Source organism: Bubalus bubalis, chromosome 21 (genome assembly GCF_019923935.1).
Source record: "Bubalus bubalis isolate 160015118507 breed Murrah chromosome 21, NDDB_SH_1, whole genome shotgun sequence".
NCBI classification, from domain to species: Eukaryota; Metazoa; Chordata; class Mammalia; order Artiodactyla; family Bovidae; genus Bubalus; species Bubalus bubalis.
This window is the reverse complement of record NC_059177.1, coordinates 51,417,583-51,486,500: the sequence shown is the minus strand read 5'-3', so window position 1 is coordinate 51,486,500 and position 68,918 is coordinate 51,417,583. Positions and strand designations below refer to the sequence as shown.

General features: G+C 44.7%; 5 protein-coding genes across 8 annotated transcripts; 3 read left to right on the top strand and 2 right to left on the bottom strand.

Annotated features, from left to right (window-relative positions):
- The first annotated feature begins 4,076 nt into the window (after positions 1-4,076).
- LOC102413293 (cathelicidin-1) lies at positions 4,077-5,516 on the top strand. Its single transcript, XM_044933617.2, is given in 4 exon segments — positions 4,077-4,274; positions 4,388-4,495; positions 4,645-4,716; positions 5,301-5,516. Coding segments are annotated over 4 exon segments (468 nt in total). The 3' UTR covers positions 5,391-5,516.
- Positions 5,517-8,338: 2,822 nt separating this feature from the next.
- On the top strand, positions 8,339-10,277 carry LOC123465246 (cathelicidin-1-like). The gene is made up of 4 exons (XM_045163861.1): positions 8,339-8,564; positions 9,184-9,291; positions 9,441-9,512; positions 10,097-10,277. Exons 1-4 carry the CDS (start codon positions 8,367-8,369, stop codon positions 10,184-10,186), a joined length of 468 nt encoding a protein of 155 aa, XP_045019796.1. The 5' UTR covers positions 8,339-8,366; the 3' UTR covers positions 10,187-10,277.
- A 2,781-nt stretch (positions 10,278-13,058) lies between these two features.
- On the top strand, positions 13,059-15,100 carry LOC102413623 (cathelicidin-7-like). The gene is made up of 4 exons (XM_045163860.1): positions 13,059-13,363; positions 13,983-14,090; positions 14,243-14,314; positions 14,916-15,100. The coding sequence occupies exons 1-4, from the start codon at positions 13,166-13,168 to the stop codon at positions 15,030-15,032; spliced, it is 495 nt and encodes a 164-aa protein (XP_045019795.1). The 5' UTR covers positions 13,059-13,165; the 3' UTR covers positions 15,033-15,100.
- A 9,895-nt stretch (positions 15,101-24,995) lies between these two features.
- NME6 (NME/NM23 nucleoside diphosphate kinase 6) lies at positions 24,996-31,765 on the bottom strand. Of its 4 annotated transcripts, none has more exons than XM_006065179.4 (6): positions 31,630-31,765; positions 29,042-29,138; positions 27,579-27,681; positions 26,369-26,408; positions 25,804-25,964; positions 24,996-25,541 (listed from the first exon to the last, which is right to left on the bottom strand). In XM_006065179.4, exons 2-6 carry the CDS (start codon positions 29,129-29,131, stop codon positions 25,375-25,377), a joined length of 561 nt encoding a protein of 186 aa, XP_006065241.1. In that variant the 5' UTR covers positions 29,132-29,138; positions 31,630-31,765; the 3' UTR covers positions 24,996-25,374. The 4 variants fall into 4 exon arrangements, with proteins under 4 accessions (XP_006065241.1, XP_006065242.1, XP_025127978.1 ...); XM_006065180.4 differs by having other exon boundaries at positions 29,042-29,135; positions 31,630-31,692; XM_025272193.3 differs by lacking the exon at positions 31,630-31,765 and adding an exon at positions 31,310-31,563.
- A 3,837-nt stretch (positions 31,766-35,602) lies between these two features.
- On the bottom strand, positions 35,603-52,269 carry SPINK8 (serine peptidase inhibitor Kazal type 8 (putative)). Its single transcript, XM_006065178.4, has 6 exons — positions 52,159-52,269; positions 50,128-50,207; positions 47,403-47,449; positions 46,528-46,649; positions 41,448-41,490; positions 35,603-35,843 (listed from the first exon to the last, which is right to left on the bottom strand). Exons 2-6 carry the CDS (start codon positions 50,192-50,194, stop codon positions 35,832-35,834), a joined length of 291 nt encoding a protein of 96 aa, XP_006065240.4. The 5' UTR covers positions 50,195-50,207; positions 52,159-52,269; the 3' UTR covers positions 35,603-35,831.
- Positions 52,270-68,918: the final 16,649 nt, after the last annotated feature.

The window sequence follows — 68,918 nt, the reverse complement described above, 5'->3', positions numbered from 1 at the left end:
GCATCTTCTTGGGAGAAGGCAATGGCACCCCATTCAAGTATTTTTGCCTGGAAAATCCCATGGACGGAGGAGCCTGGTGGGCTGCAGTCCATGGGTTGCGAAGAGTCGGACATGACTGAGCGACTTCACTTTCACTTTTCACTTTCATGCATTGGAGAAGGAAATGGCAACCCACTCCAGTGCTCTTACCTGGGGAATCGCAGGGACGGCGGGGCTTGGTGGGCTGCCATCTATGGGGTCCCACAGAGTCCGACACGACTGAAGTGACTTAGCAGCAGCAGCAGCAGCAGCAGTGCGTCTTCTCTACATCGTCATACGCTGTGGCGGCAAGCCCTACAAACTCAGAGCTGTATTGTGTCTGTGCCCGAGGATCCGGGCTTGGTAGAGCCAAGTGTGAAATGGTCAGTTTTGTTTTGTTTTTTGAGCTGGCTGTTACATTCTTGGTAGCTTGAAATCAGCCACGGTGGAAATATTTACACCATGGAAACTGGCAGATGCTCCACATTAGGCCCGTCACCGCTGGCACATCCCACCCCACCGGAGAGAGGGACCACTCGTCAGGATGACATGACATCTGTGCAGGTCACCTCTGTTTTCAGTCGTTCCCCATGATTGCCCCTCTTGCTCCCAGGCCTCCCACCTGTAGCCTCGGGCCAGTCTCGTCCTTTCATATTCTACATTGGCGTTGACCTGACATTCCTTGCTGCGGAGGAGGCTCTCAGCATGAGCAGGTAACCACTGATAGCAGAAAGGTGGATGCTTACATTGGTTCCATCTGAATCCTAGAGCAGGGAGCTGAAGTGGTCCCTGGCAGGGAGGTCTGCAGGCCTACTCAGCGCCTTCTAAGGGGATTGGCTTCTGAGTGTCTGCTCTTCAATCCCTGGACCTCTTTCTCCCCAAGAGAACAACTATCAGGTCCTTCCATTAATGGCTTTGAGCATCAGGCCAGGGCAGTGGCCCCGAGAGGAGGGAGGAGCCTCTCTAGAGGCTGAGAGAGGGTGGGGCTGCCTGGGATGAGGTACTGAAGACAAAATAAGGCAGGTTGGTGCCCTGACAGGCTGGACCATGCATGCGTGGGTTGTGAGAGCACGGTCCTAGGCTGCTCGGTGCCTCGGGGTAGGTACGAGATGTGTGTGTGGGGAGATGACAGTTCAGTATTGACCCCTTTGGTTGGGGTGGGCCCGAGGGATGCTGGTCTCTGGGTGGGGCGCTGGGCAGTAGGCATTGTTAGTGTCCTGCTCAGATCCTGTCACTGGGCGGCTGCCCTGAGGACCCTCAGCTGTTGCGACTGTGGGAGGTAGATGGTAATGGCTCTCAGGTCCCTTCAGAGCTGCCTTCACAGCTTCCCCCTCCCCAGGAGACGGCTGGGATACTCTGTCTCCTCTGCGCTTGGCCTGTGTAAGTGACTGCCTGTGAAGGGACATGAGAGCCCAGCTCCCTCCTCAGTGAGTCCTAAAGCAGGGGTGCAACACCAGTTCCAGGGCTTTTGGGTGTGGTTTAAGCTCGTCCCAGGGTAGAGCGCCTCCCTGAGGGAGGGTTTGGGTCACCCTGCTGAGTCTGCCATTTCCTAGTGAGGGGGATCCTTGATTGAATGGTTTACCTGTGGGTCTCATTTTCCTCATCAACTGACCTACACAGAGAGCTGGGGGGTGTTCCCAGAGGTCTGGGGGCACAGTTTGGGACTGGATTCTGGTTCTCCTTGCCCCAGAGTCTCATGGACAGGAAGGATGGCTGGGAGGAGCAAAGGAGGGGGCAATGCAGGATCAGAGCTCCTACTAGAGTTTGTTGGGGCAAAGGTGCATGCGGGTGTCTCAAGGATCAGATGCGGAGTCGGGGACATGCTGGCTGGGGTCAAGGGCTGTGCTGTCTTTCCTGAGAAGACCTCAGCCCTAACAGGCTGTGAGGACTAAGCCAGAAAAGCTGGTTGCTCAGGGCATGGAAGACATGCTCCTCACCATGGGAGGTGCCATCAAGGACCACATGAGGACCCTACACAGAATTAGGGAGGATGAGGGAGGGGACTTCAGTCTGAAGTGTGAGCCAATGCAAAGGCCCAGAGGCAAGAAAGCACAGGGAGGGTTTCACGCTTACTTAATAGCCAGTAACCATGTGTATTGCTAGTAATTTTTATTGTAATCACCTCCCTTTCCTTCTTTGACTTGGGAAAAGGATGCAGCTTGACCAAGAGGCCACTGGGGCAAGACCTGGGCTGTGTAACCAGGGTGCACCGAGGCCCACCTCTCCTTCTCTCTCCAAGGCTGATGTGTAACCAACACCATCCATCCAGCTGCCACTCTCCGAGGGGCACCAGCCAACTGCCCAGAGTCCCACAGGTCAACACATGCCAAGAGCTACCCCTGGCCTCCAGTCACATGGCTATCCCAAGGCAAGCCTTATTAGAATTAGCTTCATGGTCTCTGAGCCCCTCTAACACTGTGGCTACTTATAGCTCCCATCTGTGCTCTCTCTACCACCCAGCACCAGCCCTCAAGCCTGGTGTCTCACCCACACGACTGGACATGGAGTCAAATGAGAAGAAACTTTCTCAGGGCTGTGAGAGCCAAGAGGAAGAGATTCTGAGTGTTCTTAGAGATCAGGGATGCCTTTCCAAGGAGGAAGGCCAGGGCAAGCAGAGGGACCAGAGGCACAGTTGGGAGATGAGCTGGAGGCTCCGACGGGCCCGAGTGATCGGGGTGGCCTGGGACCCGATACTTGAGGCCTGTAGGGTGGGGAGTGAGGACAATAAAGAGACCCAACCATCCAGACACTAATGCCTCTGGCTCAATGAGGTGGGTGAAATGCCCAAATCAGTGATTTGCAGAAGCCCCCTAGACTATGGTATGAACAGCGGACAGTGGTCAGGGAAGAGCCAGGAACACAGAGGAGGACTTTGGGCATTCTGGCTCCCCGGTGGAGGAGAGAAGATGGGGTAGGACCAGGGAAGGAGTGGTACGAGGTCTAGGAGTGTCCTCAGGAAGAAGGCGCAGGTAAGGCTCCCAGGCTTCCAGCTCAGGGCTCCTGCGGCAGCACCCAGCCAACAGCCCAGTGCGGACAACTAGGGTGTTCATGGGAGTCTTGAACCCAGAGCCATGTGTGCATGAGAACTTGTGTCTTGAAAAGGGAAGGGATAGCCCCTGGAACATGTGAGAACTGAGAGAAGAAGCAGCCCGGATGCACCCGAGCCAACCCTGCCTCCTAAGAGGAGACTCCCTGGAGAAGACTCAGCAGGAGAACCCACAGAGGAGGAGGGGACCCAGGAGAGAAGCAACAGGGGAGAATCAGTGTTTGGAGGACAGATGGACTCTGCAGCCTGTGAAGAAAAAGATAAGGCTTTAGTGTGGCCCCTGTACTTAGGGTGGGCTGTCCAGCTTGCGATGGCCTGAGGGTGAAACAGAGCAAAGAAGCGTGCAGATGACTGTTTCTCAGGCCAGATGAGAGGCAGCCAAAGCAATAGGCCAGGTTTGGTAGGTTCTGGGGCCAGGACATGTTTAGACTGAGAAGAGCAATGCAGAGGAATCCAGGAGAGGAGACAAATGGAGCTCACTGTCTGAGGGCTGGACACAGAGACGATGGTGTGGCCCTGTGTCTACCTAGGGACTGGCTGGTGTGTACATCTTGAGATGTAGTACTGTCATCCACTCACCAAATGTCAAGTGACTCTCTACTGGGTTCCAGGCAGTGCCAAGAGGTGGAGGCTGACTGCTGAATACACTCCTTTACCCCGGATCCTCAGGAGCCCATGGTGTGGACTCAGAGGGGATGTAGACAGTGCCTGGTCCCTCCCTCTCCTCAAGGACTCAACCCCTTTGAGCAACCCTGCCTGTGACACTTCCCATGGACCCCAGGAGAGGCCAAGATATTGTCTGGGAGATGGAGAAACCCTTTCATCACCTTGCACAGGGGCCTCCCTGCCCACTGCCCAGAAATCCAATGAAGCAACAGCAAAGCCTGAGTCAAGTCCACCTCGCACCTGGGAGGAGGCCAGGGATGGGGCGGGTCAGGTTGAGTCTTTGCATCAGACCTAGGCTGAGCATAAAAGGAGGGTCCCTCAGGTGGGAGGAGGCAGACTGGGCACCATGGAGACCCAGAGGACCAGCCTCTCCCTGGGACAGTGGTCACTGTAGCTGCTGCTGTTGGGACTAGTGCTCCCCTCGGCCAGCACCCAGGCCCTCAGGTACAGGGAGGCCGTGCTTCGTGCTGTGGATCAGCTCAATGAGCAATCCTCAGAACCTAACATTTACCGTCTTCTCGAGCTGGAACAGCCTCCTCAGGATATAAGTCAGGGAGGGGGATGGGGAAGGGACCCTCTGGGTGGGGGAACAGGGACACAAAGCAGAGAAGGAAGCCTGAGCCCAAGCCCAGTCTCCCCACTCTGATCCTCGAGCAGGATGAAGACCCGGACAGCCCGAAGCGGGTGAGCTTCAGGGTGAAGAAGACCGAGTGCTCCAGGAACACCCAGCAGCCCCCGGAGCAGTGTGACTTCAAGGAGAATGGGGTGAGCCTGGGGGCTGGGGGCACAGGAGGCTGCTTCCCAGATTGCTGAACAGGGGGCTTCGAGCAAGGTTCCCAGCCCCTGGTGTAAGGCTGGGAGCTTATGGCCTGGGGGTGGGTGGTTCCACTTTGACCTTGAGCCTCCCCTTCCAGCTGCTGAAACGCTGTGAGGGGACAGTCACCCTGGACCAGGTCAGGGGTAACTTCGACATCACCTGTAATAATGTAAGTGGCCCCTTCTGTACTGTGGGAACTGCTGTGGGGGTGGGTTGTGGAACTTCCTTTGGACCAATGACCCACTGCCCCACCCAGGGCAGAGAAAGACCCTCCTATCCTGCCCCCTCCCTCCCCAAGCCCCAGATCTCCCTTCCTGGCTATGTGTCCCTTAGAGCAGTGGTTCTCTCCTGGGGTCCCCACCCAGAGAACTTGTCAGAAAGGCAGATTCTCAGCCCCAGTCAGACCACCTGAGTTGGACTCTGGGGTGGGATCTGACCATTTGTCTTTTCCCAGGACTTCCAGGGATTCTGACTGTGCTAAAGTTTTGAGAGTCACGAGCCCTCAACCTCTGCTCTCTTCCAGCTTTGCTGGGATGGGCTTGTGACTCTGGGAAGCCCTTGTCTTCCTTTAGTCTCTTCATCTATTTGTGAGTGTGGGGATTCCACCTCATGCTCCAAATATCACAGCCAGAGGTGAACTTGTGCCTGAGGATCCTGGTGTGACCCTGAAACAGGAAAGGCCAGGTGGGGAGGGATCTTGGGTTGATGGTGATGCAGTACCAACAAGCAGCCTGTGTTTTTCTTGTTTCACAGCACCAGAGCATCAGGATTACAAAGCAGCCATGGGCACCACCACAGGCAGCCCGATTATGTCGATATATAGTGATAAGGGTTTGCAGATAATCAGCTCTTGTAGATTTCTGTCATAAGCCAGCAAAGAGTCCTAAGGGTTTTCTTACTCTGCCTCAAATAATACTGGATCTGAAAAATAAATTCTTGTGACATGATATCCTCAAGGTCTCAATTTCACTGTCTCCTCTCCTCACAGTTATCCAGAAAGAATCTTGAACTATTCCATGTCTTGTGTGTGTGTACCCGTGTGTGTGTGTGCCTATGTGTCTGTGTGTGTGTCCATGAGTGTATGTGTGTGTGAGATTACTCCTGTGAACACAGAGAAGGGTGAGGGCCCTGTTCCTTCCACGCGGGAGGCAGTAGCCTCGGGAGCTCCAGGACAGCGTCTCCATTCTTGGGCGCCTCCCGAACACTTCACCCGCCCCACTCTGCCCTCCTCCTCCAACACCCAGTAGGACCTAAGGAGACCTGCTGTGTGTGCAGTGCTGGTGGGAATGCTGCTCCTGCTCGCATGGAGCTGACAGTCCACAAGGGGCCATGCTTCTCACCTTGTGAAGCACTCAGAGAGACGCAGTTGAGTCTCAGGGCTCAGCCTGCAGGTGCAATGCCCATGAGTCTCATGGACATGACGCTGGCTGGGAGGAGCAGAGGAGGGGGCGATGCAGGATCAGGGCTCATACCTGAGTTTGCTGGGGAAAAGGTGCATGCAGATTTCTGAAAGACCAGGTGTGGAGGCGGGGGCAACCACTCTAAGATGAGGACTGTGATGTCTTTTCTGAGCAGACCTCAGTTCCGACAGGCAGTGAGGACTAAACCAGGAAAGCCGGAAGCTTTCACCTTTCACATCACAGGAAGTGCATCCTGAGGACCCGGAAGTGGACCCTCCTAAGGATCCGGGAAGGACGGGGGAAGAGGGCTTCAGTCTGAAGTGTCTAAGAGTGAAAGGCCCAGAGGCAGGAAAGCAAAGAGAGGATTTCAGGGTTACCAGAACCTGTCACTACGTGTATTGCTGATTATGCTCTATTGTAATCAAGTCGCTTTCAGCCTTTGATTTGGGAAAGGATACAACTTGACCACAGTGCAGGGTCAAACCTGGACAAGGAAACCAGGGTGCCCAGAAGCCCACCTCTCGTTCCTCTCCAAGGCTGAGTGTGTAACCACCACCATCCATCCAAGCTGCCATCTTCCGTGGTGTCCAAGACAATTGTCCCGAGTCCCAGAGGCCCACAGAGGCCATGAGCTACCCCTGGACGGCAGTCACGTGGCCATCCCAAGGGAAACTGGATTAGAATTTGCTTCACGGCCTCTGGGCCCCTTTAATATTTTGGCTTATTATCTTTCCCAGTTGCACTCCCTCCACACCCCAGCGCTGGCCACTCTGCTTGGTGACTTGTCCAGATGACTGGACATGGATTCACTTGGGGGTCAAATTAGAAGGGATGTCCAGAAGATTGATGTCCTATGTCAGAAAAGAGGAGGAGGTGCCTTCTGTGCCTGCAGATCCCTGCAGGCTTCCCAAGGAGGTAAAGCAGGGCAAGCAGAGAGATATCAGGGGCAGAGATGTGGGGAGAAGCAGGAGGCTCTGAGTGGCCTGAGGGATTTGGGTGATGGGACAGCCTGACACCCGAGGCCCGCAAGTCTGGGGTGAGAAAAACTATGAATAGCAACCGTCTAGGCCCTGATGCCAGGGTGGGGGGTTGTAGGCTGGGGAGGCAGGGGGTGAAATGGTCAAACGGGCAGTGTGTTGGAGCCTTAGAAAATAGCATGGAGGGTGGACAGTGGTCAGGGAGAAGCTGGTATTCGAGGAAGGTGGTGTCTGGAGGTTGTGGCTTCACTGAGAGGAGAGAAGACAGGGTAGGCCCAGGGCAGGTGTGCTGGGAGGTCAGGGGAGTGTCCTCAGGAGGAAGAAGGAGCAGGTGGGGCTCCCATGCTTCCAGCTCAGGGCTTCTGTGGCAGTACCCAGCCAACAGCCCAGTGCGGACAACCAGGCTCTTTATGGGAGTCTTGAAACCAGAGGCAAAGACCGTATGTGTGTGATGGGCACTGGTGTCTTGAGAAGGGCTGTCCCCAGGAATGTGTGAGGAGTGGGAGGAGAAGCAGCCCGGATGATCCTCAGCCAGTCCTGCCTCCCAAGAGGGGAGTCCTTGGAGAAGAGTCAGCAGAAGCCCCCAGGGAGGAGGGGACCCAGGAGGGCACAGCAAGGGAGAATTGGTCAGGGGCAAGTTCAGGAAGACAGGGGGTCCCCAGAACCTGTGGAGATAAGACAAGGCTTGAGTGTGGCCTCTGGATCTAGGGAGGGCTGCTCAGCCTAATGTAAGCCAGCAAAGAATTGTTGGAGGTGGTGTAGGTAACACCTCCTCAGGCTCTGTTGGGGAGGGGCCAGGACAACACACCATGTTTTGTGGGGTCTGAGGGCAAGACGTTATTAAACTGAGAGAATGAATGAAGAGGAATCCAGGAGACGGGAGAAATGGGACTCACTCTCTGAAGCCTGGGCACAGAGTAATAGATAGTGTGGGCTTTGTGTCTGCCTAGGGACTAGCTGTGTGTGTAAGTCTTAAGTTGTGAGTAGTACCGTCAAGCATCATTAAATGACTGCCTATTGGGTTCTAGGCAGTACTGAGAGCTGAAGGTTGAGTGCACAATGCACTTCTTTATCCTGAATCCTGAGAGACCATAGAGGGGAAGCCGAGGAGATGTAGACAGTGCCTGGCCCTTCCGTCTCCTGGAGTACTCAATCCTCTTGGGCAAGCCTGCCTGTGACACTTCCCATGGACCACAGCAGAGCCCAAGACATTGTCAGGGAGATGGAGAAACCATTTCTTCACCTTGCACAGGGGCCTCCCTGCCTACTACCCAGCAATCCCATGAAGCAACAGCAGGGGCTGAGGCAAGTCCACTTCACACCCTGGGAGGAAGGCAGGGATGGAGAGGGTCAGGAAGAGTCCTGGTTGAGCCTTTGCATCAGGGCCCAGGCTGAGCATAAAAGGAGGGCCCCTCAGGCTGGGAGGAGGCAGTTTAGGGACCATGGAGACCCAGAGGGCCAGCCTCTCCCTGGGACGGTGGTCACTGTGGCTACTGCTGCTGGGACTAGTGCTGCCCTCGGCCAGTGCCCAGGACCTCAGCTACAGGGAGGCCGTGCTTCGTGCTGTGGATCAGTTCAATGAGAAGTCCTCAGAAGCTAATATCTTCCGCCTCCTGGAGCTAGACCTGCCTCCCAAGGATGTGAGTTGGGGAGGGGGCTGGGAAGGGGATCTGTCTCCTGACATCCTCGGCACTGTCGCCCTCTTCACTAAGGCTGGTTCTCTTGTCAGGAAGTCACTTTTCCCACTACATGGGTTCCCACCTCTTCTAGGACACCTTCCCAGACCTGGGTCATCTCCCAGCACCAGGCTTCCTGTCTTAGCATCTCTGCTGTGGGAACAGGCACCCTGCACACCTGGCTCAGGCTCCCTGGACTTCTGGGAGCTCCAGGGATGGAGGGGGTCACTGAGGTGACTTCTCTGCTAAAGTCCCCCTGAACCTCGGTGTCTCTCTGCCAGGGGGAGCTCCGTCAGCCTGGAGGCTCCAGTGACAAGGGCTCTCCCTGCAGGCGGCCCTGACCTCCCTCAGCCCCTCTGAGGGGAGGCGCTGCCATCAGCGCTGCTGTGAGGGCCGCTCCTGCTCTCTGTGTGCCCATGAGGCCAGGCACGGGCTCTGTCCCCTTCCCCTGTGCTCCTGGCACCAAGCCCAGGGCCGGACACATAGGGGGTTGGAGAGGCTGTCGTCGGGTGGGGGACAGGGAGACAGATCAGAGAAGGAAACATGAGCCGAGCCCAGTCCCCCGACTTTGATCCTTGACCAGGTGGAGGACCCGGGAGCTCGAAAGCCTGTGAGCTTCATATTGAAGGAGACCGTGTGCCCCAGGACGACCCAGCAGCCCCCAGAGCAGTGTGACTTCAAGGAGAATGGGGTGAGCCTGGAGGCTGGGGGCACAGGAGGCTGCTTCCCAGATTGCTGAACAGGGGGCTTCGAGCAAGGTTCCCAGCCCCTGGTGTAAGGCTGGGAGCTTATGGCCTGGGGGTGGGTGGTTCCACTTTGACCTTGAGCCTCCCCTTCCAGCTGCTGAAACGCTGTGAGGGGACAGTCACCCTGGACCAGGTCAGGGGTAACTTCGACATCACCTGTAATAATGTAAGTGGCCCCTTCTGTACTGTGGGAACTGCTGTGGGGGTGGGTTGTGGAACTTCCTTTGGACCAATGACCCACTGCCCCACCCAGGGCAGAGAAAGACCCTCCTATCCTGCCCCCTCCCTCCCCAAGCCCCAGATCTCCCTTCCTGGCTATGTGTCCCTTAGAGCAGTGGTTCTCTCCTGGGGTCCCCACCCAGAGAACTTGTCAGAAAGGCAGATTCTCAGCCCCAGTCAGACCACCTGAGTTGGACTCTGGGGTGGGATCTGACCATTTGTCTTTTCCCAGGACTTCCAGGGATTCTGACTGTGCTAAAGTTTTGAGAGTCACGAGCCCTCAACCTCTGCTCTCTTCCAGCTTTGCTGGGATGGGCTTGTGACTCTGGGAAGCCCTTGTCTTCCTTTAGTCTCTTCATCTATTTGTGAGTGTGGGGATTCCACCTCATGCTCCAAATATCACAGCCAGAGGTGAACTTGTGCCTGAGGATCCTGGTGTGACCCTGAAACAGGAAAGGCCAGATGGGGAGGGATCTTGGGTTGATGGTGATGCAGTACCAACAAGCAGCCTGTGTTTTTCTTGTTTCACAGCACCAGAGCATCAGGATTACAAAGCAGCCATGGGCACCACCACAGGCAGCCCGATTATGTCGATATATAGTGATAAGGGTTTGCAGATAATCAGCTCTTGTAGATTTCTGTCATAAGCCAGCAAAGAGTCCTAAGGGTTTTCTTACTCTGCCTCAAATAATACTGGATCTGAAAAATAAATTCTTGTGACATGATATCCTCAAGGTCTCAATTTCACTGTCTCCTCTCCTCACAGTTATCCAGAAAGAATCTTGAACTATTCCATGTCTTGTGTGTGTGTACCCGTGTGTGTGTGTGTGCCTATGTGTCTGTGTGTGTGTCCATGAGTGTATGTGTGTGTGAGATCACTCCTGTGAACACAGAGAAGGGTGAGGGCCCTGTTCCTTCCACGCGGGAGGCAGTAGCCTCGGGAGCTCCAGGACAGCGTCTCCATTCTTGGGCGCCTCCCGAACACTTCACCCGCCCCACTCTGCCCTCCTCCTCCAACACCCAGTAGGACCTAAGGAGACCTGCTGTGTGTGCAGTGCTGGTGGGAATGCTGCTCCTGCTCGCATGGAGCTGACAGTCCACAAGGGGCCATGCTTCTCACCTTGTGAAGCACTCAGAGAGACGCAGTTGAGTCTCAGGGCTCAGCCTGCAGGTGCAATGCCCATGAGTCTCATGGACATGACGCTGGCTGGGAGGAGCAGAGGAGGGGGCGATGCAGGATCAGGGCTCATACCTGAGTTTGCTGGGGAAAAGGTGCATGCAGATTTCTGAAAGACCAGGTGTGGAGGCGGGGGCAACCACTCTAAGATGAGGACTGTGATGTCTTTTCTGAGCAGACCTCAGTTCCGACAGGCAGTGAGGACTAAACCAGGAAAGCCGGAAGCTTTCACCTTTCACATCACAGGAAGTGCATCCTGAGGACCCGGAAGTGGACCCTCCTAAGGATCCGGGAAGGACGGGGGAAGAGGGCTTCAGTCTGAAGTGTCTAAGAGTGAAAGGCCCAGAGGCAGGAAAGCAAAGAGAGGATTTCAGGGTTACCAGAACCTGTCACTACGTGTATTGCTGATTATGCTCTATTGTAATCAAGTCGCTTTCAGCCTTTGATTTGGGAAAAGGATACAACTTGACCACAGTGCAGGGTCAAACCTGGACAAGGAAACCAGGGTGCCCAGAAGCCCACCTCTCGTTCCTCTCCAAGGCTGAGTGTGTAACCACCACCATCCATCCAAGCTGCCATCTTCCGTGGTGTCCAAGACAATTGTCCCGAGTCCCAGAGGCCCACAGAGGCCATGAGCTACCCCTGGACGGCAGTCACGTGGCCATCCCAAGGGAAACTGGATTAGAATTTGCTTCACGGCCTCTGGGCCCCTTTAATATTTTGGCTTATTATCTTTCCCAGTTGCACTCCCTCCACACCCCAGCGCTGGCCACTCTGCTTGGTGACTTGTCCAGATGACTGGACATGGATTCACTTGGGGGTCAAATTAGAAGGGATGTCCAGAAGATTGATGTCCTATGTCAGAAAAGAGGAGGAGGTGCCTTCTGTGCCTGCAGATCCCTGCAGGCTTCCCAAGGAGGTAAAGCAGGGCAAGCAGAGAGATATCAGGGGCAGAGATGTGGGGAGAAGCAGGAGGCTCTGAGTGGCCTGAGGGATTTGGGTGATGGGACAGCCTGACACCCGAGGCCCGCAAGTCTGGGGTGAGAAAAACTATGAATAGCAACCGTCTAGGCCCTGATGCCAGGGTGGGGGGTTGTAGGCTGGGGAGGCAGGGGGTGAAATGGTCAAACGGGCAGTGTGTTGGAGCCTTAGAAAATAGCATGGAGGGTGGACAGTGGTCAGGGAGAAGCTGGTATTCGAGGAAGGTGGTGTCTGGAGGTTGTGGCTTCACTGAGAGGAGAGAAGACAGGGTAGGCCCAGGGCAGGTGTGCTGGGAGGTCAGGGGAGTGTCCTCAGGAGGAAGAAGGAGCAGGTGGGGCTCCCATGCTTCCAGCTCAGGGCTTCTGTGGCAGTACCCAGCCAACAGCCCAGTGCGGACAACCAGGCTCTTTATGGGAGTCTTGAAACCAGAGGCAAAGACCGTATGTGTGTGATGGGCACTGGTGTCTTGAGAAGGGCTGTCCCCAGGAATGTGTGAGGAGTGGGAGGAGAAGCAGCCCGGATGATCCTCAGCCAGTCCTGCCTCCCAAGAGGGGAGTCCTTGGAGAAGAGTCAGCAGAAGCCCCCAGGGAGGAGGGGACCCAGGAGGGCACAGCAAGGGAGAATTGGTCAGGGGCAAGTTCAGGAAGACAGGGGGTCCCCAGAACCTGTGGAGATAAGACAAGGCTTGAGTGTGGCCTCTGGATCTAGGGAGGGCTGCTCAGCCTAATGTAAGCCAGCAAAGAATTGTTGGAGGTGGTGTAGGTAACACCTCCTCAGGCTCTGTTGGGGAGGGGCCAGGACAACACACCATGTTTTGTGGGGTCTGAGGACAAGACGTTATTAAACTGAGAGAATGAATGAAGAGGAATCCAGGAGACGGGAGAAATGGGACTCACTCTCTGAGGCCTGGGCACAGAGTAATAGATAGTGTGGGCTTTGTGTCTGCCTAGGGACTAGCTGTGTGTGTAAGTCTTAAGTTGTGAGTAGTACCGTCAAGCATCATTAAATGACTGCCTATTGGGTTCTAGGCAGTACTGAGAGCTGAAGGTTGAGTGCACAATGCACTTCTTTATCCTGAATCCTGAGAGACCATAGAGGGGAAGCCGAGGAGATGTAGACAGTGCCTGGCCCTTCCGTCTCCTGGAGTACTCAATCCTCTTGGGCAAGCCTGCCTGTGACACTTCCCATGGACCACAGCAGAGCCCAAGACATTGTCAGGGAGATGGAGAAACCATTTCTTCACCTTGCACAGGGGCCTCCCTGCCTACTACCCAGCAATCCCATGAAGCAACAGCAGGGGCTGAGGCAAGTCCACTTCACACCCTGGGAGGAAGGCAGGGATGGGGAGGGTCAGGAAGAGTCCTGGTTGAGCCTTTGCATCAGGGCCCAGGCTGAGCATAAAAGGAGGGCCCCTCAGGCTGGGAGGAGGCAGTTTAGGGACCATGGAGACCCAGAGGGCCAGCCTCTCCCTGGGACGGTGGTCACTGTGGCTACTGCTGCTGGGACTAGTGCTGCCCTCGGCCAGTGCCCAGGACTTCAGCTACAGGGAGGCCGTGCTTCGTGCTGTGGATCAGTTCAATGAGAAGTCCTCAGAAGCTAATCTCTTCCGCCTCCTGGAGCTGGACCCGCCTCCCAAGGACGTGAGTTGGGGAGGGGGCTGGGAAGGGGATCTGTCTCCTGACATCCTCGGCACTGTCGCCCTCTTCACTAAGGCTGGTTCTCTTGTCAGGAAGTCACTTTTCCCACTACATGGGTTCCCACCTCTTCTAGGACACCTTCCCAGACCTGGGTCATCTCCCAGCACCAGGCTTCCTGTCTTAGCATCTCTGCTGTGGGAACAGGTGCCCTGCACACCTGGCTCAGGCTCCCTGGACTTCTGGGAGCTCCAGGGATGGAGGGGGTCACTGAGGTGACTTCTCTGCTAAAGTCCCCCTGAACCTCGGTGTCTCTCTGCCAGGGGGAGCTCCATCAGCCTGGAGGCTCCAGTGACAAGGGCTCTCCCTGCAGGCGGCCCTGACCTCCCTCAGCCCCTCTGAGGGGAGGCGCTGCCATCAGCGCTGCTGTGAGGGCCGCTCCTGCTCTCTGTGTGCCCATGAGGCCGGGCACGGGCTCTGTCCCCTTCCCCTGTGCTCCCGGCACCAAGCCCAGGGCCGGACACATAGGGGGTTGGAGAGGCTGTCGTCGGGTGGGGGACAGGGAGACAGATCAGAGAAGGAAACATGAGCCGAGCCCAGTCTCCCCACTTTGATCCTTGACCAGGTGGAGGTCCCGGGAGCTCGAAAGCCTGTGAGCTTCAGGGTGAAGGAGACCGTGTGCCCCAGGACGACCCAGCAGCCCGCGGAGCAGTGTGACTTCAAGGAGAATGGGGTGAGCCTGGGGGCTGAAGGAGCAGGAGAATGCTTCTCAGGGAGCTGAACAGGGGGCTTCTGGGAAAGAATTGCAGTCCCTGGGGTGAGGTGGGGTGTGGCTGGGAGATATTGCCTGGAGTTTCTAGTTTGACTTCAAGCCTTCTTTTCCAGCTGGTGAAACAGTGTGTGGGGACAGTCACCTGGTACTGGATCAGGGGTGATTTCGACATCACCTGTAATGACGTAAGTGGCCCCTTTTGTACTGTGAGGACTGCTAGAGGGGTGGGTTGTGGAATTTCCTTTGGCCCAATGACCCGCTGCCCCATCCAGGGCAGAGAAAGGTTCTCCTACCCTGGCCCCTCCCTCCCCCGAGCCCCAGGTCTCCAGTCCTGGCTCTGTGTCCCTTAGAGCAGTGGTTCCCTACTGGGGTCCCCAACTGGGAACTGACATAGAGGCAGATTCTCAGCCCCACTCAGATCTCCTGAATCAGACTCCTGGATAGGGGGCAGCCTTTGTATTTTCACAAAGCCTCCAGGGGCTTCTTTCGATGCTGAAGTTTGAAACTCATTGACTCAAATCATGAGCTCTCAACTCCTGGTTCCCTTCCAGCTTTGTTGGGATGGGCTTGTGACCCTGGGAAGCCCCCTGTCACCTAAGGGACCTTGGTTTGCTTATCTATCTGTGGTGTGTTGATTTAACCACAGGCTCCAAACATCATATGGGAGGTAAACTGGGGCTCCAAGCTTCCTGATGTGGCCCAGGAATTGGAGTGTTCAAGTGGCAAGGGGTCTGGTTTTAATGCTGAGCCAATCCCCCAAAGCAACTATTTCCACCTGGTTCACAGATTCAGAGCGTGGGGCTATTCAGACGGCTGTGGGACTCAGTCCGGAGAGGTGGGCAGAAAATTCTCGAAAAAGCACGGAGAATTGGCGAGAAAATCAGAGATATCTTCACGGGATGAAGTCCTTAGGATCAGGTTATCCTGGCTCAGACTTCTGGACTCTGAAAAATAAATTCTTCTAAAAACAACTTCATCAACATTCAAATTCACTTCTCTTCCCTCTCAGTCATACCAGGACCAGGTCCTTAACTCTGCGAGTCCTCTTGAGTGTATGTGTGTGTGTGAGAGAGAGACAGACAGACAGAGATCACTCCTATTAACTCCCGGATGGGTGAGGCAGGCCTCCTTTCAGGAGGGTATGCGGTTACAGGGATGTAATGACAACCATAGCTAACACGGATGTATGGTATATTTGAAAGTTGTTAAGAGAGTAGAGCCTAAGTGTTCTCATCACAAGGAGAAGACCTCATTTGTTTTTTGTATCTCTATGAGATGACGGATGTTAAGGAAACTTACTGTGGTACTCATTTTACAATATAGGTAAGTAAATTCGTTATGCGTACACTTGAAATTTGTAGTGCTGTATGTCAATTATATCTCAAATGAAACTGGAAAAAATATTTAAAGAGTGTGAAAGGATTATTACAGCAAAAAGTTTGTGAACTGCTACATAGAGAAACTCTCCATGGGTGTGCAGGGAGACATATATGATAATATCCAATTGGAGTGTTGGTCTGTTTCTTCAATAGATACCAAACAGCAGTGAACACAAATAAATGGATTACCGTGTATCATTGAAAAACAAAACAAAACAAAGAAATTGTGCAAAATGAGCTAGTAAATATGTAATAAGGCTACTTATATAATGTCCAAAAGCGTGGAAACAACACTATGTTTTGCTTGTGGGTACTGGTGGTAAAAACAAAAAAAAAACGTGCTGGAAGAGGACTGAGCAGGTCAATGCACAAGGACAGTCCTCATCCGTTGCACTAGAGTCGCATTCTGGCCCCAAACTACGCTTCCCGGCAGGCTGCGCGCCGCGCCGTGACGCACTTTCTGCAGACTCACTTCCTTGCCTTTGCGTTGTTCGTTAGTAGGGCAGGGCCCCCGCCATCTTTTAGCAGCTGGTTACAGTTGCTGGTAACTTTGATGCTGCCGCGTAGCCCAGCCGGTAGCAGATGCGGACCTCGCGGGAGCAGTTCCTGGGCCTGCCCGTGAACTGTGAGGTGGACCAGCTGGCCAAGTACTAGGGCAGGAAGACAGCGACCGCCCCCCGCCCCCGCACCCCCTCCCCGGGTGTTCGGACCTCCGGCGCAGGCCTGGCGTGGGCCTGGGTGTCGCGGGGCTGATTTCCTAAGGAGTTGTGGAGAGGCACGCTGAGGATGCGACCACCTCTCCCAACTGCTTGCCTTCCTTGTGGGTGGGGCGGCGTTCCCTCCCTCGTCCAGTACCCTGTTCTTGTGGTTTATAGCTACCTCCCCAGAGTCCCTGGCTTCGCCTTCCGCCGCGGGGGTCCTGTCTGCGCCGTCCACTCCGGCGGCAAATCCGCTGGCGGCGAAAATTGAGCGCTTGAATTGTGGCGAGTGCTACTGAAGAACTACAGTCTTCCGTCCTGTTAATTAATATCCAACTGAATAATGAAGTCTAGAACTTGTTTTTCATCAGACACAAGGTGGTTGTTCAGTCGCTTAGTCGCGTCCGACTCTTTCGACCCCATGGACTATACCCCATCAGACTCCTTTCTCCACGAGATCTCCCAGCAAGAGTACTGGAGTGGGTTACCATTTCCTTCTCCAGGGAATCTTCCCTACTCAGGGGTCAAACCTGTGACTCCTGCATTGGAGGCAGGTTCTTCACAGCTGAGCCAGCGGGAAAGCTCCCGACATAAAGTTATTATTGTGCTGAGCCTACATTTCGCTTTAACCGTCTTTTTAACGTCTTTTGAAATGTGCTGTAGGTGTGCAAAACACATCTAATGTCAAAGAGATAACGGGGGGAGGGGGGGGAACCTAACCTATTGTTAACCATTTAACATTGCATATGTGTTGAAATGATAATATCTTAGATATGTAGGGTTGAAGAAGTGAAGTTAGTCACTCAGTGTTGTCCGACTCTTTGGGACCCCATGGACTATTTAGTCCCCCAGGCTTCTCTGTCCATGTGATTTCTCCAGGCAAAAATACTGGAGTGGGTTGCCATTACATTCTTCACGGGATCTTCCCAACCCAAGGATAGAACCCAGGTCTCCCACATTGCAGGCAGATTCTTTACCCTCTGAGCTACCAGGGAAGCCCATAAAATTAATTTCACCTTTTAAAAAACTATTTGAGATGGCTGCTATGGAATTATTTTCCCCCATTGGTGCCGTGTGGTATGCAGGAGTCGGGAATCTTAGTTCCCAGACCAGGGATGGAACCCGTGTCTCCTGAGGTGGAAGCACAGAGTCTTACCTCTGGGACCTCCAGGGAAGTCCAGGAAATTTAAAATTACGTATGTGGTTGGCACCGTAGCTCCTATATTGCTCTTGGATAGTGCTGCTCTGGGAGAAGGGATATTTCTGCATCTGACAGAGCCTTCCTGGGCTCTTGGGAATGTTTCCTAGAGGAGCTGTTGTGTCTGGAGGGCGTTCTTACCCTGTCTTGTCTGAAGGGGGTCTGGTCTACCACATTTAATGTTACTGTTGGAGGTTCCTGCAGAATGGCTTTTTCAGCCCCTCTTCCCTAGCCACCAGGCACCTTCCTGGGTTGGGTTGTGCTGTAGAGAGAAAACGAAGGACCCGATGGTGACCTGAGAATGTGAGATGGGAGGAGGATGCATCTGTCACGACCAAATGCCTGCTGGTACTCAGGTTTTCTTTTCTACCAAAGTAAAGAAGATTCTAATGGTTTTAGAAGCCACGTTTGCAATTTTAATATATGCTGAACTGCCATGTAGTTTGTGCCCACCAATTATTAAAGAGACATTGTTTTCTCATTGACTTGAAATGCCATATATGCCACATACTACGATTAGGTTGTCCTTCATTCCACCCACCCATCCAGCCAGCCATTCATCCTTCTTCCTCTGCAATAAAAAGTGTAGATATGACCAACCTATGATTGACCTGGATCATGAGGGAGGGGGGACATTATACTAAGTATAATATGTACAAATATATAAGTAGAGCAGAATAAGGGGGATCCAGAGTGCCAGGGTGTAGAGGCAGAGTTGGGTGAACAGGGTTGGCTTCTGTGAGGAACTATGTGTGAGTAGAAGCTTGAAAGAGGTAAGGAAGGTATATATGTGGGTGTGGTGGGAGGCTCCTCCGGGCATGGAAACAATCAGTGCAGAGATAGGAAAGTAAGGAGGCCAGCGTGATCAGAGTACAGAGAGCAAGGAGGAGAAGAAAATATTAAAAGAGGCCCCTCTGAATCCTGCAAGTTAAAAAATCTTAAAGTGTAATTAAATCTTTCAGTTCTGTGTATTTAACTGATTCTTTTTACTATTATTATCTTACTTTAGCTGCGCTGAGTTTTTGTTGCAGCACGCAGGCTTAGTTGCTCCACGGCAGGTGAGATCTTAGTTCCCTGACCAGGGATTGAACCTGCATTGCAAGGCGGATTCTTAACCACTGGACCACCAGGGAAGTCACCACTTTTGTGGTTTATAAGTGCTACGGTCTACAGGGTCACAAAAGGGTCGGACTTAGCGACTAAACAACAGCAAAGTTATTTGATATCATAAATCACATTTTTGTTCATTTATTGAAAACTTGAAACTGCCTCCATTGGTAGATACAAAATTATTCTGGATATGCCTGAGCTCTTAAGACTGTTAGTTTCAGAGTTGAACATCAGTTTCTGTCAGAAGCTTTTTTAAGGTTTTTCTCTATTTGGCATAGCTATGAATTAAATAGTTCTGATTTGTTCTATTCTTTTCTGCTTGTATCTGTTTTGAACTGCTTTCATCAGTTTAAATTGGCTCCACTTCACTCCATTTAGCTTCTCACCTAGTTTCTCCATCTGTCTCAGTGAAGACTCACCCATTTAAATTTGCATTCAGCTAGCCAGCGTAGTTTGGACTTGTGTTTATCACTATGCTCATGCATTTCATTGATTCTGAGAAGTATATTACCTCAAGTTATTAATAAATTAATCTTCTACATGGAAACTTTGGATCATATTGGATCCATTTCAGGCTTTATACTGTTTTGCTACATTTGATTTATTCTTCCTTTTCTCTGTATATCTTTGTTCTTTTATTGCTGAATTATTTAAAACAAATCCCAAATAATGTGATATATCACTCCTAAATATATCACAATGTAGCTATAACAAATAAGGATTTTTAAAAAATATATATAACCACATTATCAGTAGTGTCTTAGTATTTTCTAATAGTTGGCCTGTGTTCAAATTTACCTGATCATCTCAAAGTCTTTTGTGAATTTGAATCAGGATCTTGACAAGATCCACACATTCCTTTTTTAAAAAAAATGTTTCTTAAGCCTGTATCAACTCTTCATCCCTCTTCTGTTTTTTTCTCTCCAGGCCATGGATCTATTTATAATGCTCTGAATCTAGAATATAAATCTCCTTTAGATAATATTGTAAAGTAGTTTTCCAATAGTAGATTGTAAATGAAGGGGAAAATTGTTCTGAACTTTATCACGAAGTATTCATCAATATGAAAGGCATGGCAATTCCATGGTGGTTCAGTGCTTAGGGCTCAGCACTTGTACTGCCATGGCCTTTACTCAGTCTCTGGTTTGGATCTAAGATCTCGCACACTGCTTGGCATAGCTGGAAAAAAAAAAAAAAAGAAAACATTACATCATCAATGGCATTGCTGGCTGTAGTATTTGAGTTACCACCCATACAGCACACCTGTGTCTGTCATCAGTAGAACGTACACATCATCAATAAGGCACGCCCGTGTCTGTCTCCATTTGTAACTGTGAAGTGCCTATAGCTATAAGCGTCTGATTATTTCACTGTGTCTCCTAATGTAGTCCTTCCAATAAATTCATATTAAAAAGCATAGTATTTTATTGTGAATTACTTTCCTTTATTTCTCTTTTATATTTTCGGTTAGGGCACTATTTTTAAAAAATTCTGTGTGTGGGGACATTTTATTCAATATGAATCTCATTTCGAGGCAGTAAATGAGATGTTACAAAACACAGGCTATGAGAAGGAGCCTTTGATTCCAACAGTGTTGAGAACAGAACATGTGTCTGTCTTCTGTCTAACCTTTCAAGGTCTTTCTTAATTAACTCTGCTCCTATCACCCGTTCACTCAAAAGTATTCATTAACTATTAAATGTTAAGTCCAGCTCTGTGTTCTTGGGATGTATCAGTAGTATATCTGGGAGAAGGGTGTTCCAGACATAGGAACCTGTCTTTGCACAGCAGCAGGACAGAGGTCAGTGCAGCTCAGACTGGAGTGAACAAAGGTAGAGTACGGATGGAGTCAGAAAGCCGATAGGTTATGAAAGAATGTAGAACCTAGTGGGCCCCTCTCAGGGCTTGGCTTTTACTCTGAACATTATGGATATATATATATATTCATTTATTTTGGGGTGCACTAGGTCTTCACTGTTGTGTGGGCTTACTCTAGTTGCAGTGAGTGGGGGCTACTCCCTAGTTGCCGTGCACGGATTTCTCATCGAGGTGGTTTCTCTTATTGTGGAGCACAGGCACATGGGTTAGGGTTAGGGCTTCAGTAGTTGTAGCTCCCAGGCTCTAGAGCACGGGCTCAGTGGTTGTGGCACATGGGCTTAGTTGCCTCACAGCATGTGGAATCTTCCCACCAAGGATCAGACCCGTGCCGCCTGCATTGTCAAGTGGATTCTTTACCACTGGACCACCAGGGAAGTCCTGGATACGTATACATTCTTTATTAAAGTGAACAGTTCTATTTCTTAGAAATGTTCAATACAGAAGGAAGAGATTGGAATTAGCTTTAGTCACCTGTTCCCAACCCATTCTTCTATTTGTGATCCCAGACAGAATTCTCATGGCTCCAGAGTACTTCCTTTGGATCAGTGCGGGTCCTGACTTGATTGGGCTCAGTAGACCCTCTAGAGCAACATGTCTTAGCATCCTTCATTCTGTCCTGAGAGAGTCAGTGAAGTTGGACAGATAATGAATGGGGAAATTCAAATGAGGCTTCACATGTGCTCTGGTTAGGCATTATTCTCCACTGCCTTCTGTATTAGAGACATCCAGACTGAGTGACTCCTCTATTAATCTACTCTTTCTTTTCATAGAAAAAGTCAGAAAGAACGTTCCTATATTTGTCATGAAGACTGTTCTCTTGTTGGAAACAAATTGTTGTAGCTTATGTGTCAGTGTAACTGGTTATGGCCTAGAAGATAATTTTAGTATAAGTGCAGATTCTTACAAAGCTGACGATACCTCTGATGTTTACTTGGAAGGTTCCTTTTTGGGATAATATATAGAATAATAGGTTCTACTGTGAGGTTTTTTTTTTGTTTTTTTTTTTTGCTTGATTCAAATAAAATATGTAATAAGTAAAAATTGACTAAAGGTGGTCCAGTGATTAAGAATCCACCTTGTGATGCAAGGGACACTGGTTCAATCCCGGGTCCAGGAAGATCCCACGTGTTGCAGAGCAGCTAAGCCTGTGTGTCACAACTACTGAGCCTGTGTTCTAGAGCCCACAAGCTGCAACTGCTGAGCCCATGCACTGCAACTACTGAAGCCTGCATGCCTAGAGGCCATGCTCTGCAACAAGAGAAGCTGCCACAATGAGAAGCCCGCCACGCTGCAATGAAGAGTAGCCCCTGCTTGCGGCCACTAGAGAAAGCCCGTGTGCAGCAACAAAAGCAGCAACAAAGACCCACCACAGCCTAAAAATAAAATAAATAAATCTTAAAAAAAAATTGACTGTGGTACATAATCTGAACCTAATCATAAAAAAATGTCAGGAATGTTCTATACATATTCTAAACATGAGAAAGATTTTCTAAAAAAAGAACTCTGTTCTTCAGAAATGCCAATTCATGAAAGAGACACTAACGGAAACTAAGGAAACATAACTAATTATAATATGATTGTAGACAATCCTGTACTATAGGGAAAATGCTGCTGCTGCTGCTGCTGCTAAGTCGCTTCAGTTGTGTCTGACTCTGTGTGACCCCATAGACAGCAGCCCACCAGGCTCCCCCGTCCCTGGAATTCTCCAGGCAAGAACACTGGAGTGGGTTGCCATTTCCTTCTCCAATGCATGAAAGTGAAAAAGTGAAAGTGAAGTCACTCAGTCATTGGATCAGCTGACAACTGGAATACATATGATAGTCATTAAGTTAAAGTGAAAGTTGCTCAGTCGCGTCCAACTCTTTGTGACCCCATGGACTATATAGTCCATGGAATTCTCTGGGCCAGAATGGGTGGCCTGGAGTGGGTAGCCTTTCCTTTCCCTTCTCCAGGGGATCTTCCTAACCCAGGGATCAAACCCAGGTCTCCCACATTGCAGGTGGATTCTTTACCAGCTGAACCACAAGGGAATACTGGAGTAGGTAGCCTATCCCTTCTCCAGGGGATCTTCCTGACCCAGGAATTGAACCAGGGTCTCCTGCATTGCAGGAGGATCTAATAGTTGTTAAAGTATTATATAAATGTTAAATTTACCAGAGTTGATAACTGTATTGTGGTTATGAAAAAGAATATCCCTACTTTTGTCAGACACACAATGAAGTATTTATAGGTAAAGAGCATGATTGTATGCATTGATTCAAAGAAAAAAATGTATGTACATATATGTGTGTACATATATGTGTACATATGTACACATATGTGTACATATGTACATATAAATGTGTGTACACACACATTTATAACATAAATTTTAGCAATAAGTAGTTTGGGGAAAGGGTACAGAGCTGTTCTGTGTACTGTCCTTATTCTTGCAACTTTTCTGTATGTTTGAAATTATTTCCAAATTAAAAGTCAAAAGGGGTTGAAGGGAATATAGGTCTGGTGAAACTTGCCTTGGAGAGACAGACATTAATGGTTATGAATGATGAATGGACTATAAGACATTATGACAAGGAGGAAAACCCTAGCTAACCCTTCCTGTGACTACTTTGACTGAAAACTCTTTCTTCAGAGTCAAAGCCACAAATCCATCCCTGGCCTCTCTGTCCTCTGGCAGTCAGCAGATTCTCAGCCAGCATGCTCTCGGCAGTCATCCTATTTCCAGATTCATGTGCAGGAAATCAACACCAACCAGGAGATCCTTGCCCAGTTGAGCAGCAGCAGTAGCAGCAATAACATTCTGATGAAAACCACTGTGGGGAGGGTTGGTGGTGGGCAAAGCAGAACATCAAAGAGTGAGGGTCACTACCCCTTCGTTTTAAACTTCCAATGACAGCAGGACTTCAGTGGTTTTCTCTAGCCCACCCCAGGGACCACCAGTAAACTCTCAGGGAGCCAACTAAGTGTTGAAGTTGCAGCTCAGTCTAACCCAGAGGGTAATCTCTGGGGAAACAGACAACGTTCCTGAGAGGGTAGAAATCTCAGGATCTGGAGCAATCCGGTTTGTAGAGTGTGGACTGGATTTTAGCCAGAAGTCAAACCTCTTCAGATGCAGGCTGTCATGGGGAGGGAACATCTTCCGTGTGCAGAGTGTGGGTGAAGCTTTAGTCAGAAGTCATATTCATCAGACACTGGAGGACACACGGGGAAAAGTCTTAAATACATAGGGAGCGTGAAAGTGAAGTCGCTCAGTCGTATCCGACTCTTTGGGACCTCATGGACTGTAGCCTATCAGGCTCCTCCGTCCATGGGATTTTCCAGGCAAGAGTAGAGTGGATTGCCATTTCCTTCTTCAGGGGATCTTCCCAACCCAGGAATCAAACCCAGGTCTCCCGCATTGCAAGCAGATGCTTTACCATCTGAACCATCAGGGAAGCCGTAGGGAGCATAGGCCAGGCTTTTTAGATGTTACCCCTTAAAACCACCAGAGTACACACTCAGGGGATAAAGTTTATGTGTGCTTTTAGCCTCAAGTTACACTGCATCAGAGGACACACACAAGGGAGAAGCCCTTTGTGTGGGTGAGGTATTAGTGAAAAGTCAGACCTCATTAAGCACCAGAGGATTCACAGAGGACATAAACCTTACGTGTGGAGGAACTGTGGCCAAGACTTTAGGGTGAAATCACACCTCAGGACACATTCAGGTGAGAAGCCTTTTGTTCACAGGGAGTGTGGGTGGGGTCCTAGTGTGAAGACAATCCTCAACACACACCAGAGGACACACTCAGGAGAGGAGTCTGATGAGTGCAAGTATGTGGGCAAGGCTTCAGCCTTCCTTCTCTGGCTATTTCTCTCTTTTCTTGGCTTGTGCAAATATTTGTTTTCATAAGTTCTCTATATAAACTCAAGCCATCTCACTTTCAGTTTGTAGATTGTCATGCTAATGCTCCCTCGTGATTCACACCTCCCTGCATCTGTGCCTGTGCAGTTGCTTCCCACATGGACTCTGGGCTTGGCCATGTGACTTGCCTTTGTCAGTGGGGTATCAGAAAACATGACTCAAGTGGAAGCTTGATAAGCTCATGAATGGAGGCCTGCTTTCTTGCAACTCTGAAATAACCATGCAAAGAAGCAGCTCAGGAGGAAACACCACGCTGGACCCAACTGCTGAACGCAGCTATGTGCGTCCAGGTGAGCGCGGCAGAATCACCCAGCAGATCCACAGACATACAAGTTCAGTAATTATTGTTTTAAGCCATGAAATCTTGAGGTGATTTGTCACAGTAGTAGGTAACTGTCATCCTCAGCTACAGCAGAGACATGGCTACCTTTAGTGGCTCTGTGCAAATCAGAAAAAAAAAAAAAAAGAGTCATAACAATATGCCGTTACTGGGCAGACATACTTTTGCTCAAACAAAAGGTGCCCCTTCTTCCAGGATGCAGGCCTATGCCAGGGGCCTTTGTGCTCTACGTAAGCTGCACGCTGCGTGAACCTCCTGGGAGATTTTGACACAATTCTCTCTTCACTTAGCATAGACCAGAAACTTGACTTAGGACAGGTTTAATTACTCCAGTTAAGGAGAGAGAGAGAGCACCTCGAGTAGTGTTCCCAGCCTTTTTCAGTAGCATACTGACTTTTATTAAGGAAAACAGACCAAACGTGGCTAATACAGAGTCACTGCATTTTTCAGGCAAGTCAGCTCGGCAAGCTTCTCCTTGAAAATGATAAACAGTTCTCAGAAAAGAGAGGAGCCATCATTCCTCTGAACCACCCATGAGCATTCCAGAGAAGAGGTAGATAGTGAGATTCTAGAAGAGGTGGCAGTGAGGAGCTTAGGCCCTCTCGCAGGTGGTGGTGCCCAGCAGAGATGGCACAAGGAGCCCCAGGCCTCCCTGGTCCTAGAAGAATGCTCTGGGACCAGAGGTCTGTGAGAGAAGGTTGGGCAACGCCACTAGTCTTCACAAACTGACAGGCCTGTGTCAGGCTGGCCCCAGGCCTCCTGTGGGAGCAGCAAAGTGGACGCCACCCTCGGGACTGTAGTGCACAGGGCCACAGCGCAACTGGGGCTCCTCTTCCTCGTACCAGCGCTGTTCGCTGAAATCCGGGAAGAAGGCTGCAATCTCTCTACTGGCTGAAACCACAGAGTCTGTAAGGGGAGGAAAAAGAGAAGGGATTCTCATAGGGAGTGCAGGGCAGAGGCAAGAAGCGGTCATAATCGGGTTCAGAAACCAGAGCCTGTCCTTCTCCCACCCGTAAGTCCTGGGCCACATCTGGCGAGGTCACCACAAAAGGCCAACCGGGAGGAAAGCTCCCTGGGGGACCTGCCTTTCAACCCCACCATCCAGCCTGCCCACCATCCTTGAACCAAATTCCCTTATTAATACTGTGGACACAGGAGGCAGCCTCACCTGAGCCGTGGGTTGTATTACGGGTGTCGGTGAGGCCAAAACTCCCACGAATTGAATCTGGGGCCACGTGGCGTGCTCGAAACACTCTGGTGGGGCCCATCACGGTCCTCCAGAGCTGGATGGCATCCTTGTGGGCGAGGATGTAGGCTCGGATTGGCCCACTGTGAACCAAGGGAGCACATGTCAGGAATCTGGCTCTGGCTTCAGGAGGGCACACTGTGATCAGGGCCCAAAGGCACACTGGACATCCTGAGAGTCTCCTTGCCTTTCTAGCTGAGTACTGCTTCAAAGAGCTGATAGAAGGCTGCTGATGAAGAAGAAAGGCCACCGAGACAGCAGAGTTGTTAGGAAGCATTCAACAACACTCTTCTACAGCCCCTGGATCAGTAAGCACCTCAGAACAGGTGGCCACAGGGTCAGTGTCGGCCCGAGCCCACGTTTCTTCAGACCCTCGACACTGCTTACAACTTTAAAGAGTGGTAAATAAAATTAACAAATCTACTGAGGGGGGCAGGGGAAATAAAGTCTCAGTGGATGAAGATGTTGGAACCAAAATGAGAAATACCTGGCCATGAACTCCACCAGCCGCTGATAGAAAAAACGCCCTGCAAGGAGAGAAGACCTCCATTAAGACATGGTGCCAAGACAACTTTTTATACTCCTGCCTCCCTAGAGGAGGGAATAATCACTGTTTTAGAGAAAGGAACAGGGACTCTGACTTACCTGGGTCTGAACCCAGGGTCTCCAACTTCCCACCTGGTAGTTTCAGGTAAATCAATAACTTCCCTAACTTACTTTCCTAATCTGTGTGCTGAGGACATAATACCTACCTCATGGGGTTTCTGGGAAATTAAATGAAATCATGAGCCTTTGGACAGTACTTGACAGAGTTTTTTGTTAACTAGAGATATTACCTTCCCTGGTGGCTCAGACGATAAAGAGTCTGCCTGCAATGTGGGAGACCCGGGTTCAATTCCTGGGTTGGGAAGATCCCCTGGAGAAGGAAATGGCAATCCACTCCAGCACTCTTGCCTGGAAAATCCCATGGACCGAGGAGCCTGATAGGCTACAGTCCATGGGGTCGCAAAGAGTCGGACATGACTGAGCAACTTCACTTTCAGTGATATTATCAGGATATAAAACTAAATTTCTTGTTGGTACCATGAGGTAGGACCCTCCTAGAAAATATTTTAAAAACATTGATAATCATGAAAAGTTTGTGTTATCAATCCACTCTCTAGAAGACTGGCTGAATTTTACAGTTGGTGAGTACAGTAGTCATGTATGGATGTCAGAGTTGGACTATAAAGAAAGCCGAACGCCGAAGAATTGATGCTTTTGAACTGTGGTGTTGGGAGAAGACTCCTGAGAGTCCCTTGGACTGCAAGGAGATCAGACCAGTCCATCCTAAAGGAAATCAGTCCTGACTATTCATTGGAAGGACTGATGCTGAAACTCCAACACTTTGGCCACGTGATGCGAAGAACTGACTCACTGGAAAAGACCCTGATGCCAGGACTGAAGGCAGGAGGAGAAGGGGATGACAGAGGATGAGATGGTTGGATGGCATCACCGACACAATGGACATGAGTTTGGATGGACTCCAGGAGTTGCTGATGGACAGGGAGGCCTGGCGTGCTGCAGTCCATGGGGTCACAAAGAGTCAGACACACTGAGCGACTGAACTGACGTCAGTGAGAACCTGACTTGGGTGTCCACGTGAAATCTTTCTAGGGACAGAGAAGCCTCCTGCTCAGAGGACTGCTGGCTCCTACCTTCATGCTCTCGGTAAAATTTCTGGCAGTCTTCCTTTCTCCACAGAAGTTCTCTCATTCGCACAATAAGGAACTTGTTGCTCAGAATCTGCTGATGAACAGCCTGGATAAATGCCACCCCAAAGATAAAAGTCAGTGAAAGGGAGCATATGAGTGAACAGGAGACCCAGGCTAACCAAAAGAACCCTGGGGACCCTTTAGAGCCTAAAACTTGAAGAAGAGAGACACCCTGTTGCTATCTTGAAGATGGGAGTAAGTCATGTAATGAGGAATGTGAGTAGTCGCTAAAAACGGTAGTCCCCACCTGAAGGCCAACAAGGACATGGGGACCTCAGTCCTATAGACACAGAAATCAAATTCTGCCATTCTATGAGCTTCAAACTGGACTCTTCCCCACACCCTGGAGATAAGGGCCCAGTCAGTTGATACCTGGACTTCGGCTTTGTGAAACTTTAAGGAGAGAACCTAGCCCTTAGCCAAACCTACTCTACATTCTAGAACTGTGAGGTAATGAATGCTGTTTTAAGCTGCTAAGTGTGTGGTAATTTATTAGGCAGCAATAGAGAACTAGGGCGTCCCAGGTGGAGCAGTGGTGCAGAATTTGCCTGCAATGCAGAAGACACAGGAGACGAGGGTTTGATCCCTGGGTCAGGAAGATCCCCTGGAGGATGAAACAGCAACCCACTCCAGTATTCTTGCCTCGAAAATTCCATGGACAGAGGAGCCTGGCACACCATAATCCATGGAGTTGCAAAGAGCTGGACACGACTGAGCGCACATGCAATAGACAACTACTATATATATACTGTCTTGAGGTTTGGTTCTTCTTACTGTATTAGAGCCTTTAATTATTTCAAAAAATATTTTATTTATTTGTTTCTTTGGCTGCATTTGGTTTAAAGAATCTGCCTGCAAGGCGGGAGACCTGGATTCCATTCCTCAGTTGGGAAGATCCCCTGGATGAGGGCATAGAAACCCATTCCAGTATTCTTGTCTGAAGAATTCCCATGGACAGAGGAGCCTGGGGGGCTACAGTCCATGGGGTTGCAAAGAGGCGGACATGACTGAGTGACTAAGCACAGGATCTTCACTGCTTCATGCAGAATCATTTGTTGTGGCCCATGGCCTTCAGTAGTTGTGGCACGTGGGCTGAGTTGCCCCATCTTAGTTCCTCAACCTTAGTGGGATCTTAGTTCTCTGATCAGGGATCAAACCTATGTCCCCTGCATTTCAAGGTGGATTCTTAACCACTGGACTACCAGGGAAGTCCCTCTTAAATTTTACATCTGCCTCAGTTCTCCAACAGATTTATCGTCCCCTTGGGGTCAGTGTCCACGATGTCTACCTTTGCCTCCACACCATCTAGCAAAGGACTGTGTTGTCAGTCTTCACAAATGGCCCTGTGGCACCTGAAACAGAAGCAATGCCCGGGCATACAGTAGAGGCTTAGGACGTGTTCTTACCTCCAGAATCAGAGGGTGAGCAACTGCATCAGGCTTGATTAGGGCCAGAGTGAGTTGGAGAGCCTGCGGGCTCCGCAAGATTGAGGTCATCTCCCTGCTGCCATCAGAGAGCCAGATTAGAGACTCATCAGTGTTGCAGTCCCCACCCTTCTTACTCTGGAGCCATGCAGTCTTGCAAGTCAACTAGGGCTCTCACATCTGACATTAATAAAGTACATCACAGTTACTTAGTATTTAACTGCCCATTGGATCATGGGATTGAGGGAAAGGAATAGTACAGGGGCCTTCAATTTACCCACTGAAGGACATAATCTTGCTAACGCAACTGTAACCCTGCAAAGGAGCGACCCATTCATGAGAAGTTCAAGTTTAAACATTACCTGTCTCTGCCAATACTCCCTTCGCTTCCTATCTTTTGTGTTTTACAGAGGATTTACAATTTACATTCCTATAGACTCTAGCCACAAGGGTACGGTCACACAGTGATCTCCCATCAATTCTAGAATTGCAAGACTGGATGGACAAGAATTGGGATCTTGCCAGGATACCATCCCCTCTCACCTCCCCCCCCGCCCCCCCACCCGCTGCCCCCGCCCCACCCCACCACTGCCTATGTCTGCTGGATACATACAATTTCTATTCTAATGTTACAGATAAGTCAGGACCTAACCTGGCCAAATCAAACCCTTTAATACACTTGCTGTCCTCAATGGCAAGGCTTATTGTTCAGTTGTTAAGTTGTGTCTGACTCTTTGTGACCCCATGGACTGCAGCAAGTCAGGCTTCCCTGTCCTTCACCATGGCAAGGCTTGCAGACATGCAACTCGAAGGTCAAAGACAAGTTGTACTCATTTTATAGCTGAAATGCCTGGCACAAGGACGCTTAATCAATTCTATTGACCAAATGAACCTATATAGTCTCATTCTATTTATCTTTGTATATCTACAGTCTAATCATGGTGTATGAGCTCAATAATTGTGGAAATGCTATAAAAAACATAAAAGTATTTTAAGCTGGACTAAGAAAACTTGAGATCTCTTCCAACTTTGAAATTCTATTTACACGTAAGAAACTGATCATCTCTGCAGGTCTAAGGAGTAGTTCTCAAAGATTATCTGGGTGGAACCTCTAAATTTGCCAGTAAATATAGAAGGCTTCCATGAACACACACAGAGTCTGGACAACCATGTTATTTCTCTTGGCCCGAAAGTGGCACATTAAAGGCAGTGCTAGGGTCTGGCCCAAACAGAAACACTGCCAAGGTCTTTCCTACTCATGCCCTTTCTACAGCATTCAGGCTGATACTCCAGTCGATCCACAAAGCTAACCGCAGCCTAACCAGTACAAGATCAGCCAACCTAGTTTCCCTAACATCCCAGGTGGTGAGTAACCCAAAAGTGAGCAGAATCTTGTCATATTTTTAGGGAGAGATATCCTTGCCACCTCACCTTCCTCATCCTCCATATCCACGATATCACTAAGTTCTGGCAATTTTGCCTCGCCAGTGTCCTTCCAACCCATACAGTTCTCTCCTTCTCAGCTGCCACCACCCCAGTCCAAAACATCATCAACCCTCCCTGGACTTATGCAACAGCCTCTTTAATGATCTTCCAGTTTCTACTCTTGCTCCCTCTATAATCTGTTCTCCACACAATAGCCATTGAACTAAAAATGCAAATCTGATCATTTCATTTCCTTCCTTAACCCTTCAAAGTGTACTCTACTTTTATAATAAAACCTGAAAGCCTTATCATGTCCTACTAGGCTTTGCGTGATCTGATCCCTCATCTAGAACTCCAAACACCTTAACTTGCTTTTGCTGTAGCCTCATGGGCCTTGCAGCTCCGAGACTTTCTGGCCCGACAGCCAGAGTTTTCACAGTCCAGAATGTGTTCCCGCTGGTTATCTCCTACTCACCCACTAGATCTCAGTTTGCTTCCCCACCCTCATGGCTCCTTACACGTCTTCTTCACTTATCTCTTCCCCACTAGAAGGTCAGCTCCATGAAAGCACAGATCTCTTTTGCCTCTATATCCTCTGTACTGCACAGTGCCTAGCACACACATGGCTCTCAACGGTATTTGTTGAATCAATTAGTGAATGAGTGATTTAGCTATTCCAAGGCCAGAATGCTAGAGGCTATCCAGGGGAGGGCATGGTTCCTTTTCTAATGCCAGCCAAGTCACGCTTGTCTTGGATACTGGTTTACAACATAGAGGAACAGGTCGGGAAACTTGCTCAACATAAAAGTCGCTCCTTTAAGAGACCTGTAAGTTTTAGAAGTTCCTTGGGCATTTGCCTCCACAACAGAGGCTCCTATTTCTCCGCTTCCTGGAGGGTGGCAGCCATGCTCTCCGTCCTCCCAAGCTCATCATCACCTCGGCTTTCTCCCTCCAAAACCTGAAGCCCCACCCTCCAATCCCCCAAGCTGACAGCCTCAGTTCTAGACACCACCCTCTTCCCCACCCTGCTCTTCCATTTCTCCAGGCCTGCAGCCCTGCGGTTTTGGCCCCTTGTACAGAGGCCTAAACCCACTCCAGATTCTGGGCTATTTGGGAGCCCCGGGTGGAGTTCGAATACGAGTCACCTGGTTTTCCCGCTGCGGGACCCGGCCACCAGGCACTGCAATAGCTAGCCCTTAGGTCCAAGCGGGGTCCTTTAGGCATTCGCCCGGGCAACCCTCTTCGGGGTCCTTGCTGTGCGGCCCGGCCAGCCAATCCGGGAAGTCCTGCAGCAGGAGGGCCCGCCTCCCGGTAGCCCTGATGTCTTTCCAGCGCTTGCTCCGGAGGGAAGAGGTGAAGTAGCTGTCTTGGACGGGAGATGGGCTGGGCTCGGGCGCCCTCAGGTGGGAGAGCGGACCAGGCCGGTGGCACCGCGACGGGATGTGGCTCAGAGAGGACCTCGGAGAGGACAGAATGGGCATTTCAGGGTGGCAGCCAGGCAGTGAGCGGGGTCTCCAGTGGGGCAGCCGGAGTGGGTTTTGCCCGACTCGCTTTCTTTTATTTTTGATCTAGGATAGTGCCTTTCCTTGGTGGCTCAGAGGTTAAAGCGTCTGCCTGGAATGCTAGAGACCCGGGTTTGATCCATGGGTCGGGAAGATCCCCTGGAGAAGGAAATGGTAACCCACTCCAGTATTCTTGCCTGGAGAATCCCATGGACGGAGAAGCCTGGAAGGCTACAGTCCATGGGGTCTCAAAGAGTCGGACACGACTGAGCGACTTCACTTTAGTGCCTGGCACTTCGTTGGTGCCCAGTATTTGTCTTTCGGAGGGCCGTGGGGGACAAAGAACTTGGGTCTTGATTCGGTTTTGGTGGAACTGAAGTAATTCTACACCAGTTATGAGTCTGAACTCAGTTGGGTGAATCACCCATTATGAGGCTAATTTTTTATTTATCTTCTTTATTATTTTTGCTTTGTACAGGCTTTCTCTAGTTGTAGCAAGCAAGGTTCAGTGTGCGGACTTCTCATTGCAGTGGCATCTATTGTTGCAGAGCACAGGCTTTAGGCAAGCTGGCTCAGTAGTTGTGGCTCATCAACTCAGTTATGGCTGCTCCGTGGCATGTGGAATCCTCCTGGGCCAAGGATTGAACCCATGTCTCCTTCATTGGCAGGCAGACTTCCATCCACTGCGCAACCAGGGAAGTCCCAAGAGGTTAATTATGACTTATGTTCATTCTATCCAGAAGGTATCTACCTTTGTCTAGTCTTGTCTCTAGACAGTGGTATTTAAGAACATACTGCCTTCTTGCAGTGTTAATGTACAGTAATAGTGGCAGCCCCTGCCAAGTCTTTTTTGAGGTGTTTTTCATTTTCATCCAGCATATTTAAATTGTTGTTGTTGTTTAGTCACTAAGTCGTATCCAACTCCTTGCGACTACATGGACTGTAGCCTGCAGGCTTCTATGTCTGTGGGATTTCCCAGGCAAAAATACTGGAGTGGATTGCCATTTCATTCTTCAGGGGGTGTTCCTGACCCAGGGATCAAACCCGTGTCTCCTGAGCCACTGAGTACACTGAGCCACTGAGTACAGGCTCAGTAGTTGTGGCTGCTCCGTGACACGTGGAATCATCTTTTTAATGCACAAGATATTCACATCACTCCTTTGCCTAAATCACTACCGTGTTTTCCTGCTCTACTAAGAAAAAAATCCAAACTCTTCACCACGGACCTTAAAGAACTACATGACTTGGCTTTTGCCGACCTGCATGCCTTTCCAAACTACTCTCCCCTCACTCCTATCATCCACTGCCTGTTCCCACCGCTAAGCCTCCACAGGAGGTGCTCACTGCCTGAAAGCTTGTCTCCCCAATATTTACTTGACTCACTCCTTGGCCTTGTGTCACTTCCTCAGAGAGGCCTGGCCAGACTTACTATCTAAAGCATCACCCTTTCTCATCATTCTCGTCCATTACCCTTCTCTATTTTTCTTCTGAGTATTTGCCCCTATCTTTGTTGCTTTAGCCCACCCTTTCTTCTGGCCTTACTAAAGAAGAGATCAGAATTTAGCTAGCAGCCATATCAGTTCCTTCCTCTCTGTATGTGTGGATGTGTGTTTGTCTCTGTGTGTGTGTGTGTGTTTATGTATGACTAGAAATCTACTGAACAAAATGAGTAAGAGTGCAGAATGCTTCCGAGGTGGAAAGGTGATTTCTCTGAGCCAAGCGAAGGGGACCCTAAGAGCAGGACCTGCAGATAACAGGGTAGTGCCTGCAGGAGAGGGAGACTGGCATATTCCTCCCTTGCTGATTTGTTGAATCTCAGGGCCTGGTGTTGCCCTGGTCAAAAGGGGTGTGCAGTGAGAGAGTTGGCATGAAACCTTGACATGTTCTCTCCTGGAATTTGGAGCTTATGTGACTGAGAACCTGATGTCGTCTCTCTGCTTGGAGAATCTTCCCACAGCAAGGAAAAAGAGGGAGTTACCCTCACCCTGCCTCCCTGACTGTAACAAATCCCAACCCTAGTCCCTAACTCAATCCTACTTCCTAAACCCCTAACCCTATCACTGACAGTGATCTAACCTTTTGGACTTGTGACCTAACCCTAGCTCTCCTGACCCTGACTCCTCCACTTCTGAAGATGACCTTGTAACTCTCACCCTTCATCCTTACACTCAAGTCCTAAACTTTAGGCCTTTGGTGCAACCCTAACATCTAACCCCACCCCAGTCCCTAACCACCACGCAAATATCTTACCCTTGACTTGAACACTTTTGATCTCTGACCACCACTCTAACCTTTATACTTCTGATACTAATTGCCAACACCAGTCCAAGCTGACCACTAATAAACTCGTAACCCTTTCATCCTAGACTTCGTTTCTAGATTCTGAGCCACTGGCATTTATATTCTAATCTCCTAATTCCAACCTCTAATCCTTAAATACCACCCCGTAAATTCTAACCACTGATTCTGGAACCCTCAACTCCCAACCCTGACTCCATGAATGACAAGCCAGTACTTCACCCAGTTATGAGCCACAGACAAGTAGAGTGGGAGCAGCTCAAACTGTGCACAAGTCAGAGGGCACCGTGAGTGAATGCCAGTAAATTAATCCACCAGATACTGAATATGAGACAATAGGAACCCTAGCAATCCAGGAAAGCTTCCCTAAATACTGGATATGATGGATAACAGCAAACCTGAACAAACCTCCAAGTCTCAGAAGACGGGCAATGAAATTCCCAGTCACTGTGACCACACCTCTATGTCCCAACACAGCAGCCTCACTCAGCACATCATCCCAGCCTTCCCAAGATGGAGGACAATAGTCCTTAGTTGCAAAACTCTCAGACACGAGATGGGTGGCCTTTGCCCAAGGACACAGCAAGAGAAAGCTTAGCAACACAGTAACCATCATGACCAGGAGATAAGTTAGCCATCACTGCTACCATCGTCTCCCTTTCCCAATTATCTGGACTCCGAGAGAAGCCCTAGCAGACCAGCTAACAACCCAGCTGAACAGAAGACAAAAACCCTGTATGACATCAGCTCCTCCCCCAACTCATTAGTGAAAATGAAACAATCCAATTGTAAAATGGACAGAGGACCCGAACATTTTCCCAAAGGAAAAGTATGAATGGTCAACAGGTACATCACTAATCATAGGGGAATGTAAACCAAAACAATAAGATATTGTGTCACACCTGTTAAGAATAGCTGTTATTGAAAAGATAAGAGATTATAAACACTGGCAAGGTTGTAGAGAAAAAGGAACCCTTGTGCACTGTTCATGGGATTGTGAATTGGTTATAGCCACTGTAGAAAACAATGTGAAGATTCCTCAGAGAATTACTAGAACTATCATATGATCTAGCAGTTCTGCTGCTGGGAATATATGCAGAGGAAATAAAAACACTATGTTGAAGAGATACCTGCATGCCCATGTTCTTAGAGCATTATGTACAATAGCCAAGACATGGAAACAGCCTGAGTGTCCATTGATGAATGAATGGATAAAAATGTTGTGAGTATACACACACACACATGAATAAATCAGCCATAAAAATAGAAGGGAATCCTACAATTTGCAACAACATGGATGGATCTTGAGGACATTACACTAAATGAAATAAGTCAGAGAAAGGCAAATACTGTATGATTTCACATGTGAGATCTAAAAAACAAACACAATAAATGCATAGAAAAAAATCATTTATTGAAGATCAATGAGTTTGATTGTAGCTATTGGTTTCCTCAAGCACCAGCATATTCCTCTAAAGGCGATGTAAAAGCAGTCATTGTGATTGACTTGATCATCTGGGAATTCAGTAAGTTCTGTAATGGTAAGTTCAGGAGTTTTCCTGCAAGAGAAATATGTGCTTAGAGAAATCAAATTTGGGAAAATGAAGAGAAAAACTACCATACTGGTTACTATAAATAGTCTAGTAAGAGGAATGTAGAGCAATTATCCTATGAATTAAGGCAGACCAAAGTGGCTCAGATGGTAAAGAATCTGACCGCAATGCGGGAGACCTGGGATGGGAAGATCTGGAGGAGTGCATGGCAACACAATCCAGCATTTTTGCCTGGAGAATCCCCATGTGTTGGGGGCCGGCGTGAGGCACTCTGCCCATGGCAAAGGTCATGAGGAAGGAGGCTCGACATACGCAAAGGCGGGATCGAGCCTCAGGAGTCCCCCTGGAGATCCTCGAGCATCTACCCCCATAACCAGAGCCTGCCTACTTTACTACTTTGTGCTCTCACCTACACCTCTGACTTTACGGGGGGCTGTCCCCCACCACCTCTTTCGGAGAAGGAGTTAACCTAGAGCTCCAGTTAATAAAAGTTCCTGGGCGTGATAGGAGTGTTTTAACCTACAAACTCCTCTGAAGGTTCTCTAGCCTGCCTGACAGGCTTGTCCGGCCACATGTGATTGCTCACAGCCTCCCAACTGTGAGAGGCACGAGATGCTTTAAACCTTGTAAAAACAGGTTCTTTAGAAAAGTTAGAAAATTATTAGTATAAGTATAATGGGCTGATTAGAAATTGTATTGGTGAAGGGTTTTTCATTTGTTGAGCCAATGTTTACTGCTAAGTCTCCACATCCCCTGCCCTTATACACATTAATGAATATATAGAAGAAATAAGTATTAACCTTTGATATTAATCACGTTAGACCTTAGGCTAAGTAAATTCTTTCCTTAATTAAAACCCACTATACCCTCACCCTATAGGAATGTAACTTTATTTGGGTGGCGTCTGTTTTAAGAATAATCACCCCTGGAGAAATAAGTGTCCTGGTTGACTGACTGCTGTCACAAGGAGAGGGTCATAAATTGTCAGCAGGCCCCCTGGCCAGAAGATGATGTAACACCCCTAAGACCTCTGTATACATTTGTATGAAGCACCTGACTTTGATAAAAGTCAGGACTGCTGACCCTGCATGACTTTTGCATAACATCTCAGTGTATAAAAGTAGACCATGGAAAATAAAGAATTGGGATCAGTTCCTCGAAAGACTGGTCTCCCCATGTCTCTCTCTCACTCTGGCTGAGTCTCCATCTGGAGTGTGGAACCCACCATGCTTACTAATTATGCCTGGGCTTCCAAGATCGGACCGGGGAGGCCTCAGTGTCTCCTCTCCTTTGGGAGAAAGGAAGGACGCCTGCGGCCTACGTAAGTGGTGCAAGCTTCTTGTCTTGAAGTTTTATTGGTCCCCCGTGTAAACCAAGCTACTCAGCCTCTTTTCTCCACTGAATTTTCCTACTGAGCTATCCTCATTCTATTACTCTTTATATCTTTGATGAATAAATAATTAAATAGGTCGCCGATGCCGTCCCCGCTTCGAATACCCTGGATCAGCTGGGGCTGGACCCCGGCACCCATGGACAGAGGAGCCTAGTGGGCTACAGTCCATGGAGTTGAGCTGAACACAACTGAGCGACTAAGCAGCAGCAGCAGCGGAGACATTCTAATTTCCTTGAGGAAGAACAAAAGTACCGAGTGGAAGTGGACCAAGAAGAGAAGAGCTATGGATATGAATTCTTACATTAAGTCTTTGGACCCCAGAAGAGCCTATAGGAAATTCCATGGGGCAGAAAAGGTGGAGAGTAGATACAGTGGAGTTGATGTGAATCAGAGTCTGGTCAGAGGCATATAGACTGTTATTTGAGGCATAGAAAGAATAGAGTCTAGAACTGACCCTCTGGATTCAAGACTTAGCCTTGCCAGTTCCTAGCTCTGTTTCCTTGGGTTAGTTACATCCCTCTGTCAACTTACGCATCTTTGAATATGAAATGCAGCCAATAGCAACATCTTCCTCATGGTGGGGGCGGTGGGGAGCACAGGAGAGGGGGTATAGGCAAAGCATGTGACAGTGTAAGACACGTGGTTGACAGTGATAACTGTTAGTCTTGCTTTGGCAGCTACCATATTCTTTATGATCTTGTCAAGAACAGAGTTTGGCGGGGAGCAGGAATAAATTGGGAGTTTGGGATTGACATATAACACTACTGTACATAAAACTGATAACTATTAAATACCTACTCTATAGCACAGGGAACTCTGCTCAATACTCTGTAATGGCCTATATGGGAGAATAATAAAAAAAAGAGTGGGTATATATCTATATTTAATTGATTCACCTTGCTGTACAACAGGAACTAACACAGCATTGTAAATCAACTATACTTCAATAAAGATTTAAAAATAAATAAAGACAAACTGGGAAAAAGAAAACAGTTTCTGTTCTGCTTTGTTGAAAGACTGTGGGGAGGGGCCACTATTCATTCATTCATTCCCTTTCTCCTTATAGCCTAGCAAGCCATTTTAATGTGTGCAGTGTGTATCATTTTGTTTACATGTCTTTGTGCAAAATATATAATTGTGTTTGTTTATTTTTAACTTACATGCTATGCTATGCTATGCTAAGTCACTTCAGTCGTGTCCGACTCTGTGTGACACCATAGACGGCAGCCCACCAGGCTCCCCCGTTCCTGGGATTCTCCAGGCAAGAACACTGGAGTGGGTTGCTATTTCCTTCTCCAATGCATGAAAGTGAAAGTGAAGTCGCTCAGTCGTGTCCAACTCTTAGCGACCCCATGGATTGCAGCCTAACAGGCTCCTCCATCCATGGGATTTTCCAAGCAAGAGTACTGGAGTGGGGTGCCATTGCCTTCTCCGTTAACTTACATAATGATGTGTTAATTTTATTTTTCTGTCCCTTGCTTTTTCTCTTGCTGTAGTGTTTTGAGATCCATCATATTGCCAAGTATTGTTGTTTAGTCGCTAACTCATGTCCAGCTTGTGTGACCCCATGGACTGTAGCCTGCCAGTCTCCTCTGTCCCTGGGATTTTCTGGGCAAGAACCCTAGGGTGGGCTGCGATTTCCTTATCCAAGGGATTTTCCTGACCCAGGGATCAAAACTGGGGCTCCTGCATTGGCAGGTGGATTCCTTACCACTGCACTGCCTGGGAAGCCCCTGACAAGGGCTGTGGTCCAGATACAAGGGGAGGGGATTCAGCAGGATGATCTATGAATTGGCCTAGGTCAAAACCAATCTGACAGAGTAGAGGTCATGTGACGTCTCTTTGTAGTTACCCCGAATGACGGAAGTGCCTGAGAATCTTTAGGATTTTTCTTTAGTGGAACTAGAGAATATTTAGGTCCACTAGACCTTTTCTGGTGATTAATATGTATTATTATTATTGTTCAGTCATTAACTTGTGTCTGACTCTTTGTGACCCGAGATGGCTGGATGGCATCACCGACTTGATGGACGTGAGTTTGAGTGAACTCCGGGAGTTGGTGATGGACAGGGAGGCCTGGTGTGCTGCGATTCATGGGGTTGCAAAGAGTTGGACACGACTGAGCGACTGAACTGGACTGAACTGCAGCATGCCAGGCTTCCCTGTCCTTCCCTATCTCCTGGAGTTAGCTCAAACTCATGTCCATTGAGCCAGTGATGCCATCCAACCTCTGCCATCCTCTGTCACCCCCTTCTCCTGCCCCTGTGTTTCCCAGCATCAGGGTCTTATTCGGTGAGTCGGCTCTTCACATCAGGTGACTGAAGGATTGGAGCTTCTGCTTCAGCATCAGACATTCCAGTCAATATTCAGGGTTGATTTCCTTTAATTGACTGGTTTGATCTCCTTGCTGTCTAAGGGACTCCCAAGAGTCTTCCCCAGCACCACTCTTTGAAAGCATCAGTTCTTCAGTGCTCAGCCTTCGGTGTGGTCCTACTCTCACATCTGTACATGACTACTGGAAAAACCATAGCTTTGACTATACAGACCGTTGTTGGCAAAGTGATGTCTCTGCTTTTTAATACACTGTCTAGGTTTGTCATGGCTGTTCTTCCAAGGAACAAGCGTCTTTTAATTTCATGGCTGCAGTCACCATCCACAGTGATTTTGGAGCCCAAGAAAATGTTGTCTGTCACTGTTTTCAGTTTTTCCTCATCTATTTGCCATGAAGTGACGGGACCAGATGCCATGATCTTAGTTTTTTGAATGTTGAGTTTTAAGACAGCTTTTTCACACTCCTCTTTCACCTTCATTAAGAGACTTTTTTGTTCCTCTTTGCTTTCTGCTATTAGGGTGGTATCTTCTGCATATTTCTCCCAGAAGTCTTGATTCCAGCCCGGCATTTCGCATGAGGTACTCTGCATATAAGTTAAATAAACAGTATGACAGTATAGAGCCTTGACATACTCCTTTCCCAATTTTGAACCAGTCCAATTTTTTTTTGAACCAGTTCAGTTTTGAGTATTACCTTACTATCATGTGAAATGAGCACAATTGTATGGTAGTCTGAACATTCTTTGGCATTGCCTTTCTTTGGGATTGGAATGAAAACAGATCTTTTCCAGTCCTGTGGCCATTGCTGAGCTTTCCAAATTTGCTGGCATATTGAGTGCAGCCCTTTCACAGCATCATCTTTTAAGATTTTAAATAGCTCAGCTGGAATTCCATCCCTCCGCTAGCTTTGTTCATAGTAATGCTTTCTAAGGCCCACTTGACTTCACATTCCACGATGTCTGGCTCTAGGTAAGTGACTATACCATCCTGGTTATCTGGGTCATGAAGACCTTTTTTGTACAGTTCTTCTGTGTATTCTTGCCATTTCTTCTTAATCTCTTCTGCTAGGTCCTTGCCAAATAATATGTATGCTGATCTGTAAATCAGATGAGCCTTGTGAATTGAGATTGTCAGAAGAGGCTGTCATAAAAGTATTACAAAATTATGTCTTTTTAACCCGTGTTCCCTTCCACACACGTCATTTTCTCTTTTATTAATTAATTAATTATTATTATTTTGACTGCACTGGGTCTTCGTGGCTACACACAGTCTTTCTCTAGTTGTAGCGCGTCGGGGCTACTCTGTAGTTGCGGTGCATGGTCTTCTCTTTGCCATGGCTTCTCTTGTTGCAGAGCATTGGCTCTAGGGTTCCTGGGCTTCAGTAGTTGTGGTGCATGGGCTCAGTAGTTGTAGCACAAGGGCTTTCTTACGGCATGTGGAATCCCCCAAACCAGAGATCAAACCTGTGTCCACTGCATTGGTAGGCGGATCCTTAACTACTGGACCACCAGAGAAGTCCTTCATGTTCTATTCTAAGATACTTGGTCCCAGTCCCCTTTCCATGCCTCATAAAGCTACAAAAATCTCTTTGGCATTAGCTGAGTTCTTGCTTGTACTCTATGACCCTAGAGTCAAAGACACAGTATCAAAGCGTGATCTGTTTACTCTCAGAAAAAAATAGAGGAAGGAAAAAAAAAAATAGAGGAAGGAAATGTGACAAACACTGCACTATAAGATAGGCATGAAAGGTTCATGGTATCATTATTTCTAATTTTATGTATGTTTGAAATTTTTCATAACAAATCTTTAAAGTCCTCTAGAACAAGGAACTCTTACCTCTATCTGGTTTACTCCCCAAAATGAAAAATAAAAGTGATTTTACTTACACATGGTCCATCATGCAGTTTAATTATGTTAAGTTTTTCATATCTGTAAGAAATTATATTTCAAAATGATTACTTTTACTCTATGATATATCACAAATTATATCTAAATTTGACATGATAATCTTTAGCTAAGTTTGAGGAGACATTTAGCTAATAGTGATTTCTTATTTAATAAGTGATTTTTAAATATCTACTATATGTTTATTTGTCAAAGAGGGTGAGTGTATAAAACATATTCAGTCTGAAATCAAATACAGAAAATTGAAAGTAATCTTGAGTATTTAAGTAGAAATGCAGGAAGCGAATGTGCAATACAGTTAAATTATCCATTTGATGAAAAGTAATGGCAACCCATTCTTGCCTGGAAAATCCCAGGGGTGGAGGAGCCTGATAGGCTGCAGTCCATGGGGTCGCTAAGAGTAAGACACGACTGAGCGACTTCACTTTCCCTTTTCACTTTCATGCATTGGAGAAGGAAATGGCAACCCACTCCAGTGTTCTTGCCTGGAGAATCCCAGGGATGGGGGAGCCTGGTGGGCTGCCATCTATGCTGTCACACAGAGTCAGATATGACTGAAGCTACTTAGCAGTAGCAGCAGCAGCAAAGACATTACTACTGACCTTACAGAAATAAAAATGGTTACAAGGGAAGGCTATGAACAGCTGTACATCAGCTGGTTAGATAACCTAGATGAAATGGACAAATTCCTATAAACACACATTACCAAAACTGACTCAAGAAGAAATAGAAAATATCAACAGGACATATATCAAGTAAAGAGATTGAATCAGTTATTGAAAACCTCCTAAAAGAGAAACTCAGGACCAAATGGCTTCTTTAGAAAATTCTATCAAATACTTAAAGATTTGATACCATTTCTTTTCAAACTCTTCCAAATAGTAGAAGAAGAAGATTACTGATTGATTCTGTGAAGCTAGAATTACCTTAATAGCAAAGACAGACATCACAAAAAAAAGAAAACTACAGACGAATATCCCATCTGAATATAGATGCAGAAAATGTCAGCTAAACACTGGCAACATTATTTAGCTGGCTTAAAACTCAACTTTCAGAAAACTAAGATCATGGCATCCGGTCCCATCCCTTCATGGCAAATAGATGGGAAAACAATGAAAACAGTGACAGACTTTATTTGGGGGGGCTCCAAAATCTCTGCAGATGGTGACTGCAGCTATGAAACTAAAAAACGCTTGCTCCTTGGAAGAAAAGCTATGACCAACCTAGACAGCATACTAAAAAGCAGAGGCATTACTTTGCCCACAAAGGTCCATCTAGTCAAAGCTATGGTTTTTTCAGTAGTTATGTATGGATGTGAGAGTTGGACTATAAAGAAAGCTGAGCACTGAAGAATTTATGCGTTTGAACTGTGGTGTTGGAGAAGACTTGAGAGTCCCTTGGATTGCAAGGAGATCCAACCAGTCCATCCTAAAGGAAATCAGTCCTGAATATTCATTGGAAGAACTGAAGCTGAAACTCCAAAACTTTGGCCACCTGACGTGAGGAACTGACTCATTAGAAAAGACCCTGATGCTGGGAAATACTGAAGGCAAGAGGAGAAGGGGTCAGAGGATGAGATGGTTGGATGGCATTACCCATTCGATGGACATGAGTTTGAGTAAACTCCAGGAGTTGGTGATGGAGAGGGAAGTCTGGCATGCTGCAATCCAGGGTCACAAAGAGTCGGACATGATTGAGCAACTGAAGTGAACTGAAATACTGAGAAACTGAATATAATAGCATATCAAAAGTTCTATACATCATGACCAAGTTGGGTTTATCCCATGAATGCAGGGTGGTTCAACCTAAAAATATAAGCCAGTGTACTGCTGCTGCTACTGCTGCTAAGTCACTTCAGTCATGTCCGACTCTCTGTGACCCCATAGACGGCAGCCCACCAGGCTTCCCTGTCCCTGGGATTCTCCAGGCAAGAACACTGGAGTGGGTTGACATTTCCTTCTCCAATGCAGGAAAGTGAAAAGTAAAAGTGAAGTCGCTCAGTTGTGACCGACTCTTAGCGACCCCATGGACTGCAGCCCACCAGGCTCCTCCATCCATGGGATTTTCCAGGCAAGAGTACTGGAGTGGGGTGCCATTGCCTTCTCCCAAGCCAATGTACTAACATCATATTAAAAGAATGAAGCAAAAGAATCACATGCTTATCACATTCATGTTAAAAAAAAAACCATCATTTCAGCATCAGTAATTAACATGGATATGCAGTTCAAAACCACGGTGAGATATTACCTGACATCTGTCAGAATGGCTGTCATCAAAAAGAATCCAAATAACAGATATTGACAAAGATGGGGAGAAAAGGGAACACTTGGGCAATGTTGGTGGGAATGTAAATTGGTGCAGCCACTATTTAAAATAGTATGGGAGTCTCTTAAAAAAAATTTAAAATATGACCCAGCATTTGACCATATGACCCAGCATTTCCACTCCTCAGTGTGATTAAAAAAAAAAACAAAACAATAATTTGAAAGGATACATGTACCCCAGTGTTCATAGCAGCAGTATATATAATTGCTAAGACATGGAAGCTACCTAAGAATTTTATCAACAGATGAATGGATAAAGAAGGTGTGGTATACATATGTAATGAAATGATACTCAGCCACACACACACAAAAGAATGAAATTTTGCCATTTGCAACAACATGGATGGACTTGGAGAGCATCATGCCAAGTGAAATAAGTCAGAGAGAGAAAGACAAATATTGTATGATATCACTTATATGTAGAATCTAAAAAATTACAACAAACTAGTGAATGAAACAAACAAACAAAAAAAAACTGTCACAGATACAGAGAACAAACTAGTGGTCATCAGTGGGGAGAGGGAAGGGGTGAAGGACAAAGTAGGGGTAAGGGGGAAAAAAGAACTATTATGGGAGGATGTGAAACCATGTGTGTGAAACTTAAAACCTGTTACGCACTATAGAATTTAAAGACTTATTCAATGACAATTATATTTAATTAAAAAAACAAAAATCTGAAAAAACCCACAACCCAAAATCCAACACCCTTTCATAATAAAATTACTCAGAAAACTAGGAATTGAAGAGAAACTCCTCAATATAACAAAGAACATTTATGAAAATCCCACATCTAACATTCCACTCAATAGTGAAAGCTTGAACCAGAGCATTCGAAAGAAAAAAAAAGAGAAATCCAAAATTTTATATTATTTTCAATTATACTTCAATAAAGCTGGGGAGAAAAGCCGTCCAAACTGGAAAGGAAGAAGTAAAACTTTATATTTGAAGATGACATGGTTCTATGTATAGAAAATCTCAAAGAATTCCTATAAAAATTATTAAAGGTAATAAACAGCAGTATTTCAGAATATAAGAACACAGGAAAATCAACTGTTTCTATAAACCAACAAAGAACAATCTGAAAATAAAATTAATTTAAACATTGCATTTACAATATCACTCAAAAAATAAGATACCTGAAGATAAATTTAACCCAGGAGGTTAAAGACTGTGCACTGGATGCTACAAAACATTGCCGAAAGAAATGAAAGAAGGCCTAAATAAATGGAAAGCTCTCCCATCCTCATGGGTTAGAAAACTTCATATTGTTAAAATGTTTATACCACTCGAAGCAATTGACAGATTCAATGTAATCCTTATCAAAATCCCAGTGGCCCTTTTTTTTCAGAAGTGGAAAAGACTACCTTCAAATTTATATGGAGTTGCAAAAGACCTGTTTAAGCAGAACCATTTTGAGGGGGGAAAAAAGTTGGGAGGACCCCACATTCCTGATCTCAAAACTGACTACAAAGATAATCAGTGTTGTAGTACCAACATCAGGTTAGAGAATAATGGAATAGAAATGAAATAAACCCAACATCTAAGGCCAACTGATTTTTAGCACGAGTGCCAAGACTATTCAATGGGAAAAGAATAGTCTCTTCAAAAAGTGGTGCTGGGGCAACTAGATAATTGTATACAAAAGAATGAGATGGACCCCTATCCCACACATAAAGTTTTTGTTGGCAGAGACTGGAAGAAGGCTTCCCAGGTGGCTCAGTGGCAAAGAATCCGCCTGCCAATGTAGGAGACACAGCTTTCATCCCTGGTCAGGGAAGATCTCATATGTCACGGGGCAACTAAGCCTGTGTGCCACAACTAATAATCCTGTGCCCTAGAGCCCAGTAACTGCAAGCGCTGAAGCCTGTGCGCCCTAGAGCCTGTGATCTACAACGAGAGAAGCCACCGAAATGAAAAGCCTGCGCACCGCAAGTAGAGAGTAGCCCCGACTCGCCCCAACTGGAGACAAGCCTGCACAGCAACGAAGACCCAGCACAGCCAAAAATAAATAAGCAAATACTTTTTAAAAAGAAGACTGGCAGATTGATCGGTTTTAGCCATTTAAGACAATTTCTGTTCAATCTTTAGGAGACCCCTAAGACAATTAAATGGGACCTGTGTAGTGACTATTCATGACCAAAACATGCAAGCTTCACAGAATTATTCCAGAAGTAGTTAAGCTAACAAAAGCAACAGTAACAAACCTTGGAGAGGGAGAGAATCTGACTTCCAGGGTTGCAATATTATACTCATCCATTTTTCAACAACAAAAAAAATTATGACACAAAGAACCAAGGAAGTACAGCACATATTACAGGATGAAAAAGCAGTCAAGGACTCAGGGAGGTCATATGTTGGACTTCGAAGACAGATACTTCGCCCAGCTACCTCCTCTTCTTCATCAGGCTTTTGTTCTTTGGCCTGAGGGAGCTTAAGGATAACCTTCATCTGTGGTCACAAGACCTGAATGGTGTGGCTACTTGCACTGCTGAGTTTTTTCCACTTGATCTTTGTCCAGGCCAGACAGCACAGTCACTTCAGTGGGTTTTTGTTTCTGTCTGAATGGGATCACATTGGGGAGCATAGGGAGGGATAGAAGAAATGGAGGAGCAATAGTGACGCAGTCTCTGGAAGGAAGATCTAATCAGTTGGAAGTGTTCCAAGGAGGCCATTCCTATCCTGGCCTAGCCTCTTGACTTGAGAGAAAGGAGAGTTAAAAAAAAAAATTAAGACTTACAGAATTCTGTAGCAGAGATGGCATTCCCCACTGTAGGTAATATGGTCACTGCCACATATGGAGTCTGTTGGCCTGAGGTAGGCTAAAATCCAGCACTTGTTTATATTCTTAGTGCATTCAGCCTGAAGGTGAGACACAGACACTGCATCAGAGCCCTTTATCTGGCTTCTCTAGCCTTGATTGCTGGGAGCAGGGGAGAAGGATGGAATATGGAGCAATAGACCAGGAGTTTGGAGAGCAGGCTTCAGAAATCTCAGTATTTGACCCCTGGTGCTCACCACCAACAGTATATATATAACATAACATAACACATGTAATCTGTAGACTCCCCAATCTGGGCTATAAATTCCTTTTTAAGATGAAATTCCCTGCCTCACTAATTACAAAATGTGATTGTTAGGTTTCAGAGATTAGAATATGCTTATGAACATTTCTGGTTGACTTGTATATGGTGCTTCAGATAGCAGTAGGCTCAGACTTATTACAGGAGAGTTACGATTTGGAAGGAAGGGGACAGAGAGAATGAGAGCCTCACTTGATCTGTGGGAGGAAAGATGTATGCCTTAGCATATCTCAGTTGAATGTCCACCTCAGCATAGGACAGACCTGAATTTGAGCCACAACTTCCTCATTCATTTAATGGCACAAAATACTTGCCTTCTATCCCACAAGAGAGTTGTATGAACTGATTGGGGTTTATACCCAGGAACATATAGAAGGCACTACATAGAGTTAGTGACTCAGCTGTTGTTGTGGGGTTATACCCACACATGTTTTCTCTGGCCCCTGCCTCCCAGAAAAATGAGCCGAGACCATCAGGGAAACTGTTTTTCCTCTCCATTCCTGAGCTTGGGAAGCAAAGAAGCAGAGCTTACCTTTGTCTTTTCTAGGTCAGTCCCTCTGTCCATAGGAAGAGGAAAGTCTGGAAGGCAAAAGCATATTCAAAAGAGTTGCCGCTCTGTCTTCTGCCCTTAAGGGTAAAAGTGAGGATGAAGGAGACCTGGTTGGCACCCAGGAAGCATCAGATCCCATCAGGAGAGGCAGAGGTTCCTTTTGATGCATGCTGCCCTCCAAAGGGGGACTCAGAGGAGCAAAGAATCAGGAAACTTCTGTCCCCTCCTCTTTGTAAAGAAGAGATCTTAATTCTGACCCTTCCCCTTCACAGGTAAATAACAACTTCTACAATCATCCTCTGTTCTTTTTAAAAAACACACTCTAAGTTATATGAAGTAGTTATACTGAGATACCTTAAAAGATGCTGGGTTACATATTCTTGATCCAAAACAGTTTTTGCAATTACACACACACACATATATAATACTTATATAGTTTTATATAATTATATTAATTTTATGTAGTTATATAATTATAATTATCTGATAATATAAAATATAATATATTGTCAACTCTCTCTATAATAATGTATCTTTATCAGATATCACTCATATACCATAGAATTCACCTATTTAAAGTGTATAGTTGAGGACTTCCCTGGTGGTCCAGTGGTTAACAATCTGCCTGCCAAAGAGGGGGACATGGGTTCCATCCCTGGTCTGCGAAGATTCCACATGCCACGGAGGAACAAAGCCCGTGTGCCACAACTACTGAGCCCACACTCCAGAGCCCACAGGTTGCAACTACTGAAGGCGGCGTACCTGGAGCCTGTGCTCGGTAACAAGAGAAGCCACCACGTTGAGGAGCCTGCACACTGGCTCTCTGCAACTAGAGAAAGCTTGCATGCAGCAACAAAGACCCAGCACGATCAAAAATAAATAAAAATTTAAAGTATACATTTCAGTGGTCCTTAGTATATTCACAGAGGTGTGCAACCATCAGTCACTTTTAGAACATGTTCATCACCCTCAAAAGAAACCCTGTACCCAACAGCAGGCTCTTCTCATTCCTCCCTTCCGTCAACCCAGACAACTCTAATCTACTTTCTGTCTGTTCTGGACACTTCATACAAATGGAATCATACAATATGTAGTCTTTCCTTTCTATCTCTTTCACTTAGTGTGGTAAAGGTGTATCCATGTTATTGCATGCATCAATACTTCATTCCTTTTTATAATTAAATAATACTCTGTTGTATGTATATACCATATTTTGCTTATCCATTAATGAATTAATGGACATTTGAATTGTTTTCACTCTTTGGCTATTATGAATAAGCCTGCAGTGAGGCGAGCGTGACCATCACAACAGTATGGAAACTTGATATGCTGCTGTAAATATTCTTTTTTTCCCCCTGCACCACATGAGATCTTAGTTCCCTGACTAGGAATCAAACCTAGGCCCCTGGCAGTGGAAGCTCAGAGTCCTCACCTAACTGGACTGCCAGGGAATTCCTATGTGCCTGTTTTTTGTGGTCATATGTTTTTATTTCCCTTAGATATATACCTAAGAGTGCAATTGCTGGGTTATATGGTGACCTTTGGAGGAACTTCTGGATTATTTTCTAAGGTAGCCACACCATTTTACATCCCTACCAGCATTATATGAGAGTTCCATTTTCTTCACATCTTTGTTAATGTTTGTTATTAATCTCTCTTTTTGATAGATGCTTTACAAATAATTTCTCCCATTCTCTAGGCAGTCTTCCACTTTATTGACATCTTTGTTGGTATCCTTTACATCACTAAAATGTTTAATTCGATGAAATCCAACTGATTTTTATTTTTTGCCACCCTGTGCAGCATGCAGGATCTTAGTTCCCTGACCAGGGATTGAACCCGTGCCCCCTGCATTAGGAAAGTGGAGTCTTAACTACTGGACCACCAGGGAAACCCCTGATCTACTGTTTTGTTCCTTTTTTATGTATAATGCAGGCATTTTTTTTAATTAACAAATTTTTATTTATTTTTGGCTGTACCGGGTCTTACTTGTGGCGTGGAGGATCTTCAATCTTTGTTGCCGCGTGTACAATCTTTAGTTGTGTATCGATACATGGGATCTAGTTCCCTGACCAAAGATTGAAACCGGTTTCCCTACATTGGGACCATGGAGTCTTAGCCACTAGACCACCAAGGAAATCCCTGAATTTTCTTTTTTTTTTTTTAGTAGTTGCACTGTGGCTTACTGTTTTTATCTTAGCTTATCGGAATATACTTCAGATTTATACTATTTTAATTCAAGTGATATATAGAAATGTTATTCCTATATAGCTCTGTCCTTCCTTTTATTACATTGTTGTTATACACATTATATTTATATTAGTCACAAACCCAACAGTAAATTGCTATAATTATTATACAATTTCATGTCTTTTAAAGAAGCCTAGAGAAGAAAGGACAGTGAGTATATATTTAGTGAATTTGTAATATTAATGTTTTATTCACCATTTCTGGTTCTCGTCCTTTGTTCCTGTGGATTTACCATCTAGTGTCATTTCCTTATACAAACACAGCTTTGTTTTCAACCACCAGTTTTGATACCAATAGCACTGTGTGAATCCTTTCTTTCTGGGGGTTCAGTGTCTGCATGACTCTGAAGAATTAGACTTAAATAAAACAGGACAGCATTTCTTCTGTACTTCTATCTTTTTCATGATCTTGAATATACAGCAGAAATATGTGGGCAAAGGAAGGACATGGAACTCACCAACTGCGAAGGCAGCCCACATGGAGATGACCAGAACAAGAATGGCGCTAGAGAAGACCCCCTTCATGGTGGCAGAAGAACTGTGGAAATATGGAGACGTTGACAGTAAGACAGAAAAAATTCCACACAACATACAAATTCTCATAGAGATCCATCATTAACCAGGAAATGAAGTCTAAATATTTAATGTTTTTTCTTTCTTTGGGTTATTTGGAATGAATTGTGTCTGATGCAATTGCATTGGCTAGTTCATTTCCCTGGAGTAATTGGTCATGAGAAAAAAAAATGATCTCAAAAATAGAATTTTAGAAGGGAATATATGTATGTGTGGGTCTATTCCTGGACTCTCTTCTGTTCCATTTATCTATACAAGAGCTCAAACCATACTATTTTAATTATTATGGCTCCATGATAATGTCAACTGAAATAAAAACACAAAACATAAAAGCTGTGAGTTTCGGTTTTATTTGTAGGCTTACTGAGGACTATAATCTGGGAGAGAGCCTCTCTGATAGCTCTGAAGAACTGCTCTGAAGTGGTAAGGGGGTAAGTCAGCATATATGTGATTTTGACAAAGGAGTATGTGCAATTCAGCACACATCTTGGTAAAGGTTGGCACTAGCCATGAGGAGATGTCTCAGTTAATGATTTTAGCACTTCTCTAAGTATGGGAAGGTGCCAGATATTGAGTTCATAAAATTTTCTCCTGAAAATATCTACCTATCTGAAAGCCTGTTCTGCCAGTTTCCCCAGAACACAGAGTGCCTCGTTTCTGATCTTCACCCTGAACTCCTTTCAGGGTGTGTGAAGATCAGTGAGTGCAGTGGCTAATGAGTCAGTCCTTGTAGATCAAGCAGATGGCAGACATCACTCTTTTGTATATAAGTCCTCCAACTTTGTACTTCTTTATTTTTACCTTTTTACCTAAAACAAAATGTATTAGATTTATCTGTATAGGGGTTTGGATTCAAAGATTCAGAATAAATGTGTCACCTGGCTACCTTAGAAAAATAGAATTTTAGAATATGTCAGGATTTCCCTGGTGGCACAGTGCATGAGAGTCCACCTTCAACGCTAGCGACACTAGTTTGATCCCCGGTCTGGACAGAGGATGAGGTGGCTGGATGGCATCACTGACTCGATGGACATGAGTCTGAGTGAACTCCGGGAGTTGGTGATGGACAGGGAGGCCTGGCATGCTGCAATTCATGGGGTTGCAAAGAGTCGGACACGACTGAGCGACTGAACTGAACTGAACTGGGAAGATTGCACATGTCACAGAGCAACTAAGCCCATGTACCACAGTTATCGAGCCCGAGATCTAGAGCCTGTGAGCTGCAACTACTGAAGCCTGTGCAACTAGATAGATCCTGTGCTTCACAACAAGAGAAGCCACCACAATGAGAAGCCTGTGTACCGCAATGAAGAGCAGCCCCCACTGTCTGCAACTAGAGAAAGCCCATGCACAGCAACAAAGATCCAGTGCAACCAAAAAAAAAAAAAAAAAAAAAAAAAAACCTGGGAAAAAATCTTTAAAAAAAAGAAGATGATGCCAGAAAAATAGGTAGTAAAGAATATCTGCAGGGGATCCTTTGGTAAAGCATCAGCACCGAGACTTTTTCAATGACCTGTTTTAAAGTTGAGATTTATTTCTGAGGTAAGAACAGCAGTCACTAGAAAGTGCAGTGACACATGTGAGTCAACAGACAATAAGAAATGGTAACATTCAAAACACTGAATACTCACTCTCATATCCTTAATCTTCCATTATATGATGACTTTGGTGTTAATACTTTAACCTATAACATTACTGAAGTGAAAACCATAGCATGTTCATCAGCAGCTTACTGGCATTATTGAAAATACTACAGTACAAGCCAATTGACTTCATCTATAGGTTTTTATACATTTTCCAGGGAAATTATATACCTAGGTAGCTTCTGCCCAAGACCTTCCCTGAATAAAACCAAATAATAAATAATGTAACTCTCTTCCTACTCAAAAGTTTGCAAATTATTAAGTCCACCTTACCTACTGTACTTCCACAGTTGCTCATAGAAACTTGCTGGACAAAATGTTCTTTATTTCCTCCTGTTGATAATGAAATAAGGGGGCATGTGCGCACATGTGTGTGTGTGTTGGCTGTAGGGGTATAACTGTCTTTTTAAGGTTGCAGTGCCTGGCAGCAGAACAGAGTGAACTGTGAAACAAAGAATGTTGCTCCCTATCCAGTTCTACAAGTATGAAGTTAGCCACTGTAGTTGCTGAACAACGTTGCACTTGGAGGAATTCAGGATGAAAAAGGATGAGGAACTCTGTGCTTTGGACAAGCAGACCCCTTAGATAGTTAGATATAGATCTTAAGAAGAATTTTAATGAACCCACAGTCTTGCATCTTTCCATACATAGAAAAGCACTAAAAAAATGATTAGCTCGAATTATTTATTCTTTGTGAATAGAAGTAATCTATAACCAAGATGTATGCTGGACTGCATACATATCCTAGCCAAAATTCATATGTAGGGACTTCCCTCGTGGTTCAGTGGTAAAGAATCCACCTGCCTATGCAGGGGACATGGGTTCGATCCCTGTTCCAGGAAGGTCCCACATGCTGTGGAGCAACTAATCCAGTGCACCAGTTATTGAGCCTGTGTTCTAGAGTCTGGGAGCCACAACTACTGAGCCCACCAGCCTCAATTACTGAAGCCCACATGCCCTAGAGCCCATGCTCTGCAACAAGAGAAGTCTTCACAATGAGAAGCCTGAGCACCGCAACTAGAAAGTAGCAGCAGCTCTCCACGAGTAGAGAAAGCCCATGCAACAATAAAGACCCAGCAAAACTACAAAAAAATACATAAATAAATGATTGCTTAAAAATCATATAGAAGTTAACTTCTTTGTCTATTTCTTCAGAGCAGTCCCCTCAGAGCTGATGAGAGGCTGTCTCCCAGGCTCTAGTCCTCAGTAAGGTCCATGAATAAAACGTAAACTCACAGCTCTTATGTTGTGCATTTTTCTTTAGGTTGACAAAACTTTAAAGTTAGGAAATGTAGGCACAATTCAAATCTATTTCTTCCAGCTCCAAATTCTATATACCTAAATCTCTTGAGTTGCTGTCTCAGTTTCCTGAGGGTGATATGTACTATCCACTGCACTCTAAAATATAGCTGTTCTTGCCAAACTATTTTAGAGGTATGTCAAATCCAATTTTTTAATTCTTACATTTTTATCTGTATTGCAGTTATATTCAGGACAGCTTCAGATATTTGCACAATACTATAAATTGCTACATTTGCACATGCTGTTAATTATTTTATCAACAGTCAAATCTATGTATTCACTTTATCAAAACATTTAGTTTAGAATGTTTTAGTTTTATGCTGGTAGCTTACTGAGAACTAAGCCTGGGAGACAGTCTCTCAGATAGCTCAGAAGAACTCCCCTGAAGTGATAGAAGAGGGGCCAGTTGTATGTATGAATTTTGCAGCTGAGAAATGCATGCAGTTAGTCATAAAAAGTTTACTGCTAATCACATAACATATCTCAAGTTAATGATTTCAGCACTTTTCTAGAATCTAGGGTCATTGAAATTCTTCCTTAGATATGCATCTTAACTATTTCAGTTAGTTCAGCCACTCAGTCATGTCCGACTCTTTGTGACCCCATGGACTGCAGCACATCAGGCTTCCCTCTCCATCACCAACTTCTGGAGCTTGCTCAAACTCATGTCCATAGAGTCAGTGATGCCATCCAACCATCTCATCCTCTGTCGTCCCCTTCTCCTCCTGCCTTCAATCTTTCCCAACATCAGGGTTTTTTCCAATGAGTCATTTCTTCGCATCAGGTGGCCAAAGTGTTGGAGTTTCAGCTTCAGCATCAGTCCTTCCAATGAATATTCAGGACTGATTTCCTTTAGGACTGACTGACTGGATCTTCTTGCAGTCCAAGCAACTCTTAAGAGTCTTCTCCAACACCACAGTTCAAAAGAATAAATTCTTTGGTGCTCAGCTTTATGGACCAACTCTCACATCCATACATGACTACTGCAAAAACCATAGCTTTGACTAGATGGACCTTTGTTGGCAAAGTAATGTCTCTGCTTTTGAATATGGTTAACTATTTAGGGGCCCATATATCTAAAACACAGAATGCTTCATCCTGAATTCCTTTCAGGATATACTGTAGGTTAGCAACTGCACTGGCTAATGACTTACTCCTTGCAAAACTACAATAGTGGGCAGCATTTTGTTGTTGTTTTACAGTACCCTCTGAGTCTAAGATAAGTGGATGAAGGATGGCAGTCAGATCTTGCTAGAAATCTGGATTCAAAGTCCACTTCCCAATAGGCTATAAGAAGTGGAGGGAAGAGAAAAGATTGCTTCTTCATGTCTAGGAGGTGCACAGTGAGGAAGTCAGCCTTGAGAGCCAGAAGGGTCCTCACAATAGCTCTTTGCTCCTATGTCTAGCACTATCACCTTAGGAAAGAAGAAGTCCCTTCTGCTGAGATAACCTCTTTGGTGCAACCCTTCCTGCCTCATAACATGATATCTTCCATTATTTCAGTCCCTTGTCTGGCTTTATTTATCTTTATTTCAATGGCATCCTGATAATTTGGGAATGCATTCACTGATTTGCTTAGTGTTTATTCCCACCACTGGATCAGAGGGTAAGCTCCTTAAAGGAGTTGATACTATTTTGTTACTACCATTCTAGGCATCTTTTCTGAGGTTTGAAATCAGAACACGAGAATTTTAGTGACCTATAGGCAATCATGATAATAGTGGAATGAGATATATTCTAGTGCTTATCCTTCTGAAACATGTTTAAATTTTCCTCCAGACTTACCCTAATCCCCATATATTTTACGTATGCTAATTGAATACTTGTGTATTCTTCAAAACCAAGCTTTTAAGATGGGTTCTAATCACAGATTCCCTGTATTTCCCACCCAATTAAGCAAGCAAGTGGGTAGAAGCCAATAAGGATGGACAGTACTTGCCTGGGGCTCAGTTTTCAGACAGTTTGGTCAGTGTTGCATGGCTGGTTTATCATATGAATGATGAGTCAAGAACTGCTTAGCTTATTAAATTGCAAAAAAAAAAAAAAACAGTAAAAAGGACAGAGTAAAGAGAGCTGAAGGAAACTTTTTTTTAATTTATTTATTTTTAACTGAAGGATAATTGCTTTACAATATTGTGTTGGTTTCTGCCACACATCAACATGTATTGGCCATAGATATATATATGTGCCCTCCTTCTTGAGCCTCCCTCCCACCTCCCACACATTTTATTCTTGAATGCTTACTGTAGTATGAGCATGTTATCAAAAATGCTGGTATGTATATAAATACAAAATATCATTTTAAATAAAATTTCACATGACACGTGAAATTATTACCAAAATTTAATGTTTTAATTAAACAGCCACATGAAATTCTGTAATATTGATCACTGTGAATCAAAAATGTCAGACCCTTAAGAACTGCTGAAGTGTTACCTAATCCAAGCCATTCATTTGACACACGAAAAAACTGAGACTCCAATGAGAAAAACACAGGTCATGAGATATGAAAACTCATTTTCCCTCCCAGGTGTCCAGGTTTCAGTGAATCATAGTAAATATTCCTGTTGTTGTTGTTTCTAATCGATGAATATAGTAAAGTTTCAGGATATAAAATTAACACACAGAAATCCCATGCATTCCTATACACAAACAATGAGAAAACAGAAAGAGAAATTAAGGAAACAATTCCATTCAACATTGCAACAAAAAGAATAAAATACTTAGGAATAAATCTACCTAAAGAAACAAAAGACCTATATATAGAAAACTATAAAACACTGATGAAAGATATCAAAGAGGACACAAATAGATGGAGAAATATACCATGTTCATGGGTCAGAAGAATCAATATATTGAAAATGAGTATATTACCCAAAGCAATCTATAGATTCAATGAAATCCCTATCAAGCTACCAATGGTATTTTTCACAGAACTAGAACAAATAATTTCACAATTTGTATGGAAATACAAAAAACCTCGAATAGCCAAAGCAATCTTGAGAAAGAAGAATGGAACTGGAGGAATCAACCTGCCTGACTTCAGGCTATACTACAATGCTACAGTTATCAAGACAGTATGGTACTGGCACAAAGACAAAAATACAGATCAATGGAACAAAATAGAAAGCCCAGAGATAAATCCACACACATATGACACCTTATCTTTGACAAAGGAGGCAAGTGGAGAAAAAACAATCTCTTTAACAAGTGGTGCTGGGAAAAATGGTCAACCACTTGCAAAAGAATGAAACTAGAACACTTTCTAATACCATACACAAAAATAAACTCAAAATGGATTAAAGATCTGAATGTAAGACCAGAAACTATAAAACTCCTAGAGGAAAACACAGGCAAAACACTCTCTGACATAAATCACAGCAGGATCCTCTATGACCCACCTCCCAGAGTAATGGAAATAAAAGGAAAAATAAACAAATGGGACCTAATTAAACTTAAAAGCTTTTGCACAACGAAGGAAACTATAAGCAAGGTGAAAAGACAGCCTTCAGAATAGGAAAAAATAATAGCAAATGAAGCAACTGACAAATAATTAATCTCAAAAATATACAAGCAGCTCCTGCAGCCCAATTCCAGAAAAATAAGCAACCCAATCAAAAAATGGGCCAAAGAACTAAACAGACATTTCTCCAAAGAAGACATACATATGGCTAACAAACACATGAAAAGATGATCAACATCACTCATTATCAGAGAAATGCAAATCAGAAAATTAATTTATTTTTTATTGAAGGGTAATTGCTTTACAGAATTTTGTTGTTTTCTGTCAAACCTCAACATGAACCAGCCATAGGTATACATATATCCCCTCTCTTTTGAACCTTCCTCCCATCTCCCTCCCATCCCACCCCTCTAGGTTGATACAGAGCCCCTGTTTGAGTTTCCTGAGCCATACAGCAAATTCCCGTTGGCTATCTATTTTACATATGGTAATATAAGTTTCCATGTTACTCTTTCCGTACATCTCACCCTCTCCTCCCCTCTTCCCATGTCCATAAGTCTATTCTTTATGTCTGTTTCTCCATTGCTGCCCTGTAAATAAATTCTTCAGTACAATTTTTCTAGATTCTGTATATGTCTGTTAGAATATGATATTTATCTTTCTCTTTCTGACTTACTTCACTCTGTATAATAGGTTCTAGGTTCATCCACCTCATCAGAACTGACTCAAATGTGTTACTTTGTATGGCTGAGTAATATTCCATTTTGTATATGTACCACAACTTCTTTATCCAATCATCTGTCGATGGACATCTAGGTTTCTTCCATGTTCTAGCTATTGTAAATAGTGCTGCAATGAACAATGGGATACATGTGTCTTCTTCAGTTTTGGTTTCCTCAGGGTATATGCCTACAAGTGGGATTGCTGGGTCATATGGTGGTTTTATTCCTATTTTTTAAAGGTATCTCCATACCATCTTCCATAGTGGCTGTGTCAATTTACATTCCCACCAACAGTTCAAGAGCATTCCCTTTTCTCCACACCCTCTCCAGCATTTATTGTTTGTAGACTTTCTGATGATGACCATTCTGAATGGTGTGAGGTGATATCTCATTGTGGATTTTGAATTTGCACTTCTCTAAGAATGAGTGATGTTGAGGATCTTTTCATGTGTTTGTTAACCATATGTATGTCTTCTTTGGAGAAATGTCTGTTTAGGTCTTTTTCCCACTTTTTGATTGGATTGTTTGTTTTTCTGGCATTGAGTTGTATGAGCTACTTGTATATTTTGGAAATTAATCCTTTGTCAGTTGTTTCATTTGCTATTACTTTCTCCCATTCTGAAGGTTGCCTTTTCTGCTTGCTTATAGTTTCCTTTGCTGTGCAAAAGCTTTTAAGTTTAATCATGTCCCACTTGTTTACTTTTGTTTTTATTTCTGTAACTCTCGGAGGTGGGTCATAGATGATCTTGTTTTGATTTATGTCATTGAGTGTTCTGCCTGTTTCCTCTAAGAGTTTTATAGTTTCTGGTCTTACATTTAAGTCTTTAATTCACTTTGAGTTTATCTTTGTGTATGGTGTTAGGAAGTGTTCTAACTTCATTCATTTACATGTAGCTGTCCAGTTTTCCCAGCACCATTTATTGAAGAGGCTGTCTTTGCCCCATTGTATATGCTTGCCTCCTTTGTCAAAAATAAGGTACCCATAGGTGCATGGGTTTATTTCTGAGCTTTCTGTCTTGTTCCATTGGTCTATATTTCTGTTTTTGTGCCAGTACCATACTGTCTTGATGACTGTAGCTTTGTAGTATAATCTGAAGTTAGGAAAGTTGATTCCTCCAGCTCCATTCTTCTTTTTCAAGACTGCTTTGGCTATTTGGGATCTTTTGTGTGTCCATATGAATTGTGAAATTTTTTTGTTCTAGTTCTGTGAAAAATGCCATTGGTAATTTAATAGGGATCGCATTGAATCTGTAGATTGCATTTGGTAGTATAGCCATTTTCACAATACTCATTCTTCCTACTCTGGAACATGGAATATCTCTCCATCTGTCTATGTCATCTTTGATTTCTTTCATTTGTGTCTTATAATTTTCTGTGTAAAGTTCTTTTGTCTCCTTCAGTTAAGTTCAGTTCAGTCGCTTAGTTGTGTCTGACTCTTTGCAACCCCATGAATCACAGCACGCCAGGCCACCCTGTCCATCACCAACTCCCGGAGTTTACTCAAACTCATGTCCATCGAGTCGGTGATGCCATCCAGCCATCTCATCCTCTGTCATCCCCTTCTCTTCTTGCCCCCAATCCCTCCCAGCATCAGAGTCTTTTCCAATGAGTCAACTCTTCGCATGAGATGACCAAAGTATTGGAGTTTCAGCTTCAGCATCAGTCCTTCCAATGAACACCCAGGACTGATCTCCTTTAGGATGGACTGGTTGGATCTCCTTGCAGTCCAAGGGACTCTCAAGAGTCTTCTCCAACACCACAGTTCAAAAGCGTCAATTCTTTGGTGCTCAGCTTTCTTCACAGTCCAACTCTCACATCCATACATGACCATTAGAAAAACCATAGCCTTGACTAGACGGAACTTTGTTGGCAAAGTAATGTCTCTGCTTTTTAGTATGTTATCTAGGTTGGTCATAACTTTTCTTCCAAGGCATAAGTGTCTTTTAATTCATGGCTGCAATCACCATCTGCAGTGATTTTGGAGCCCCAAAAAATAAAGTCTGACACTGTTTCCACTGTTTCCCCATCTATTTCCCATGAAGTGATGGGACCAGATGCCACGATCTTAGTTTTCTGAATGTTGAGCTTTAAGCCAACCTTTTCACTCTCCTCTTTCACTCTCATCAAGAGGCTGTTTAGCTCCTCTTCATTTTCTGCCATAAGGGTGGTGTCATCTGCATATCTGAAGTTATTGATATTTCTCTCGGAAATCTTAATTCCAGCTTGTGCTTCTTCCAGCCCAGCGTTTCTCATGATGTGCTCTGCATAGAAGTTTAATAAGCAGGGTGACAATATACAGCCTTGACGTACTCCTTTTCCTATTTGGAACCAGTCTGTTGTTCCATGTCCAGTTCTAACTGTCTGCTTATATAAGTTTATTCCTAGATATTTAATTATTTTTGTTGCAATGGTGAATAGGATTGAATCCTTAATTTCTCTAATTTTTCATTGTTAGTATATAGAAATGCAAGTGATTTCTGTGTAGTGATATTGTATCCTGCAACTTTGCTTAATTCATTGATTAGTTCTAGTAATTTTCTGATACTATCTTTAGGCTTTTCTATGTACAGTATCATGTCATCTGCAAGCAGTGAGAGCTTTACTTCTTTTCCGATCTGGATTCCTTATATTTATTTTTCTTCTCTGATTGCTGTAGCTTGGACTTCCAAAACTATGTTGAATAATAGTGGTGAAAGTGCACACCCTTGTCTTGTTCCTGATCTTAGGGGGAATGCTTTCAATTTTTCACCATTGAGAATAATGTTTGCTGTAAGCTTATCATATATGGCCTTTACTGTGTTGAAGTAGGTTCCTTCTATACCCATTTTTTTTTTATTATTTTGAACCAGAAATGGGTGCTGAATTTTGTCAAAGGCTTTTTCTGCATCTATTCAGATTATCATATGGTTTTTACCTTTCAATTTGTTAATATGATGTATCACATTGATTGATTTGCATATATTGAAGAATCCTTGCTTCCCTGTAATAAATCCAACTTGATCATGGTGTATGAGCTTTTTGATGTGTTGCTGAATTCTGTTTGCTAAAATTTTGTTGAGGATTTTTGCATCTATGTTCATCAGTGACATTGGCCTGTAGTTTTCTTTTTTTATGTTGTCTCTGTCTGGTTTTTGGTATCAGGGTGATGGTGGCCTTGTAGAATGAGTTTGGAAGTGTTCCTTCCTCTGCAATTTTTGGAAAGAATTTTAGAAGGATAGGCATTAGTTCTTCTCTAAATGTTTGATAGAATTCTCCTGTGAAACCATTTGGTCCTGGGCTTTTGTTTTTTGTGGGAGATTTTTGATCACGGCTTCAATTTCAGTGCTATAGTTGGGTTGTTCATAATTTCTATTTCTTCCTGGTTCAGTCTTGGAAGATTGAATTTTTCTAAGAATCTGTCCATTTCTTCCAGGTAATCTATTTTATTGCCATATAGTTGTTCATAATAGTCTCTTATTATCCTTTGTATTTCTGCATTGTCTGTTGTAACCTCTCCTCTTTCATTTCTAATTTTGTTGATTTGATTCTTCTTTTTTTCTTGATGAGTCTGGCTAAACGTTTGTCAATTTTGTTTATCTTCTCAAAGAACCAGCTTTTAGTTTTATTAATCTTTACTATTGTTTGTTTCATTTCTTTTTCATTTATTTCTGCTCAGATCTTTATGATTTCTTTCCTTCTACTAATTTTGGGGGTTTTTTGTTGTTGTTGTTGTTGTTGTTCTTTTTCCCGTTGTTTTAGGTGTAAAGTTAGGTTGTCTATTCGATGTTTTTCTTGTTTCTTGAGGTAGGATTGTATTGCTATAAACTTCCCTTAGAACTGCTTTTGCTGCATCCCATAGATTTTGAGTTGTCATGTTTTCATTGTCATTTGTTTCTAAAAATTTTTTGATTTCCCTTTTGATTTCTTCAGTAACCTGTTGATTATTTAGAAATGTGTTGTTTAATCTCCATGTGTTTGTGTTTCTTACAGTTTTTTTCTTGTAATTGATATCTAGTCTCATAGCATTGTGGTCAGAGAAGATGCTTGATATGATTTCAATTTTCTTAAATTTACTGAGGCTTGATTTGTGACCCAAGATGTGGTCTATCCTGGAGAATGTTCCATGTGCACTTAGGAAGAAGGTGTATTCTTCTGCATTTGGATGGAATGTCTTGAAGATATCAATGAGATCCATCCCATCTAATGTATCATTTAAGACTTGTGTTTCTTTTCTGTTTTGATGATCTGTCCATTGGTGTGAGTGGGGTGTTAAAGTCTCCTACTATTATTGTGTTACTGTCAGTTGCTCCTTTTATGTCTGGTAGTGCTTGTCTTATGTATTGAGGTGCTCCTCTGTTGAGTCCATAGGTATTTACAGTTGTTATGTCTTCCTCTTGGATTGATCCCTTGATCATTATGTAGTGTCCTTATCTCTTGTAATCTTTATTTTTGGGTCTATTTTGTTTGATATGAGGATTGCTACTCCAGCTTTCTTTTGCTTCCCATTTGCATGGAATATATTTTTCCATCCTCTCACTTTCAGTCTATTATGTGTCTTTAGGTCTGAAGTGGGTTTCTTGTAGACAGCATATATATGGGTCTTGTTTTTTTTATCCATTCAACCAGTCTCTGTCTTTTGGTTGGAGCATTTAGTCCATTTACATTTAAAGTAATTATTGATATATAAGTTCCTATTGCCATTTTCTTAATTTTGGGGGGTTGATTTTGTAGATCTTTTTTCTTCTCTTGTATTTCTTGACTATATAAGTCCCTTTAACATTTGTTGTAAAGCTGGTTTGGTGGTACTGAATTCTGTTAACTTTTGCTTGTCTGAAAAACTTTTTATTTCTCCAACAATTTTGAATGAGATCCTTGCCGGGTACAGTAATATTGGTTGTAGATTCTTCCCTTTCCATACTTTAAATATGTCCTGTTGTTCCCTTCTGGCCTGCAGAGTTTCTGCTGAAAGATCGGCTGTTAAGCGTATGGGGTTTCCCTTGTATGTTAGTTGTTGCTTCTCCCTTGCTGCCTTTAATATTCTTTGTGTTTAGTCTTTGTTAGTTTCTTTAGTATGTTTCTTGGTGTGTTTCTCCTTGGGTTTATCCTGTATAGGACTCTTTGTGCCTCTTGGACTTGATTGACTATTTCCTTTTCCATGTTGGGGAAATTTTCAACTATAATCTCTTCAAAAATTTACTCATACCTTTCTTTTTCTCTTCTTCTTCTGGGACCCCTATAATTTGAATGTTGGTGCATTTGATATTGTCCCAGAGGTCTCTGAGACTGTCCTCAGTTCTTTTCATTCTTTTTACTTTATTCTGCTCTTCAGAAGTTATTTCCACCATTTTATATTCCAGCTCATTGATTCTGCTTCAGATATTCTGCTATTGATTCCTTCTAGAGTATTTTTAATTTCAGTAATTGTGTTGTTTGTCTCTGCATGTTTATTTTTTAATTCTTCTAGGTCTGTGTTAATTGATTCTTGCATTTTCTCCATTTTGTTTCCAAGGTTTTTGATCATTTTTACTATCTTTATTCTGAATTCTTTTTCAGATAGTTTGCCTATTTCCTCTTCATTTATTTGGACTTCTGTGTTTCTAGTTTGTTCCTTCATTAGTGTTTCTCTGCCTTTTCATTATTTTTTTTAACTTATTGTGTTTGAGGTCTCCTTTTCCCAGGCTTCAAGGAAAGTTGATTCTTTCCTTGAAGAAAGTTGAATTCTTTCTTTCTTTCGATTTCTACCCTCCTAAGTTTAGTCCAGTGGTTTGTGTGAGCTTTGTATAGGGGAGATTTGTGCTGAGTTTTTGTTTGTCTGTTTGTTTCTCCTCTGATGGGCAAGGCTGAGTGAGGTGGTTATCCTGTCTGCTGATGATTGGGTTTGTATTTTTGTTTTGTTTGTTGTTTACAAGAGGCATCCTGCACAGAGTGCTACTGGTGGTTGGGTGATGCCGGCTCTTGTATTCAAATGGTTTTGTTTGTGTGAGTTCGCACTATTTGATATTCCCTAGGGTTAGTTCTCTGGTAGTCTAGGGTCTTGGAGTCAGTGCTCCCACTCCAAAGGCTCAGGGCTTGATCTTGAGTTTTACATGGTTCTATATAGTCTTTTCCACTGGTCAGGTACCCCTGTCTGCTCTCAGCTGGTGTTCTGATGCACTTCAGTGTCTGAAGGTGTATTCCTGATGTATCCGTCAAGAGAGAGGTACTCCACGTCCACCTACTTCTCCACCATCTTGTTCTCCCCATAGTAAATAGTCTTATTTACTTGTTTTCCTGTGGTGTGGTCTTCCAGGTAAGGACTCAGGGCCGTGATGGCCACACTTCAGAGTCTCACATACATAAGCGATTAAGAAACATCTGTTCTTGTACATCCATGTGCTAATGCTTATGCTAAGTCACTTCATTCGTGTCCAACTCTGTGCGACCCCATAGACGGCAGCCCACCAGGCTCCCCCGTCCCTGGGATTCTCCAGGCAAGAACACTGGAGTGGGTTGCCATTTCCTTCTCCAATGCATGAAAGTGAAAAGTGAAAGTGAAGTCGCTCAGTCGTGTCTGACTCTTAGCGACCCCATGGACTGCAGCCTACTAGGCTTCTCCATCCATGGGGTTTTCCAGGCAAGAGTACTGGAGTGGGGTGCCATTGCCTTCTCCATGCTTATAATCCATAGGAAAAACTCTAAGTTGATCCCTTAGAAGCAAGACGCTGTCTATCAATGCCGCTGTGTACTACATAGCTGGATATTCAAACTGCACCTCAATATTTGATGTTCTAATGCATGCTAAGTTGCTTCAGTTGTATCTGACTCTGTGAGACCCTATGGACTATAACCTGCCAGACTCCTCTGTGCATGGGGTTCTAAGAATTCTGGAGTAGGTTATTATGCCCTCCTCCAAGGGATCTTCCCAACCCAGGGATTGAACCCACATTTCTTATGTCACCTGCATTGGCAGGTGGGTTCTTTATCACTAGCGCCACCTGGGAACTGCTCCTCAATATTTGATGTTCTCAGTCATATTCATTTTAGCCATCTTTGTAGGTGGATAGTGATATCTCATTGTGATTCTTTACTATTTTTAATTTTAATTTTAGAGCAATTTGAGCACTGTAAAACACTCAGCAAAAGTGAGGCTCTGTTAAGTGCAAACACATTAGGGGTCATTATGTCTTCCTGGTGAATTGACCCTTTTTATCATCATATTCCTCTTTATCCCTGATAACTTTCCTTGTTCTGAAGTCTGCTCTGTCTGAAATTAATATAGTGCCTCTTGCTGTCTTTCTGTTAGTGTTAATATGGCACATCTTTCTCTATCCATTTATTTTTAACCTATATGTGTCTTTATATTTAAAGTGATTTCTTATAGACAACATTTAGTTGGATCTTGTTTTTGACCCACTCTGACAATCTCTGTCTTTAATTAGTACATTTAGATTGATTTTTTTAAAACTTTTTATTTTATATTGGACTATAGTTAATTGACAATGTTTTGTTAGTTTTAGGTATACAGCAAAGAGACTCAGTTATACATATACATGTATCCATTCTTTTTAAAATTATTTTCCTATTTAGATTGTTAGATAATATTGACCAGAGTTCCCTGTGCTATACAGTAGGTCCTTTGTTGGTTATCCATTTTATTTTTCAAACTTTAAACTTTTTATTTTGTGTTGGGGTATAGCAGGTTAACAATGTTGTGGTAGTTTCAGGTGAACAGCAAAGGGACTCAGCTATACACATACACGTATCCATTCTCTCCCAAACCCCTCTCCCATCCAGGCTGACACATAACATTGAGTAGAGTTCCATGTGCTATACAATAGGTCCTTGTTGTTTATCCATTTTAAACAGAGCAGTGTTTGGGACTGACATAGCAGGTCAGTCCCAAACTCCCTAACTATCCTTCCCCCCACACTTTGCCCTGGTAACCATAAATTCATTCTCTAAGTCTGTAAGTCTGTTTCTACTTTGTAAATAAGTTCATTTGTGTCATTTCTTAGATTCTACATGTAAGTGATATCACACAATATTTGTCTTTGTCTCACTGACTTCACTCAGTGTGACAATCTCTAGGTCCATCCATGTTGCTGCAAATGGAAGTATTTCATTCTTTTTAATGACTAAAATTCCATGATATATATGTACCACATCTTCTTTATTCATTCCTCTGTCAGTGGACACTTAGGTTGCTTCCATGCCATGGCTACTGTAAACAGAGCTGCTGTAAACAGTGGAGTGCATATATCCTTCTGGAGCATGTTTTTCTCTGGATATATGCCCAAGAGTGGGATTGTAGGATCATATGATAGCTCTATTTTTAGTTTAAGGAAACTCCATACTGTTCTCCACAGTGGCTGTACCAATTTACATTCCCATCAATAGTGTAGGAAGGTTCCCTTCTCTCCACACCCTCTCCACCATTTATTGTCTGTGGATTTTTTGATGATGGCCAGTCTGACTGGAGTGAGGTGATATCTCACTGTAGTTTTGATTTGTATTTCTCTAATAATTAGTGATATTGGACATCTTTTCATGTGCCTTTTGGCCGTTTGTATGTCTTTGTGTGTGTGTGTGTGTGTGTGTGTGTGTGTGTGTGTGTGAGAAATGTCTATTTAGGTCTTCTGCCCAATTTTTGATTGGGTTTTTTTGTTATGAAGATATTAGTCCACATGAACTGTTTGTAAATTTTGGAGACTTGGTCTCCATTTGTTGGTCTCATCATTTGCAAATATTTTCTCTGATTCTTCAGCTTGTTTTTTTGTTTTGTTTGTGGTTTTCTTTTTTGTGCAAAAGCTTTTGAGTTTATTTAGGTCCAATTTGTTTATCTTTGTTTTTATTTCAATTACCTGAGAGATGAATTGAAAAAGATCTTGCTGTGATTTATGTCAGAGAGGGTTCTGCTTATGCTTTCCTCTAAACTTAAGAATTTTATAATATCAAGTTTTACTTTTACTTCTTTAATCTATTTTGAATTTATTTTTTGTATGGTGTTAAAAATGTTCTAATATCATTTCTTAACATGTAGCTGTTCATTTTTGCCAACACTTTTTACTGAAGAGGTTGTCTTTCTTCCATTGTATAGTCTTGCCTCCTTCATCATAGATTAATTGACCATAGGTTCATGGGTTTATTTATGGGCTTTCTATCTTGTTACATTTATCTATATTTCTATTTTTGTGCCAGTACCATACTGTTTTGATGATTATACCTTTGTAGTATAGTCTAAAGTCAGGGAATCTGATTCCTCCAACTCCTTTTTTCTTTCTCAAGATTGTTTTGGCTATATGGGGTCTTTTGTGTCTCCACACAAATTTTAAGATTTTTCATTCTAGTTCTATGAAAAATGCCATTGGTAATTTTATAGGAATTGCATTGAATCTGTTGATTGCTTTGGGTGGCATAGTCATTTTGACAATACTGATTCTTCCAGTCTAAGAACATGGTATGGCTTTCCATCTGTTGGTGTCATCTTTGATTTCTTTTATTAATGTCTTATACTTTTTTCTGAAGTACAGTAGATGGTTGATGTTTAAAGTGATTGTTGGAATAGTTAGATTAATATCTCCCATATTTTTTACTTAGTATTTGTTGCTCTTGTTTATTCTTATTTTTGTCTTTCACTCTTTTTTGGCCTTTTGTGGTTTTAAGTGGGCACTTTATATAATTCTGTTTTCTTTCTTACCTTCAGTTGAGTTCAGTTCAGTGGCTCAGTCATGTCTGACTCTTTGCAACCCTGTGGACTGCAGCATACCAGGCTTACCTCACCATCACCAGCTCCCGGAGTTTACTCAAACTCATGTCCATCGAATGGGTAATGCCATCCAATCATCTCATCCTCTGTTGTCCCCATCTCCTCCTGCCTTCAATCTTTCCCAGCATCAGGGTCTTTGCAAATGAGTCATTTCTTCGCATCTGGTGGCCAAAGTATTGGAGCTTCAGCATCAGTCCTTCCAATGAATATTCAGGACTGATTTCCTTTAGGATGGACAGGTTGGATCTCCTTGCAGTCCAAGGGACTCTCAAGAGTCTTCTCCAACACCACAGTCCAAAAGCATCAATTTTCCAGCACTCAGCTTTCTTTATGGTCCAACTCTCACATCCGTACATGACTACTGGAAAAAGCATAGCTTTGACTAGACAGACCTTTGTGGGCAAAGTAATGTCTCTGCTTTTTAATATGCTCTCTAGGTTGGTCATAACTTTTCTTCCAAGGAGCAAGCATCTTTTAATTTCATGGCTGCAGTCACCATCTGCAGTGATTTGGGAGCCCCCAAAAATTAAGTCTCTCACTGTTTCCATTGTTTCCCCATCTATTTCCCATGAAGTGATGGGACCGGATGCCATGATCTTAGTTTTCTGAATGTTGAGTTTTAAGCCAACTTTTTCACTCTCCTCTTTCACTTTCATTAAGAGGCTCTTTAGTTTTTCTTCTCTTTCTGCCATAAGGGTGGTGTCATCTGCATATCTGAACTTATTGATATTTCTCCCAGCAATCTTGATTCCAGCTTGTGCTTCATCCAGCCCGGAATTTTGCATAATGTAATCTGCATATAAGTTAAATAAGCAGGGTAACAGTATACAGCCTTGATGTACTCCTTTCCCGATTTGGAATTAACCTGTTGTTCCATGTCCAGTTCTAACTGTTTCTTCTTGACCTGCATACAGATTTCTCAGGAGGCAGGTAAGGTGGCCTGGTATTCCCATCTCTTGAAGAATTTTTCACAGTTTGTTGTGATCCACACAGTCAAAGGCTTTGGCATAGTCAATAAAGCAGAAGTAGATGTTTTTCTGGAACTCTCTTGCTTTTTCAGTGATCCAACAGATGTTGGCAATTTGATCTCTGGTTCCTCTGCCTTTTCTAAAACCAGCTTGAACACCTGAAGTTCATGGTTCATGTACTATTGAAACCTCACTTGGAGAATTTTGAGCATTACTTTGGAAGTGTGTGAGATGAGTGCAATTGTGTGGTAGTTTGAACATACTTTGGCATTGCCTTTCTTTGAGATTGGAATGAAAACTGACCTTTTCCAGTCCTGTGGCCACTGCTGAGTTTTCCAAATGTGCTGGTATATTGAGTGCAGCACTTTCACAACATCATCTTTTAGGATTTGAGATAGCTCAACTGGAATTCCATCACCTCCACTAGCTTTGTTCATAGTGATGCTTCCTAAGGCCCACTTTAGTTCGCATTCTAAGATGTCTGGCTCTAAGTGAGTGATCACACCATTGTGATTATCTGGGTCATGAAGATCTTTTTTGTATAGTTCTTCTGTGTATTCTTGCCACCTCTTCTGAATATCTTCTGCTTCTGTTAGGTCCATACCATTTCTGTCCTTTATTGTACCCATCTTTGCATGAAATGTTCCCTTGGTATCTCTAATTTTCTTGAAGAGATCTCTAGTCTTTTCCATTCTTTTATTTCCTCTATTTCTTTGCACTGATCACTGAGGAAGACTTTCTTATCTCTCCTTGCTATTCTTTGGAACTCTGCATTCAGATGGGTATATCGTTCCTTTTCTCCCTTGCCTTTAGCTTCTCTTCTTTTCTCAGCTATTTGTAGGGCCTCCTCAGAC

What these genes read in the sequence shown, in the direction of transcription:
- LOC123465246 (XM_045163861.1), top strand. Translation starts at nt 8,367, where the DNA reads ATGGAGACCCAGAGGGCCAGCCTCTCCCTGGGACGGTGGTCACTGTGG. An exon ending in GTGACTTCAAGGAGAATGGG is followed by an intron (nt 9,292 to 9,440) that starts GTGAGCCTGGAG and finishes CTCCCCTTCCAG; the next exon opens with CTGCTGAAACGCTGTGAGGG. An exon ending in TCGACATCACCTGTAATAAT is followed by an intron (nt 9,513 to 10,096) that starts GTAAGTGGCCCC and finishes CTTGTTTCACAG; the next exon opens with CACCAGAGCATCAGGATTAC.
- LOC102413623 (XM_045163860.1), top strand. Translation starts at nt 13,166, where the DNA reads ATGGAGACCCAGAGGGCCAGCCTCTCCCTGGGACGGTGGTCACTGTGG. An exon ending in GTGACTTCAAGGAGAATGGG is followed by an intron (nt 14,091 to 14,242) that starts GTGAGCCTGGGG and finishes CTTCTTTTCCAG; the next exon opens with CTGGTGAAACAGTGTGTGGG. An exon ending in TCGACATCACCTGTAATGAC is followed by an intron (nt 14,315 to 14,915) that starts GTAAGTGGCCCC and finishes CCTGGTTCACAG; the next exon opens with ATTCAGAGCGTGGGGCTATT.
- NME6 (XM_006065179.4), bottom strand. Translation starts at nt 29,131, where the DNA reads ATGACCTCAATCTTGCGGAGCCCGCAGGCTCTCCAACTCACTCTGGCC. An exon ending in CTCACCCTCTGATTCTGGAG is followed by an intron (nt 27,682 to 29,041) that starts GTAAGAACACGT and finishes GCATTTATCCAG; the next exon opens with GCTGTTCATCAGCAGATTCT. An exon ending in TAATACAACCCACGGCTCAG is followed by an intron (nt 25,542 to 25,803) that starts GTGAGGCTGCCT and finishes CTCCCCTTACAG; the next exon opens with ACTCTGTGGTTTCAGCCAGT.
- SPINK8 (XM_006065178.4), bottom strand. Translation starts at nt 50,194, where the DNA reads ATGAAGGGGGTCTTCTCTAGCGCCATTCTTGTTCTGGTCATCTCCATG. An exon ending in GTGGGCTGCCTTCGCAGTTG is followed by an intron (nt 47,450 to 50,127) that starts GTGAGTTCCATG and finishes TTTGCCTTCCAG; the next exon opens with ACTTTCCTCTTCCTATGGAC. An exon ending in CTGACCTAGAAAAGACAAAG is followed by an intron (nt 46,650 to 47,402) that starts GTAAGCTCTGCT and finishes TCTCACCTTCAG; the next exon opens with GCTGAATGCACTAAGAATAT.